Source organism: Chiloscyllium plagiosum, unplaced genomic scaffold (assembly GCF_037043375.1).
Source record: "Chiloscyllium plagiosum isolate Xiang-an unplaced genomic scaffold, Cpla_swu_hap1 HiC_scaffold_40, whole genome shotgun sequence".
In the NCBI taxonomy this organism is placed as follows: domain Eukaryota; kingdom Metazoa; phylum Chordata; class Chondrichthyes; order Orectolobiformes; family Hemiscylliidae; genus Chiloscyllium; species Chiloscyllium plagiosum.
The window spans coordinates 15,755,996-15,823,416 of NW_028270178.1; the positions used below are offsets into that span (position 1 = coordinate 15,755,996).

At 43.0% G+C, this 67,421-nt stretch overlaps 1 protein-coding gene and 1 pseudogene across 1 annotated transcript; both read left to right on the forward strand.

Annotated features, from left to right (window-relative positions):
• The first annotated feature begins 4,221 nt into the window (after positions 1 to 4,221).
• LOC148138350 (G protein-coupled receptor 15-like) lies at positions 4,222 to 9,794 on the forward strand (annotated as a pseudogene).
• A 24,642-nt stretch (positions 9,795 to 34,436) lies between these two features.
• On the forward strand, positions 34,437 to 45,047 carry LOC148138351 (putative G protein-coupled receptor 139). Its single transcript, XM_087981642.1, has 2 exons — positions 34,437 to 34,506; positions 44,125 to 45,047. The coding sequence occupies exons 1-2, from the start codon at positions 34,437 to 34,439 to the stop codon at positions 45,045 to 45,047; spliced, it is 993 nt and encodes a 330-aa protein (XP_087837768.1).
• Positions 45,048 to 67,421: the final 22,374 nt, after the last annotated feature.

Genomic DNA, 67,421 nt, shown 5'->3' on the forward strand with positions numbered 1-67,421 from the left:
TCCTCGAAAACCACATTAGGGAACTGGATCTGGAGTGTGATGATCATTGGATTATTCAGGAGGCAGAGGGGTTTATATAAGAGAGTTTACAGGGAGGTAGTCACACCTGAGGTACGAGAATAAATTTAGATGGGTTACCGTCAGGGGACGGAAAGGGAGCCGGCAGTTAGAGCAGGGATCACCTTTGGCCGTTTCCCTCAAGAACAAGTACACAATTTTGGATACTGTTGAGGGTGACATCTTGCCAGGGGTAAGCAATGGGGCACAGGTCTCTGGCATGGAATCTGTCATTGTTGCTCAGAAGTGAAGTTTGAAAAGGAGCACAGCATTTGTTGCTGGGAACTCCACAGTTAGGGGGACAAACAGGAAGTACTATGGGAACGAGAGAAACTTACAGTTGGTGTGTTGCTTCCCATTTTCTAGGGTGTGTGATGCATCTGATCGTGTTTTTGGGATCCTTGAGAAGGAGGGGAGCACAAGTCGTGGTCCACAGGAATCCGCAACACAGGGATGAAGAGAAACGGGGATTGAAGGCTGAAATTCAGGGATTCGATTAGATTAGATTACTTACAGTGTGGAAACAGGCCCTTCAGCCCAACAAGTCCACACTGACCCGCCGAAGCGCAACCCACCCATACCCCTGCATTTACCCCTTTAACCTAACACTACGGGCAATTTAGCATGGCCAATTCACCTGACCCGCACATCTTTGGACTGTGGGAGAAAACCGGAGCACCCGGAGGAAACCCACGCAGACATGGGGAGAATGTGCAAACTCCACACAGTCAGTCGCTGAGTCGGGAATTGAACCCGGGTCTCTGGTGCTGTGAGGCAGCAGTGCTAACCACTGTGCCACTGTGCCGCCCACAAATCTAGGATCTAGGGTGGAAGCTTATTACTCAGACAAAGACAGCTGTTTTCTCCGTGTTGTTGCCCGTACCATGTGCTAGCGAGGCAATGAACAGGGAGAGAGAGAGAGAGAAGTTGAACACGTGACTGCAGAAAAGGTGCAGGAAGGAGGATTTTGCACGTTGGATAATTGGGATACTTTCTGGGATAGGTGGGACCTCTAACAAAGGTATGGTCTTCACCTGAACCAGAGCGGTTACCTGGGGTGCAGGGAGGAATTTTCTAATCCTCTCCAGGTCGGTTTAAATGAGTTCAGCAGGGGAATGGGATCCCAAATTGTAGGACGCAAAAACAGGTGGTTGAAAGTAGTGAAGTCCGAAATAAGTTGTCAAGGTCACAAGAGGGCATTGGCAATGAAGAAGCTGGTTTGAAGTGTGTCTACTTCAATGCCAGGAGCATCTGGAATAAGGTGGAGAACATTCAGCATGGGTTGGTACCTGGGATTTCGACGTTGTGGCCGTTTCGGAGACTTGGGTAGAGCAGAGGCAGGAATTGTTGTTGCAGGTTTTGGAATTTTGATGTTTCAGTAAGAACAGCGAAGATGATAATAGAAGGGAGGGTGTGTGTGCATTGTTACTCAAGGGAAGTGTTACATTTGAAGAAAGTACATTTGAGGGCTAGTCTATTGAGGTAGTATGGGCTGAGGTTAGAAATAGGAAAGGAGAGGTCACCCGGTTGGGAGTTTTCTATTAGCCTCTGAGAAGTTCCAGAGATGTGGAGGAAAGGATAGCAAAGACGATTCTAAGTAGGAGCGATAGTGACATGGCAGTTATTACAGGGGCTTAAACATTCCAAATATTGACTGGTAATACGATAGTTCAAGTACTTTAGATCGGTCAGTTTTTGTCCAATGTGTGCAGGAGGGATTCTTGACACAGTGTGCAGAGAGATCAACAAGGGGCGAGGGCATATCAGATTTGGCTCTGGGTAATAAACCCGGCCAGGTGTTAGATTTGGATGTAGGTGAACTCTTTGGCGTTTGTATCCACAATTTGGTTATGCTTACTTGAGTGATGGAAAGGGTTAGTTATATATCACAGGCAAGAGATATAGCTGGGGGAAAGGCAATTACAAAGCCATTCGGCAAGATTCAGGATGCAAAAGATGGGAAGGAAACTGAAGGGGACGGGCACAATTGAAGTGTGGGGCTTATTCAAGGAACAGCTACTGCGTGTCCTTGATAAGTATGTGTCTGTCAGGCAGAGAGGAAGTGGTCAAGTGCGGTAACCATGGTTTACTAAAAAGTTGAATTTCTAGTTAAGTGAAAATGAAGGCTTATGTTAGGATGAGATGCGAAGGCTCAGTTAGAGTGCTTGAGAGTTACAGGTTAGCCAGAAAAGAGCTAAAGAAAGCACTAAGAAGAGCTAGGAAGGGCGATGACAAGCCATTGCGGATAGGATCAAGGAAAACCCAAAGGCTTACTATCAGGAATAAACAAATGACAGGAGTAAGATTAGGACCGATCAAGGATAGTACTGGGAAGATGTGTGTTGAGACAGAGGAGAAAGAGAAACCGCTAAAAAATTTCATCAGTATTCACAACAGAAAAATAAAATGTTGTCGAAGAGAATACTGAGATACAGTCTACTAAACTAGATGGGGACGTCAAGATTAGAGTATTGTTAGAAAAGCACAGCAGGTCAGGCAGCATCTGAGGAGCAGGAAAATCGACGTTTGGGGAAAATGCCCTTCATCAGGGATGAGGCTGGTAGCCTCAGTGGTGGAGAGATAAATGTGGCTGGGGTGAAGATAGCTGAGAGTACAATCGTTGGATGGAGATTGCGTAAAGGTAATAGGTCGGAGAGAAGGGTGGAGTGGATAGGTGGGAAGGAAGATTGACAGGTGAAGCGGGTCAGGTACGTTGCTGAGCTGGAAAGTAGAATTGGAGTAAGTTGTGGGGAGGGGAAATGAGGAAACTGGTGAAGTCCACTTTGATGCCCTATGGTTTAAGGGTCCCGAGGCCGAAGATGAGGCGTTATTCGTTCCAGGCATCGCGTGATAAGGCAATGGTGATGGAGGAGGCCTAGGATCTTCGTGTCTTCTGTATGTGAAATGTTCGGCCACGGGGCAGTGGGATTGATTGGTGTGGATGTCCCTGATATGTTCTCTGAAGTGCTCTGCGAGTAAGCGTCCATTCTCCCCAAGGTCGGCAGACAGTATTGGGAGCAACAGATACACTAAAGGACACGTGTGGAGGTGCAGGTGAAACTTTGATGGATGTGGACGGCTCCTTTGGGGCCTTGGAAGGAGATGAGGTGGGAGGTGTGGGCACCGGTTTATCAATTCCTGTGGTGACAGGGGAAGGTGTTGGGAGGGGAGGGTGAGATGTTAAGGGGCGTGGACTTGACCAGGTATATGTGGATGAAACAGTCTTTATGGAAAGGGTATAGAAGTGGGGAGGGAAATATATCGCTGGTGGTGGGTTCCATTTGAAGATGGGAAACTTTTGGTGGATGATGCAATGAATACAAAAGTTGGTGGGGTGGAAGTTCAGGACCAGGGGGGTTCTGTTTTGTTGTGGTTGGAGTTGTGGGGTTCGAGGGCAGAGGTGCAGGACGTGGATAACATGCGTTGGAGGGCATCTTCAACCCTGTAAGAGGGGAAAATGGTGGCTTAAATGTATTGGATGTGTTCTGTCATGGAACTGGTCCCCCTGGGAGTAGACAAGGCAGAGGCAGAGGAATTGGGAATGGGGATAGTATTTTTGCAGGACGTAGTGTGGGAGGAAGTGTAATCGAGGTAGCTGTGGGAGTCAGTGGGTTTATAGAAAATGTCAGTGCTGAGTTGGTCACCATTGATGGAGATGGAGATGTTCAAGAAAGGGAGAGAGGTGACAGATATGGTCCAGGTGAATCGAAGGTCGGGGTGGAATGTGCTGTTGAAGTTGATGAACTGTTCAACCTCCTCGTGGGAGCCTGAGGTGGCACCAATGCAGTCATCAATGTAGCAGAGGAAAAGGTGGGGAGTGGTGACGCTGCAATTCTGGTAGATGGGCTGTTCCATGTAGCTGACAAAGAGACAGGCATAGCTGGGCCCATGTGAGTGCCCATGGCTGCATCTTTCGTCTGGAGGTAGTGGCATGATTCGAAGGAGAAATTCTTGAGGGCGAGAACCAATTCAGCCAAACGAATAAGAGTGGCAGTGGAAGGATACTGGTGGGGACGTCGGGCGAGGAAGCTATTTTATGTAGCCGAAAAATGGTTACATGGGATTGAGGTTCACAAGGAGGAGGTGTTAGTAATTCTGTAAAGTGTGAAAATAAATAAGTCACCTGGGCCAGTTGGAATTTAGACTACAATTCTCTGGGAAGCCATGGAGGGGATTCCCGAGGCTTTGGTTTTGATTTATGTGTCAGCGTTGTCTGCAGGAATAGTGCCAGAAGATGGGAAGTTTGGAAATGTTGTCCACTTGTTCAAGAACGGGAGTAAACAGAATCCTAGTAGTTATAGACCAGTGAGCCTTACTTCGGTTGTGGGATAAGTGTTGAAAAAAGTTATCAGAGATAGGACTTCTAATTAACTAGAAAGAGTTAAGCTGATTAGGGATTGTCAAAAGGATTTTGTGAAGGGTAGGTCGTGCCTCACAAACCTTATTGAGTGCATTTAGAATGAGACCAAACAGGTGGATGAAGGTAAAGCTGTTTATTTGGTGTATATGGATTTCAGTAAGGCGTATGATAAGTTTCCCCATGGTAGGCTATTGCACAAAATACGGAGGCATGGTATTGGGAGTGACTTAGCGGTTTGGATCAGAAGTTGGCTCGCTGAAACAAGACAGAGGGTGGTGGTTGATGGGAAATGTTCATCCTGGAGCTCTGTTACGAGTGGCGCACTGTACTGATTTATTTTGGGTCCACTACTGTTTGCCATTTTTATAAATGACCTGGATTAGGGTGGAGAAGGCTGGTTTATTAAATTTGCGGATTACACTGAGGTCGGTGGAGCTTTGGATAGTGCAGAAGGGTGTTGTAAGTTAGAGAGGGAAATGCAGAGTTTGGCTGAGACGTGGCAAATGGAGGTTAATGCGGAAAAGTGTGAGGTGATTCACTTGGGAAGGAGCAACAGGAAAACAGGGTATTGGGCTAACGGTTAGATTCTTGCTGGTGTAGATAAGCAGAGGGATCTCGGTATGCATGTAATAGATCCCTGAAAGTTGCCACTCAATTTGTTCGGTTTGTTAAGAAGGCATACTGTGTATTAGCTTTTATTGGTAGAGGAATTGAGTTTAGGAACCACGACGTCATGTTGCAGCTGTACAAAACTCTGGTGCAGCCACACTTGGAGCATTGCGTACAATTCTGGTCACCGCATTCTTGGAAGGATGTGGAAGCTTTGGAAAGGGATCAGAGTCGATTTATGAAGATGTTGCTTGATATGGAGCGAAGGTCGAATGAGAACATAGAACATAGAACATTACAGCGCAGTACAGGTCCTTCAGCCCTCGACGTTGCGCCGACCTGTCATACCAATCTGAAGCCCATTTAACCTACACTATTCCATGTACGTCCATATGCTTGTCCAATGACGACTTAAATGTACTTAAAGTTTGCGAATCTACTACCATTGCAGGCAAAACATTCCATGCCCTTACTACTCTCCGAGTAAAGAAACTACCTCTGACATCTGTCCTTTCTCTGTCACCCCTCAATTTAAAGCTATGCCCCCTCGTGCTCGCCGTTACCATACATGGAAAAAAGCTCTCCCTGTCCACCCTATCTAACCCTCTGATTATCTTTTCTGTCTCTATTAAGTCACATCTCAACCTTCTTCTCTCTAACGAAAACAGCCTCAAGTCCCTCAGCCTTTCCTCGTAAGACCTACCCTCCATAGGTCCTAGTAAATCTCCTCTGCACCCTTTCTAAAGCTTCTACATCCTTCTTATAATGCGGTGACCAGAACTGTACAAAATACAGGAAAGGCTGGGATACGTGAAGCTGTTTCTGTTAGAGGGAAGGTTGAGAGGCGACTTAATTGAGACATATAAGATAATCAGAGAGTTACATAGGGTGGGTAGTGAGTGCCCTTTTTCTTCAGATGGTGATGGCTAGTCGAAAGGGCAGAGCTTTAAATTGAGGGATGGCAGATACAGGACAGATGTCAGAGATAGTTTGTTTCCTCAGAGAGTAGTTGGAGCATGGAATGAACGACCTGCATCAGTGGTCATAGACTCTCCAATATTAACTGTATTTAAATGATCATTGGATAGAAATATGAACGAAAATGGAATAGTGTAGATTAGATAGGTTTCTGATTGGTTTCACAGGTCGGAGTAACATTGAGGCTGAAGGGCCTGTACGGCGCTGTAATGTTCTATGTTCTATGTAGTATAATCAAAATAATGCAGCATTTACAGGAGGTAAAGCAAACGGACAAGGAAAGGTATATTCAAAATTCGTAGCATTCAAGAATCTGTTGATACTACTTTTAGGAAAGGTAAAATGAAACAACTTTGATAGTCGGCACTTTGAAACAGAAAGATATGATGATAATGCTCAGCCATCTCCCATTAGGAGGGGAATAAGGATTGTTTATAATTTTGGGCAACCCGACTGATATATGACGTCAAAGATGCGTCAGTGAAGTCGGTCAGTGAGTTACTTAATATATCAAAGATCAAGGCAAGGTGGGAAATGAATAAACGATTAACATAAGACCTAATGCAAGTATTGAAAATGATGAGGATTTTTGATGAGCAATTATTTTTGCTGACATTTTAGAACACAAAAACGAAAACGATTGAAATTAGATGATTTTAAAACACTGTTTTCCCAGTAGACACGAGGCGACAGATGATATTTTAACCTGAAGTTCACCTTGTCTCAGATGAGAGGAGCGGGTCTAAAGGAGAGTCCTTCATGGTAACCTCAGTCAAACACACTGTTCACATCACTCAGCAGGCACAAACCAAACGCCTCCTCTGTAAATTTAGGTGAATTCAATTCACTTCAGGTTCACCCTCCACATTTGTATCCCGTTGCTACCTGTTAATTTATTTTATCTTTGAAACTATTCTGTTGCGTTGGTTCTGTTGATAGAATGATTTCTGTTAGGGAGTCACAATGGGAGATTATACTGACACTTGGGCACTGGAATGAATTGTATCATACCCGATTAATTACTTTTCCTCTTCAATCAGGAGAATGACTGGTAAATTTCCCACCACGGTCGTATGTAGCAAATAATGGAAAATGAAATATTTGAACATTTTATATTACCTGGTAGTATTTGCATTGCAAGTCACAACACCTTCTCTACGACTAGCTTCATCATTTTAACAACAAGATCTCTCTCAGATCAGGCTTAACTTTTTTAATTTCTATAGTAATTAATCTCTCGCTAGGTGGAACCACCAAATCATTTTCCACCCACTCAGAGAGTTATAGAGCTGGACAGCATGGAACTATTCGTGTCGGTCCAGGACATCCATGCTGACCAGATATTATAAATAAAAAAATCAATTTGCCAGCACTTGGCATATATCCCTTTAAAGTATTTCTTTTTATATTCCCAATCCAGTTGCCTTTCAAATGTTTTACTGCACCAGCCTCCACCACTTCCTCTGGCAGCTCATTCCATACATGCTCTACCCTCTGCATGAAAAGTCCCTGCCGCTTAAGTCCCTTTTAAATTTTCCCCCTCTTCACCCTAAATCTGTGCCCTCTAGTTTTGGACTCTGCTAACCTGGGGAAATGACCTTAGCTATTCACATGATTTATGACCCTCATGATTTTATAAATCTCTATAATTTCAGCCTTCAACCTCCAATACTCGAGGAAGCATGTCCCATTCTATTCATCCTCTCCCTGCAGCTCAAAACCTCCAACCTGAGCAATACGCCCATGCATCTCTTCTTAGTTTTCCAATAGCAGGCTTGAAAGAATATACATTTGATCCTTAAAACTGAGATTCTATTTTCTGTACCTCTGCTTTCTTGTTATTGAAGTCGAGGCCAGAGCCTGAATTAATATTTGGGTTGCATGTGCTGCTGAAGTATTATGCCTGTTAAAGATACACCAGAAAGTTCAGTTTGTGCTGTGATTTTCCAACTTATTATCAACGTATTTAAGGTTCAGAGAGTAGGATCGTAGTTCTAAGAATCAAATGAATGTTCTTTGGATCCTGCAGAATGTTTTCTCCATGTATCTGCATCATCTGAAACCAAGAAAGCAACAATCTCCTGTGACAATGATGATCCAGATTGTAGAAACAGCGTAAGCAAGGTGACCATTTAATCGCATCTAGTGTGTTTTTCTTTTTCAGTTATTCCTTAATATTCCCACTTGTCTGTCTGTCTTGGTGTTAGAGTACCGGCTATAATTAAGGAATGTTGGGGTTAAAAAGAAACCATTAGTTAGATCATTTTGCTGCTGAAAATTGCTCTGCTTAGGTTAATATATTGGTAACGAATTGTTTAGCCTTTTGTTTGAGGGATAGACTTCATATATGGTATTGATTATTCAAAAAGTCTAATGCTGGTGATTCAAAGAATATGTTTGGGAACCATTGGCATCACTTTTGTGAGACACTGAGCATTTTAATTTTCCTGCATAGTAAATACAAGTACCTGTATAGCGAAACTGATTTGATTTGGCTGTCAGGCTTTGTATCTGAGCAAATGCAACCTGTTCTAAGGACAACTTCCATAATGAATTTTAAATAAATTGAAAGCAATTCACTGGAAGATGCTGGAAACAAGCCAAAATATCAGTCACTCCATTCTGAGTATTCAGGGATTTGTTATCCAACTATGAACTTTCCATTACTCATATGAGAAAAAACATTGCATGGAATTCTGTGTCGTAAACGTCTCCACATTTCATCCCAAAAGTTGTAGACTTTTGTTATAATTGATTCCCTTTTATGATTTTCATTCATTTAACTCACAGCAAACCTGATGACAATGATAATTCTCTCCATGGGAAATTGCAGCCTTTCCAATTGTACCTCTGCCTACATGGTGGCCATGACAACAGCAGTTTTACTGGTCTTGATCTTAAACATAACTGTGTTTCATATTGTCAGTGATCACTTTCCACATTCGGACCTTTCTTACACTGGGTTTTGTAAGTTCCTTAATTATACGAGCTCAACCAACCTGTTCTTTTCAGTGTGGTCCACAGTCTTGTTCACATTTGATCGATATGTAGCTATATGTTGTGAGAGGCTGAAAAGAAAATATTGCAGAGCGAGGACAGCGTCTGCAGTTATAATGATCACCACTGCCCTGGTTTGCCTGGAGAACATACCCTTTTTATTTGCATTTGAACCTCAAAAAGTAACTGTTCATTTACAGTAGGGTTGTCACAATAAGTTGAACTTCTTCACTTCGCCATTAGGTTTAGCATTCTCCCAGTTGCAAACTGCTTTTGTTGTTTGGCTTCCGTTATCTTTACTGTTCATATTTAATTGTTTGATCATCAGACGTATTGTAGTCGCCAATAGATCTCGCAGAGCTGTCTGGGGACGAAATACTGGGAGTCAAGAGACCCAGAGATGGAAAGTCGAAAAAGGTCCATGATTTTATTCTTCACTATATCCGGAAGTTTTATTCTTCTCTGGCTGACAGCTGCTGTGAGCTTTTTATGTACGAGGATTACAAATACTACACACTATCGTGGTGATTACACAGCTCCTGCCTACATTGCCACTGAAGCGGGCTACCTGCTCATGTATTTGAGTTCATGCAGTAACGTGTGTATTTGTACAGCCACACAAAGGAAATTCAGGGAAGAACTTTCGGAGGCAGAGGAATACAAAGGAGCTGGAGGTAGTGTTTACTTCCTGTTAAACATTCGTCGACTGACCAAACCCAGAATTAATGGCCAAGGAAGTGATGACATTCCCTTGGCCATTAATTCTGGGTTTGGTCAGTCGACGAACGTTTAACAGGAAGTAAACACTACCTCCAGCTCCTTTGTATTCCTCTGCCTCCGAAAGTTCTAATGAGCAGAAGTAAAGTCCCTTACACTTTACTTTCTCTATGTCCAAACTGGATACTTCAAGAAAGAGTGAGAAGTGTTCAGTTATATACCATTTCTCACGAATGATGTTTTGTCAGTTACTCGTATCAATGAAATAAAACAAGTCAAATTTGTTACATTATGTGGGCACCATTCAAATCGTCTTGAAATGAATTGGGTGGATTCTACTCTAATAAATCCAGATCCTCTCTTCTCATCTCAGTTCATTGCTCTTTCCAGCTGACGCGTCCATCTCAAACCCGCCCTCTCTGCAGCCACACTGAATCTCAGAGTCATCTCAATCAATGTGGGAGTAGCTGATGATCCCGTGGAACTATAGCGCCTTAGGGATTATAGGGATTTTTGTGAATGAGTGCATGAGGCTGGGAATGATGCAGATGAATTTTCTTTAATGGAGCAGAGTATAATAAAGATAAACATGATTGCCACAGACGATTCCATCTGAAATTTAATAATTGCAGGAATTATGCTTCTAGCAGCAAATTATGTGTACTGTCATGTAAAGATAATTTGAATGGTGCTCACACACTGGAACACGAGCAGAATAGATTGCTGAAACATTCCGCAAACAGATGTGGGGACTATTTAGTCACAACTATTCGTTGGAGTGTACTCTGTTAGCTTTCTCCTGGCATCGCAAGTTATGAATGCTCAGCCTGCCTCAATAAAAGTGACTCATGGGCTGTATAAATGTGAGGTTTGCGATGGCCCATTGTTCCTAGTAGTAAGTTTCATGCATTACAGCCCTTGAGTGTTCAGAGTCGGCAGTATACAAGTGGCATGAAAATGACCCGAGTTTGCAAAAGTGAGGACATAACTCGAAGTCATAGGATATTCTGTAATTGAATAGCTCTGAAGGAACAATGCCAAGTATGCCATATATTATATTAATTTCAGATTTATGGTTCTCTGGAAACCAGTCAATGTGACCAATTGTTCTTGCTGGAATCTTTTCAAACATAAACATCCTCTCTGCAAATAAAAATGAAGATGTCCATCCTGGCAATATTGTGCCATCACGAAAAGAACATTGGATGGTAGATTTCATTGGGACTCTCCATGGTAATACATGAACCATGCAGATCACAATTTTCAGTTTGGCAGCGACACGTTCCAATGTTGTCAGGCGAAGGCACAGTGGTGTTAAACTGTTTATCTCGTCCCCAAGGGACTCTTCTGGGAATTTGAATCAAAATCACACTGCAACAAATGGTGGAAAAGAATTCAATGACAAATGTGGCGTTACGATGTGGGATGCGAAAACCTCTGTTTATTAAAACCAAACAAACAGAAAAGCTCCCCTCACTTGTAATCTGTAAAAAATGTGAGTGAGAGAGAACTCCCAATTTCCACTATTTGAAGAAAGAAAAGTTGCAATTTAATTTCCTGTCTCTAACAGTGAACACTGAACAGTACTATGAACAATTCCAAGCCCCTTTGTTCTTAGCAAATTAATATCTGACACCAACTCTATAAAAAATGCTTTTATAACGACACACTTATTAAACATCATATTGACTTAATCTCAAATCCGCACAGTGTCGGTATTTCCCACCCATTTCAATCTTCCATATGCAGATCTCCCTGGGTCGTCTTCTTTGTTGTTACAGTGAATATGTCTTGCAAGAAAATGTAACTTTGGTAGAGTGGTTTCGAATTTCTTTGAGAGCAGGATGTTCGATAGGCAGTTAGCTCTCCGCCTATACAGCAGTTGCTTTAGTGATCAATAGCAATTGTTCTCTGATTATTTCTAAAATACCTGCATTATTTATACCACCCAAACATTGTCTCATCTCATTGGCCCGATGTTGTCAAAACAATGGATTGAAACTCGATTGGGTTTTGGTATCCTGGGCTTAATTTAAACTAATTCATTAAATCCGAAATGATGTCAAAACAGCAGCCAAACCGAGGTATCCATTTCACAGCCATTTGCTACATGTTCTATTTTTGAACACTCGGTCTCCTAGTCAGTCCATTCAGGCAGCTGACCTGCACTTTCAGTTTACTTCAATACTCAGAAAACACTGTACTTTGAAGTGAACATACATTCATTCGATTTTGTTTGACTGTAATTAACAGTATAAAGGGGACCTGCAGCTGTTGTTGAGTGACTGGAAAAACTTCTGAGAAACAAAATGTCTGTTTCCCGAATGCCCTTTAATGAGTGAAAATTGTTGTTCTTACCTAGTCATAGAGTCAGAGTCACAGAGTCACACAGGACAGAGACAGGGCCTTTGGTCAAAAGTGGTCCATGCCGACCAAAATGTCCACCCACACTAAATCCATTTCCATGCACTTAGCCCATATCCTTCTAATCCTTTCCTATCTATGTATTCATCCAAATTTTATTTTAATTTTGTTAATGTGCCCGCATCAGCCACTTCTGCTGGCAGCTCATTCCATATGCGTACCATCCTCTCTGTAAAATATTTCCATTCAGGTTCCCGTTTATTCATTCCTCTCTAATCTTTAACTAAATCCGTCTGGTCCATGATTCCCCAGCTCTGGGAAAAAGACTGAGTGCATTCACCCTATCCATACCTCTCGTCATCCTACGCAATTGTGTAAGATCACCCTTCCGCCTTCCAAAAAACATAGAAAAATGACGGCACTTGACCAAACTCTCTTCCTTAGTCATAACATTGAGTCCTCGCAATATTTTTGACTGGTCTACATACAATTCGAGACGAACGACAATACAGCTGACAGTTAACATACCAAAGGGAAATTTTATGCTGGGCTAGTCAATTATACCCATACCTCATCAATAATAATAATAAAAAAAATCTTGCAGTTCCAGTTCACGCTGCCCTTAATGGGATTTACTTGCAAAATATTCACTTGGAAACGATGACTCGGAATGGGTATCAATTCTGACCAGCCAGCACTGCCCATATTCAATAAATATATCAAAAAAGACACAATAATTTACTGGTAGTGGGCAATTGATGTAAAAGGTGAACCAGTACGGTTTGATGTGGATCAAAATAGTTCAGGTTGCGTGTGATAACACTCGTGGTTAACTTATTGTCTCGCAATGAGAAATGTTTATTTCTAATATTAACTAGTAATGTAGTTACAATTTTAAATATAAAGTGAGATACCTGTACGAAGTAGATGACAAATTTAGTTTAGCCTTCAAACAGATGCAATAAGGAACATCTTCTCATTCCGATTTGCATTTTTAGGAAGGACAACCATGGTTACGCCACTTAGAACTTAATTGTGGCAGAATGGAAGCGGGAAGGGGTTGAGCTTCCAGGCTGCCTTCTCAAGGCTCTTGAGTGTCATATACGCGTGAATTGGACCTCCTCTCAATTCTTTTCAACGCCGGAGAGTGTCTGCCTAAGCTGCTCAATCTCACTTCACGAAACAAACCCCTGATCACAGAAATCAATCCAGTGAACCTGCTCTGACCTGCCTCCAATGTAATTAAATCCCAGCCAGAGGGTGGTGAATCTGTGAAGTTCATTGCCTCATAACACTGTGGAGGACAGGTCATGGAGCCTATTTAAGGCTGAGATAGATAAGTTCTTGATTATCAAGGGGAACAAAGGTTTCTGGGAGAAATTGGTGAAATTGGTTTGTAAAAACTATTAGCCGTGGCAGAATGATGAAGCAGACTGTTTTGGCCAAATAGCCTAATTTTTGTTACTCTGTCAGATGGTATTATGGTTTTATGCTGAATGTTCTTTCCAATCATTTCAGCAACATGACTTTTTTTTGGATTTATAACTGGATGAAGTCATATTTGGACGTGTAAAGAATGTTGCATGAAATTAGTGTCCAGTTGAAGACATCCTCTTCTTAATCTGTAATTATATCCAAAAACGTTTTTTTTTTCAGATTGCTATATTCTTTCCCTCTCATTACAGTGCGTTTATCCCAGATGCAAAATTGGGAGCTGTAAAATGCTTCTTGTCTTGGCTTGAATGCAGTTTTATTCTGATGTCTTTCAAACTCCAATCCCTTCCAACTTTCATTGTGAAGCAAGTACAAGTTGAGTTTAAAATAGTCTGCCCTCTAGTGGATTCAGAGCATATTGCATCAGTATTTTCTCTGAAATTTAAGTTGAAATTGCTATTTGAAAAAGAAAAGACTCTTTCTGCTTCTAATTGATCATGGAAGTAAGAATGCCAATTTTAACCACTTATATAATGTGACAATTATTTTCTTAACTAACTCGTTGTCTAAGTGCAGCACTACAACAGGTATGTTGAACACCACATCCATTGTATTTCAAATTTCTTTCCTTCGTCTGGACCATGGGTCAGAGTTAACTGTATTCCCTTAAATTTATCCTCTGATAGTGCCCCAGCATCGCTACTTGCTCCCTTTAGAAGATGGTGTTGATCTGCCTTCTTGAACTACTGCTGTCTATGTGCCACTGGTAGACACATTATGCCCTGATGTCCAATTCCTGGAATTCCATCCCTCACAAAACTGAAGGAACAGGGTTATATTTCTGAGTCAGAATGATGAGCAGCTTGTAGAGGAACCTGCAGTCGGTTGCATTCCTATGTATCTGCGGCCATTGACCTTCTAGATGGTAGTTGTTATATGTTTGCAAGGTGTTATAAGAACCCTTTGTGCTTCATGTAGTCAGCACCCACTGCAGTGAATGGGAAGTTGAATTGAATCACATTATTCTCGATCTGTTTGTGATAGACGAAGTGCCCATGCCACTAAACTATGACATATCGTCTTATGATTTCATTTTTCGGTACAAATTCCTCCTGCGTTTTAACATCGTCCAATGCTTTAGGTATGCCATATCCTTAATATGCTTTTATTATGTTTCTTTCCTCTAACTGTGACATACAATCATTTTTCTGGAGCATTTGTGTTCTTAGATCAAGTAGCATTCGCATGGAGAATCAATGTTTCTTTACATTAGTGGCTGTTGGAGATATTCTGGTCCAAATCCGTAATCTTATCAAATTTCATTTTGGTTCAGATTTCTGCTTTAGTGGTCATTGTGTCTTCCCACCACACTGAGGTCCAGTAAGATGTAAAATAGTAGGAACTGCTACTGATTTGCCTTTCAATGCACGCATTAAAGCAATTGATAAAGTGTAGTATTGGAAAAGGCAAAACAGGTCAGACAGCATCTGAGAGCAAGAGAATCGATGTTTCGTGCATAATCCTTCATTCTGATTTCTGACAGATTGAGGTTTACTTGATCTTTTATTATATGTGCTGAGTTAAACTAATGTCTGCAGAAGGTATCTTGTTTCCAGTGCGTAATCTTATCGCTTTTCAATTCATTTCAGCTCAGACTGTTACCTTAAGCATCTTTAAATCTTTCTGACATTGTTACCTTTACCACAATGTAAAAAACCTCCCCTTTTTAAAAGTAAACATTAAATTCATATTATTATGGTTTTTGCCAGAGTGAAGTGTGCTCAGTCTTTCAATATAAAGTAAGTCTGTTTGACTGTTCCATGTCGAGTTCACAATAGTCTGCCCTCTAGTAGGTTGAGAGAATATTGCTGTAAGTTTGCTTGACTGCTCCTTGTGGAGTTCACAATAGTTTTCTTTCTCGTGACTTTACAGCATATCACTTCAAAATCTTCACAGCAATTCAATTGAAATAAAGAAAGTGATTTATTTCTGGTGTCCATTGTGTTCTTTTTATACTGCATTCTCATTTCCCAGTCCAAGTACATCCAGAAACTGTGAATGAATATGGAGATGGATAAGTACATCCTGGATAGTTTTCCCTTTTTAAGTCTGTACAAAACCTTAGCTTATTTGCTTGAACTGCAAAAGCGTGTGGTTTATTTTCATGGTCCCACTGTGACCATGCATTCACAACAAAGAGAAAGAAACTTCATGATCCCTAAACAAATTAACATGCTGATTCTGAGGTCTGGTCCTGGATTATAACACTGACCGTGTGCTGAGATGGGTTAGCATTGATACAGGGCATGGGAGTTGATCATTGGAGAATTCTTATCATTTGCAAGTTTTTGTTGTTGTCTCAGCGTTAGGGCTGTTACAATGATATTCGTGGTGACAATCGGGATTTGACGGAGACAGATGCAAAGTGCCAAGCTGTGATACGTCAATATCAAATGTTCAGCTGCCCTGTCACAGGACTGATAATTTTTCACATGTTCCTTCTCAGTTCTCTGTCCATGTCAGGCTGTATTCCCTATTCAATCGTTTAATCTTTCTGATGTTAAACTGTAAATGCGCTATGTTTACTGGTTGACCCTCATTTGAATAAGACTTAGGCTCAGCAAGCGTGCTAATTTAGAGTCTTAGGGAAATGCAGCATGGAAACCGAATCTTTGGTCCAACTCGTCCATGTGGGCCAGATATCCCAAATTAATCTCATCTCATTTACCAACACTTCGTCCATATGCCTCTGAGCACTTTACATTCACACAATCATTCAGATGCCTTTTAAATATTGTCATTGTACCAGCCTCTGCCAATTCCTCTGGCAGCTCAATCTATACATAACCACCTTCTGTGTGAAAGAAAATACCCCTTCTGTCTCCTTTAAATATTACCCCTCTTAATATAAACCTATGCCCCTAGTTCTGGACTCCACTACCCCAGGGAATACACTTTGTCTGTTTATCCTATCCATATCCCCAGAAGAATATAAAGCTCTATAAGGTCACACCTTCGCCTCTGACACTGTTAGGAATTTCATCGTCGAATCTTTGACATTCAAATTGGACACACATAGCGGCACTCTCTCGCTCACACATATATGCTCATTTACAGTCAGAAACTCAACCTCTGTCTCTCTCTTACGTGAGCACACACACACGTACCCCCCCCCCCCCCCCCCCCACACACACACACACAGACACAGAAATATCAACATGTTAGATGGAAATATACAAATAGAAAACACACAGAGTTATATCTGGAAGTCACACTGAGAGCTGGAAAATTCTGAGGCAGAACCTCAGCAATTAACCCAGCACAATCTACTCAGTGCACTGTGGCGGGGAGTTTGGGGTGAGAGAATCTTAAATGTTACTGTGGGATCAGTATTTTCAAACTACATTGATGTCGCCATGTGTGCTAGCTTTTAACTGTTTATACAGTCAATGTCAGTGATCTACTAATATAAAACGATGGCTGTGAACACATTTAAGATGTCTGACTGATTCATTTGAGAGAGAGGTGTGAATGTGTCCAGAAATATTTCTATTCATAGGTCCTTGCAGAGGTAGGAAAGGCGGGGCAGCTCCTTGTAGGTGATTAAGATGCAATTTTCAGAATATCTTTACAGTGAATGCCTGAGACAAAGTTACATTAAAGCAATGTGTGCCTTCGCTTCCATGCTCCAAAAATTGGTTTCAGGTTTTTAAATTTTTGATGAGATTGGGGGAGGTAGCACTAAATGGGGGAATTGGTGCAGTATAGTACTAAGTGGGAGAATTGTGTCAATGCTGCAATGAATGGGAGCATTTCTGCAGTGCAGCACGAAATGGAAGAGTTGGTGCAGTTTTGCAATAAACTGCAAAATGCATGAAGTGTTGCTTTAAATTGGAGAATTGGTGCAAGGTAGTACTAAAAGAGGGAATTAGGGCAGCGTAGCACTACTTTGGAGAATTGGTGCAGTGAAGCAATAAATGGGAGAATTCGTGCGATGTATCCTGAAATGGGAGAATTAGTGCAGAACAGTAGTAAATTGGAGACTTGGGACAGTGTAAAATAAACGGGAGAATTGGAGCAGCATAATACTAAATGTCCTGGTGAAATTATCCTGTGTGGGAAATTTGCTCATGCTACTCGGGTGGGTTTAAATTAGCTCAGCATGGGAATAGGACCTGTGGTGTATTTCCAGTGCACAGCAGAATGCGAGTATGGAGGACATGGAAAGGATTTCACGGTCAAAGGAGTGCGGTGGCAGACAGCTGGCTTGCCTGAAGTGTGTCTACTTCACCGGTAGGAATATCCAGAACAAGGTGGGTGAGCTTGTAGCATGGATAGTTATTTGGGACTTCAATGTTGTGACTATTTCGGAGACATGGATAGAACAGGTTCAGATTTGGATGTTGCAGGTTCCAGAGTTTAGATCGTTCATCAAGATCAGAAATGGTGGCATAAGCGAAGGAGGTGTGGCGTTGATAGTCAAGGACAGTGAAACGGTGGCTGAAATAACTTTTGACGAGGCCTCATCTGCTGAGGTGGTATGGGCTGAGTTGAGAAACAGGCGAGGAGGGGTCACACTGCTGGGAGATTGTTTATAGGCCTCCGCAGAGTTTCATGGATGTGGAAGAGTGGATTGGCAAAGCGAATCTGGGTAGGAGGGAAAGGAACAGGGTGGTCATTACGGGGGACTTTAACTTCACCAAGCTTGACTGGAAATTGTATAACTTCCTAGTACGTCGGATCAATCCATTTTTGTCCAGTTTGTGCAAGAGGGTTTCCTGACACAAATATTTCAAGGAGCAGACGAAACTGGATGCCACACTGGATCTGGTGCTTGGTAATGAACCAGGCCAGGTGTTTGATTTAGTGGTAGGTGAGCACTTTGGAGAGAGTGACCATAATTCAGTTACGTTTAGTTTAGCGATGGAATGGAATACTAACATGCCACTGGGCACGAGTTATGGATGGAGGAAGGACAATTATAATGCGATTAGGCAAGAAGTAGGAGGCATAGAATGGGGTCGTAAAGTGCAGGGGATGGGGACAATCGAAATGTGGAGCTGGTTTAAGAAACCGATACTGCATGTCTTTGACATGTGTGTCCCTGTCAGGCAAGGATGAAGAGATAAGGTAAGGGAGCAGTGGTTTAATGAAGAAGCTGCATCTCTTGTTAAGTGGAAGATGGAGGCTTATGTGAGGTTGAGATGAGATAGTTCAGATGAGGCGATTGAGAGTTATACATTAGCTGGTGAGGACTGATAAAGAGAGTTAAGAAGAGCAAGGCAGGGATATGAGCAGTCTTTAGCTGGTAGACTAAAGGAAAACCTGAAGCTTTCAACTGATATGTGAGGAATAAGAGGATGGCTTGGTCGGGGAAAAGGCCAGTCAAAGTCAGAAGTAGGAATTTGTGTGTGGACCCCGTGGAGATCAGAGAGGTGCTAAATGAATATTTCTCATCTGCTTTCACTCAGGAAACGGAGAATACTGTAGTAGAGAAGGCTGAGATACCAGACCAGAAGTCTGAGATATCAGATCAGAAGGGATAGAGGTGTTATCAATTCCAGAAGGTGTGGAGTAGATAATTCACCTGGGCCAGAAGGGATTTATCCGAAGATTCTCTGGGAAACTAGGGACGAGATGGCGGAGCCGTTGGTCTTGATCGTTGAGTTGTCCTGTCTACAGGTTTAGTAGCAGAGGACTGGAGGATTGTAAATGTTGTGCCCATGTTTAAGAAGGGCAGTAGAGATGATCCAGGAAATTATAGACTAGTGAACTTTACGTGTGTTTTAGAAAACGTTTTGGATAGGATTATAAGAAATAGGACTTATAATCATCTAGCAAGCAAAAAGTGGATTGGAGATAGACAACATGGTTTAGTCAAGGGCAGGTCGTGTCTCACTAACGTCATTGATTCTTTTGTAAGGTGACCAAGAATATGGATGAGGGTAGGACAGTTGACGTGGTGTAGATCGCCTTTATTAAAGCCTTTGTTCAGGTTCCAATAATAGGCTTTTGGAGAAAATCTGGAGGCATAGGATTGAGGGTGATTTAGTTGTTTGGATTAGAAACTGTCTTTCTGTACGAATGCAGCGAGTGGTTGTTGATGTAAATTATTCAGTCTGGAGTCCGGTTACTAGTGGTGTGCCACAAAGATCTGTTTTGTGACCACTGCTGTTTGTTATTTTTACAAATGACTCGGACGCAGGCAAAGATGGAGGCTTATGTGAGGTTGAGATGAGATAGTTCAGATGAGGCGATTGAGAGTTATACATTAGCTGGTGAGGACTGATAAAGAGATAGGTAAGTTACATGCAGATGACTAAAGTTGGTGGAGTGGTAGACAGTGTGGTAGAATGTTGCAGGTTGCAGGGAACTTGGATAAACTGCAGAATTGAACTGAGAGGTGGCAAATGGAGTTCGATGCAGACAAATTTGAGGTGATTCACTTTGGGAAGATGAACAGGAAAGCAGAATATTTGGTCAACGGAAAGATTCTTAGCAGTGTAAATGTGCAGAGAAATATACATAGATCCCTGAAAGTTGTCACCCAGGTTGATAGTGCTGTTAAGAAGGCATGCTGTGTGTTAGGTTTTATCCGTAGAGAGATTGAATTCCGGAGCTGTGCTGTCATGCTGCAACTGAAAAAAAATACTAGTGCGGCCTCACTTGGAAGATTATGCACAGTTCTGTTCACCCCATTATCGGAACGATGTGGAAGCATGGGAAAAGGTGCAGAGGAGATTTACCAGGTCGTTTCCTAGTCTGAAGGGAAGGTCTTAAAAGGAAAGCCTGAAGAACTTGTGTCTGCTCTCATTAGACAGAAGAAAACTAAGAGGGAATTTAATAGAGACACTCAAGACGATCAGAGGATTACATAACGTGGACAGTCAGAGTTTTTTTCTAGGAGGATGACATCTGTGTGTATGAGGGGGCAGAGCTGCAAATTGAGGGGTGATAGATTTCAGACAGATGTCAGAGTTAGGTGTTTTACTCAGAAAGTGGTAAGTGAGTGCAATGCCCTGCCTTTCCATGCAGTTAACTCAGCCACATTAGGGACATTTAGACAATCCTTGGATACAAATATGGATGATGATGGGATAGTGTAGGGGGGTCAGTTTAGATTAATTCACAGCTCGGTGCCACATCAAGGGCCAAAGGGCATGTTCTGCGCTATATTGCTCTATGTTCTAAATGGGGGAACTGGTTCAGTTTAGCTTTAAAAGTAAAAGGTTTGGGGCAGGGTAGCACTAAATGGGAGAAATTGTGCAGTGTTGCACTAAATGGCAGAATTGGTGCAGTGAAACACAAAATTGAAGAAATGGAGCAGTGTTGTACTAAATGAGAGAATTCGTGCAGTGTAGCACTAAATAGGAGAATTGGTTCAGAGTAGCAAGCAATGAGACAATCGGTGTAATGTAGCACTAAATGGGAGAACTGGTGCAGTGTTGCACAAAATGGGAGAATGCAGCAAGACATGGGAGGATTGGGGCACTGTATCACTAAATAAAAGAATTGGTGCACTGCAGCTCTAAATGGGAGAATCAAAGCAGAGTTGGACTAAGTGGAAAAATTTGTGAAGTTTAGCACTAAATGGAAGATTTTGTGGAGTGTGGTACTGAAATGGATAATTGGGACAGCGTAGCACTAAATGCGAGAATTAGTGCAGCGTAGTACTAAATGGACCAATCGATGTAGTGCAGCTCTCAATGGGAGAATCGATGTGATGTAGCACTAAAAGGGAGAATTGGGGCAGCATAGCGCTAAATGGGAGAATTGGTGCAGTGGACCACGATATGGGTAAATTGGTGCAGAGTAGCATCAGATGGGAGAATTGGTGCAGTAAAGCTTTAAATGGGTAAATTGGGACTGTGTAGCACTAAATGGGAGAGTTTGTGCTGTGGTGCACACAACGAAAGAATTGAGGCAGCGTAGGAAGAATTATGAGAATTCTGGACATGTAGTATGAAATGGGAAAATGGATGCACGGTAGCACAGTATGGGTGAAATGGTGCAGCCTTGTACTAATGGTAGGATTAGTGTAGAGTATCACTAAATGATATAATTTGTGCTGTGTCACACTAAATGGTAGACATGATTCAGTGTAGCACTTAACTGAAGAATTTTTGCAGGGGAGCACTAAATGGATGAATTGGACTAAATAGGAGAACTGTTGCAGACTGGCAATAAATGTAAAAATTGGTGATGTGTAACACTAATGGTAAATTGGTGTCGTGTAGCAATAAAAGGGAGGATTGGGGCAATGTAGAAGTAATTCGGAGAATTGGTGTGGAGAGAGCACTAAATGGGAGAATCGAGGCCATACAGCAGTAAATGGGAGAATTGGTGCACTGTAGCAATGAGTGGGACAACTGGTGCAGTTTCGTACTAAAAAGGAGAATTTGTGTAGTGTCGGAATAAATGGGAGAATTGGGGCTGAGTAGCATTAAATATGAGAATTAATGCATAGTAACACTAAATTGGAGAATTCGTGCTTGGTCGCACAAAATGGGAGAATTGAGGCAGTGTAGTGCTAAATGGGAGAATTGGTGTAGTGTGGCACTCTATGGCAGAATTGGTCGCAATAAGTGGAAGGATTGGAGCAGCGGAGCAATCAATGGAGAAATTGATGCAGTGTTACACGAAATCGGAGAATTGGTGCAGTGTTACACGAAATGGGAGAATTGGTGCAGTGTAGAGTAAATGGGAGATTTGGTTGAGTGTAGCAATAAATAGGAGAATTCCTGCAGTGTAATACTAAATGGGAGAACTGGTGCAGTGTTGCAATAAATGGGAGAATTGGTGCAGTGCAGTACTAAATGTGAGCATGACTGCACTGTAATGTGAATTGTGAGAATTGGTACAGTATAATGTTAAATGGAAGTGTTCGTTCAGTGCAGTACTAAAAATTGAGCATTGGTGCAGTGTAGTACTAAATGGGAGAATTGGATCAGTGCAGTGGTAAATGGCAGAATCGTTGCAGTGTACTGTTAAATGGGAGAATTGTTTCAGTGTAGTACTAAAAATGGAGAACTGGTTAAGTGTACCAAATTGCTGCAGTGTAGTACTGAATGGGAGAAAAGCTGCAGTGTTGGACTAATATCCAGTGCAGTATAGCGGGAAGTGCAAGAATTAGTACTGTGTAGCAATAATTGGTAGTTTTGGGTCAGTGCAGCACTAAATGGGAGAATTGAGGCATTGTAGCGATAAGTAGGAGAATTGGTGCAGTGTTGCACGGAATGGAAGAATTGGTGCAATTTAGCAATAAGCTGGAGAATTGATGAAACGTGGCAATAAATGGGACAATTTGTGTCGTGCAGCAATATATGGGAGTAGAGTCGCAATAATTGGAATTGGGCTCGTGTAGCACGAATTGGGAGAATTGGTTCGGTGTAGCAATAAATGGAAGAATTGGTGCAGTGTACCCCTAAATGGGAGACCCGATGCAGATTAATACTAAATTGGAGACTTGGGGCATTGTAGCAATAAATGGGAGAATTGGTGTTGCATAATACTAAATGCGAGTATCAGGGCTGCGTAGTCAAAATGGGGGAATTGTTGCAGTGCATTTTTGAAATGTGGATTTGAGGCTGGGTAACAATAAATATGAGATTTTGTGCAGTGTTGCGCTAATTGGCAGAATTGGTGCAGTGTAACACTAAATTGAGGAAATGGTGCAGTGTTGTACTAAATAGGCAATTTGGTGCAGAGTAGCGCGAAATGGGAGAATTGGTGTCATATAGCAATAAACAAGAGAATTAGTGCAGTGTAGCACTAAATGGAAGAACTGGTGCAGTGTAGTACTAAAGAGGATAATTTGTGCAGTGTCGCACTAAATGGGAGAATTTTAAAAGGGAGAATTGCGGCAGTGTGGCACTAATTGAAAAATTGCGGCAGTCTGTACTAAATTAGATGATGAATGCAGTGTAGTATCTGTTATGGACTAGGCAACACCACTCACAACTTTCTTAAGCAGGCAGCGAAGGCCATAACTTTGTTTCAATAAGTGTACAGTAAAAATTACCCGTTTTAAGTTAGCTAGGTTGACTACTAGATATTAAAAATACTCACACAATTACACAACGAAACCCAAAGAACAGAATAAATAACCTCGTACAAAACTCACTCTATCCAAACTAGACTTAATTATGCTGTTCCGAACATGCACAACAGTCCTAAAAAGCAAACACACTTTAAAACCCAGTACAAACGGAACACATGCTTACAGGTTGAAATTGACGGGCAAAAAGAAAGAGAGAGGGAGAGGGAGAGAGAGAGGGGAGAGAGAGAGAGAGATAGTTTCCACGCAGCTCACAGATGAAAGCCTCACCAGCTCAAGAGTGAACTAAACTGCTCAGCTAGAGAACTGACCACTCCCTTTTCATTATGCATATCACTTCAGAGACATGACCACTTTGGCAAAAGTCTCATCTGTTTATATGTAAACTAAAGGCGTCTCAAAATCCTTTTCATCTCTGTACCAAATCAGTCTGATCGGAGCCCGGCCTGGTTTATTCTACGTCTGAAATAATCAAGGACAGAGTATACTTGAGAGAAGAAACACCTTTTAGAAAAAAAGGGACTAGCTTTTTGACTTACCAAATGGGAGAATTGGTGCAATGTAGAACTAAACAGGAGAGTTGGTGCAGAGTAGCAATAAATGGGACAATAGTATCAGTGTGTCTTTACATGGCAGAGTTAGAGCAGTGTAGCCTCATTTTGGGAGAACTGGTGCAGGACAGCAACAAATAAGAGAAATGGGACAGAGCAGAACTAAATGAACGTGTTGGCGCTGCGTAGAACTAGGTCTTGTAGAAGTAAACAGCAGAATCGGTGCAGTGTAGTGCTAAATGAGCAATTTAGCGCAGGGTCGCATTAATAGCAGAATTTGCACAGTGTAGCAATAAATGTGAGGATTCGGGCATTGTAGCACTGAATAGGAGAATTGGTGCAGTGCAGTTCTAAACGGGAGAATTCAGGCATTGTAGGACTAAATGGAATAATTGGTGCGGTATGCAACTGAAATGTAGAATTGGGCTAGTGTCGTACCAAATGGGCAATTTGTGCAGTGTAGTACTAAATGGAGTAATGGGTGCAGTGCATCACTAAATAGGAGAATTGGTGTAGTGTAGTACTAAAAGGGAGAATTACAGCAGGGTAGCAATAACTAGGAGAATTGGTGCAGCGTAGCAATAAATGGAAGAATTGGTACAGCAAAGCACTGAAAGGGGGAATAGACAACGTGTATCACTAATTGAGAGAATTGGTGCAGTGTTGCAATGAATGGGAGAATTGGTGCAGTGTGGAACTACATGTTAGAATCGGTCCAGAGTCATACTAAATTGGAGACTTGAGGCAGTGTAGCACTAAATGGGGGAAACTGGTGCAGTGTAGCTTTAAAAGGTAGAATTGGGCAGGGTAGCACTAAATGGTCGACTTGGTGCAGTGCAGCACTAAATTGAAGAAGTCGTGCAGTATTGTTTTAAATGGTGACATTCATGCAGTGTAGTATGAGAGTTGGTGCAGAGTAGCAATGAATGGGACAAATGGTGAAGTGTCACACTAAATGCACTAAATGGAAAAATTGATACAGTTTAGCAATAGAAGGGAGGAATGGGGCACTGTATCACGAAATGGGAGAATTGTGCAGTACAGCTCTCAATGGGCGAATTAAGGCAGTGTAGGACTAAGTAGAAGAACCGGTGCAGTGTAACACAGAATGGAAGAATTGATGGAGTGTGGTGCAGAAAGCGATAATTGAGACGGCGTAGCACCAAATGGGAGAATTGGTGCAGTGTAGTACTAAGAATGAGAATTGGGACTGGGTAGCACTAAATTGGAGAAATTGTGTAGTGCGGCAGTAAGAGGGACACTTGGTGCAGTGTGACTGTAAAAAGGAGAATTGGGGCAGTATAGCACTGAATGGGAGAAATGGAACAGTGTATAACTAAACACGAGAATGGGTGCAGTGGGGCAATAAATGAGAGAATTGGTGCAGCGTGCCTTTAAATGGGAGAATTGATGCAGTGTAGTAATAAATGGGAGAATCAGTAGCATTAAACGGGAGAAATGGTGCAGTTTCGCATTAAATGGGACAACTGGTGCAGAGTGGCAATGAGTGGGACAATTATTGATGTGTTGCACTAAATGGGAGAATTGGTGCAGAGCAGCACTAATTGGTAGAATTGAGGCTATATAAGGCAATTGATTCTGTGTAGCACTAAATGGAAGAATTGTGCAGTGTAGAACTCAGTGTTACAACTGCCGCAGTGTAGTACTTAAAATGAGAATTTGTAAAGTATTATAATAAATGGGAGAATTTAGGCTGCTGCGCAGTAAATGATAGAATTGGCACAGTGTAACATTGAAAGGTAGAATTGGTGCAGTGGAGCACTTAATGGGAGAATTGAGGCATCGTTGCAGGAAATGAAAGAAATGGTGCTGTGTAGCATGAATTGGGAGAACTGGTGAGGTGTAGAATTAAATGGTAGCATTAGTGTAGTGTGGTACTAAATGCGTGAAATGGTGCAATGTAGCACAAAATGGGAGAATCAGAACAGTGTGGCACTCAATGGACGATTTGGTGCAGTGTTGCACTGAATGGGAGAATTGATGCAGTCCAGCACTAAATGGGAGAATTAGCACAGTGCAGCACTAAATGGGAGAACTGGTCCATTGTTGCAATAAATCAGAAAATTACTGTGGTGCAGTACTAATAGGGAGATTTGGTGCACTGTAATGTGAAAAGAGAGAATTAGTACAGTATAATACTAAATGGGAGTATTCGTCCAGTGCAGTACCGGAAATGCAGTATTGATGCAGTATAGCACTAAATAAGAAAAATGATACAATCTAGTACAAAACAAGAGAATTGAATGAGTGTAGTACTAAATGGAAGAATTGTTGCAGTGTGCTGTTAAATGGGAGAACAGGTACACTGTAGTACTAAATGGGAGAATTGTTTCAGTATGATAATAAATTGGAGAATTGGTTCAGTGTGATAATAAATGGGAGAATAGGTTCAGCGTAGTATTAAATGGGACAATTGGTGCACCATATCACGAAACGGGAGAATTGGTCAGGATGGTACTAAATGGGTGAATTAGTGAAATGCATCATGAAATGGGAGAACTTGTTTACTGTAGAACTAAATGGGAGAATTTTTACAGTGTACTACTAAATGTGACAATTGGCACAGTCTAGTACCAAATTGCAAAAAAAAAAAGATGCACTGTCGCATGCAATGAGTGAATTGGTGCAGAGTAATGTTAAATTGTAGAACTGGTACATGGAGTACTGGACAGGAGAATTGGTGCAGTGTAATATTAAATGAGGGAATTGTGGCAGTGTAATGATAAATGGGAGAATTGGTACAGTGTATTAATAGAAAAAGGAGAACTGGTGCAGTGTAGCAGTAAATGCGAGAATTGATACTGTGCATTACTAACTGCAAGAATTGGTAGTGTCGGATGAAAAAGAGAGTTAGTGCACTGTAGCTCTAAAGGGAAAAGGTGCCACTGCGGCATAGAAATTGGAGAAATTGGGATTGTAGCACTAATTTGCAGAATTGGTGCAGTGGAGCAATAAATGGGAGAATTCGTGCAGTTTAGCATTTAATGGTAGAATTGGAGCAGTGTTGTACTAACTGTGAGAATTGAGGCAGTGCAGCACTAATTGAGAAAATTGGTGAGGTGTCGCACTAAATGGAAGAACTGGTGCATGCAACTCTTGGATGCAAGAGTTGTGAATGCATGGAATGCGTTGCCAGCGGTGGTGGTGGAAGCAGAATCATTAAGGACATTTAAGTGACTGCTGGCATTACACATGGACAGCAGCGAATTGAGGGGTGCGTAGGTTAAGTTATTTTATTTTAGATTAGGAATAATCCTCAGCACAACATCGTGGGCCGAAAGGCCTCTTCTGTGCTGTACTTTTCTCAATCCTGTTTTCTAGCGCTAGATGAGGAAATTTTTGCAGTATAGAGCGAAAATAGAGAATTGGTGCACTCTGGTACAAAATATGAAAATTGATGCATTATAGCACTAAATGGGGGAATAGGTGAAATGTAGCACTAAATGAGAGATTTGGTGCACCTTTGCAGTGAATGGGAGAATTGGTAGAGTGCCGCAGCAAATGGAAGATCTGGTGCAAAGTAGGACAAAATAGGAAAATTGATGCATTCTAGCATTAAATTGGTGCAGTGTAGGGACTAAACCGGAAAACTGGTGCAGTGCTGTCCAAAATGGAAGCATTGGTGCAGTGTAGCAGTAAATGGTTGAATTGATGCAGTGTAGTGGTAAATGGGAGAATTGGTGCAGTGTAATGTTAAAGTGGAAAATTGTTACAAGTGTAAGACAAATGGGTCATTGGTGCAGTGTAGCGCTAAACGGGCTAACTAGGGCATATTTGCTATAAACAGAACAATTGGTGCAGTGTAGCACAAAATGACTGAATTGTTACAGTGTAGCAATAAAAGGGAGGATTGGTGAAGCATATTTTTAAAAGGGAGAATTTGGGCAAATGTGACACGAATTGGGAAAATTGCCGGTGTGTAGTACTAAATTGGAGGATTGGTTCAGTATAGTAACAAATGGGAGAATTGTTGCAGAGTAGCACTCAACTTGAACATTGGAGCAGTGTAGAAGTAAACTGGAGAATTGGCGTAGAGCAGCAATAAATGGGGGAATTGTATAGATGTACCTTCACGTGGCGAATTGGAGCAGTGATGCACCAACTTGTGAGAACTTTTGAAGAGCAGCAATAAATTATGCTGTGTAGAACTAAACGGTAGAACTGGTGCAGTTAAGCGCGAAATGGGACTTTTGCAACAGTTCAGCAATAAGTGGGAGGATTGGGTTACAGTCGCACTAAATGGGAGAAGTGGTGCAGTGAAGCTCTAAATGTGAGATTTAAGGCAATGCAACATTAAATAGAAGAATTGGCGCAATGGATTAAATTGAAAATTGTGGCAGTGTGGCACCAAACAGGAGAATTGTTGCAGTGTAGTACAAAAAGGAGGAACCGGGTCAGTGCAGCACTAAATGGGAGAATTGCTAGTGTAGTACGAAAACGGAGAATTGAGGCAGCAGATCACTAAATGGGACATTTGACGCAGTATAACAGTAAATTGGAGAATTAGTGCTGTGCAGCATTATTTGGGAGAATTGGTGCAGTGTAATCTGAAAAGGAAGAATTAGGGCAGTGTAGCACTAAGTTGGAGAAATGCAGCAGTGTAGCACGAAGTGAGAGAATTGGTGCATTTGCATATTAAATGAGAGAGTCGGTGCCGTCCATCACTAAATGAGAGAATTGATGCACAGTAGCAATAAATGCGATAATTGGTGCAATGTTTAAATAATGGAAGCATTGTTGCAGTTTAGCACTGGATAGGAGAATTATGGCAGTGTGGTACCACAATGAAGATTGACGCACTACGTGAGAAAAATGGAATCTTGCAGCACAAAATGGGAAAATCGGTGCAGTGGGGCACTAAATGGGAGAATTGGTGCAGTGTGCCACTAAATGGAAGAAATGTTGCTGTGTACCACTAAATGGGAAATTAGCACATTGCAGCAATAAATTGGAGTACTGATTCAGTATAGCTTTAAATTTGAGAATTGGGGCTGTGGAGCACTAAATTGGAGGGTTGATGTGGTGTTTCAGTAAATGAGAGAATTGGGCAGTGGGGTATTAACTGGGAAAATTGTGGCAGTGGAAGAATGGGTGCAGAGTCGCACGAAATGGAAGAATGGGAGAGTGTCACACTAAATTGTAGACTTGGTGCAAAGTAGCACTAAGTTGAAGTATTGTGGTAATGTAGCACTGAATGAGAGAATTGGTGGAGCGTTACAAATAATGGGAAAATTTATGCAGAGTAGGAACACGTGTGAGAATTGGTGCAGTGCCGCTCTAAATGGGAGAATTGGTACATCATAGCAATAGATGGGAGGATTGGGACACTTCAGCACTTTTGGGTGAATTGGTGCATTGTAGCCCGAAATGGGAGAATTGTTGCAGTTGATCATTAAATCTGAGACTAGTAGTGACATACTAACTTGAGAGTTTGTGCAATAAACTGGGAGAATTGGTATGGAGTTGCACAAATTGTGAGAACTGGTGCAGTGTAGCCCTAAATGGGAGAATTGGTGCAGAGAAGTACTCAATGGGAGACGTGGGACATTGTAGCACTAACTGGGGCAATTAGTGCAGTGTAGAACTAAGTGGAAAATTTGTTGTAGTTTTGCAATATTTGGCAGAATTGTAATAATTGGAAGGAGTGGTTCCTTCCAATTGAAAATTGATACAGATTAGTACTAAACGGGAGACTTCGGGCAATGAAGCATTTAATGGGAGAATTGACACCGTATCGTACTAAATAGCAGATTTGGGTCAGTGTACTACTCAATGGGACAAGTGGTGCAGTAAAGAAATAAATGTAAAAATTACAGTAGCATTGCAATGAATTGGAGCAATTATGCATTAAAAAGAGAATCGGTGCAGAGTAGCATGAAATGGCAGAATTGGTTCAGTGTGGTCGCATATGGGTGGAGAATAGTGTTAAATGGGAGACTTGGGGCAGTGTAGAACCAAATGCGAGCACTGTTGCATGGAAATACTAAATAGAAGAATTGGGCAGTGTAAAACTAAACGGGGGAATTGGTGCATTGAAGCACTAAATGGAAGAATTACAGCAGCTTGGCAGTAAATTGGGTAATTGGGGCATTGTAGTACTTAAAGGGAGATTCAGTGCAGAGTAGCACTAATTGGGAGAATTGGTCCAGTATGGTACTATATGAGAAAATTTGCACAGAGTAGTACTAAATGCGAGACTTGGGGCAGTGTAGCAACAAATGCAAAAACTGGGTGCACCGTAATACTAAATGGAAGAATTGGGACACTGCAACACGAAATGGGGGAAATGGTACAGTGTAGCAATAAATGAGAGAACTGGGACAGTATCATATTAAATCGGGAAATTGGGGCAGAGTCGTAATAAATGGGACAAGTGGTGTAGTTTTGAAATATGTGGCAGAATTGGTGCAGAGTTGCAATAAATGGATGAATTGGTGCGTTGTAACCAGAAATGGGACAATTGGTGCAGAGTAGTACTAGATGGAGTAGTACTAAATGTATCATTAAATGGGGCAATCAGTGCAATGAAGCAGTAAATGCAAGAATTACAGCAGCACAGCAATAAATTGGAGAATCGGGGCATTGTAGTACGTAAAGGGACAACCGGAATAGAGTCGAAATACATGGGAGAATTGGTATAGTGTGGTATGAAATGGGAAAATTGGTGCAGTGTAGAACTAAATGGGATACATTTGGCAGTGGAGAACTAATGCGAGAATTGGTGTACCATAATACTAAATAGAAGAATGGGGGCACTGTAAAACTAAATAGGGTAGTTGGTGTAGTATTGCACGAAATGGGCGAATTGTTGTAGTGACGTACAAAATGGGGAAATTGGGGCACAATACTACTAAATGGGGGAATTAGTGCAGTGTTGCACTAAATGGAGGACCTGGTGCAGTGTAGTACTAAATGAGGGACTTAGCACAATATAAAATGAAATTGGAGAATTGGTGCAGTATAGTACAAAATATAAAAATCAATGCATTGGAGCACTAAATAGGGGAATTGGTGCAATGTCGTAGTAAATGGGAGAATTTGTACAGTTTAACACACATGGGACAATTGATGCATCGTTGCACTGAATAGGATAACTGGTGCAGTGCAGCATTTAATGGAAGAACTGGTGGAACTAAATGAGGATTGGGTGCAGTGTATTGCTGAATGGGAGGATTGGTGCAGTGTCGTACAAAATAGGAACATTGATACATAGTATCACAAAACGTGGGAATTGGTGCAGTGTAGCACTAAACAGGAGAATTGGTGCAGTGTAGCACTAATTGGGAGATTTGGTGCACCATTGCACTGAATGGGATAAATGGATACTGGTAACGTGTAATGCTGAATGCATTTGCAACATCATGATTATTGTAGGCTTGCAGTATTGTTGGGGCTACAGTTTAATCGCTGCAGTAAATGACGGGCCATCACTCTGTATAACTGCTAGTAAAAAAGTACATCAACACCAGTTTAGGGGAACAAAGACACCTGTGGTGTGACATGGGATTGCACAAAGATCAAACTTGTTGTGAGTACAAATAGCGTGCCGATGACAAATCTGGGACTGTTTATTCGAGCAACATAGCAGCTTTGGAACAGGAGGAAGTCATTCAGCCTCTCGAGCTGTTCATTTATTGAATAAGATCATGGTTGGTCTGTCACCTAATTACATGCACTTGCTTTTGGCTAATCTCCCTTGGTACCTTTGCTGAACAAAAGAAAACTATCTTTCCCAGATTTACAATGAGAAATTGATCCATGCTCCACTGCTATTTGTGAAAGAGAGTTCCTCCACCTACCCTTGTGTATAGAAATGCTTTCTAACATGTCCCCATAATTCTCTGGTCCCAATTCGAAGACTCTGCATCCCGATTCTCGATTTTCTCAACTAGTGAAAATATTTTGTCTTTATCTAATTTGCTCCTTACCGTATTTTGAAGTTACTTTCTTGGTATTTTCATATTCTTTGAGATAACATGAAGCAGACTGTGTCTCTGTTAATATGTTATCGTGTATTTTCGTGTGTTAGTGTGTTAGCTCGTGTGTCTGAGAGCGTTAGTGTGTTACTGTATTACTTAGTTTGTTAGAGTGTGTTAGTGAGTGTGTTAGAATCTCTGTGTGTGTTATGGTTGGGTAAGGAGATATCATACTCTGTCATCGAATACCGTGAGCTCCTTAATATGAAGTTTAAATATTGCCCACAAATGGGTCTGAAATTTCTCTGTATTAGCTAACTATTCTCTTTAAAATAGTTCTCACTCAGCGAGACCTGCGTCTTTAATAGGTGATCAATAAATCTTCTGCAATCAAGTTCCACATCAATAAGAGATGAGTTGACCTTATCCATTGTTTATTTGTGCTACCAATATCCTCCAAGTTCGTTGTTTTAGGGCCCGCCCAAGGGCAAAGATGTATTTTATCTTGAACAACCGAGACTGAAACCAGCAAGAAATTTGATGGGCACAGTTTTATTTTCATGGCTTTCTTTAGAGTAACCTGTGTCTGAACTGCTAGCAAGAGCAAAAAAAAGCTTTAATTTCACCTCTGCAGGGGAGCAATACACTTGGCAAAAAAGCCTTGTGTAAGGGGCCTGAACAAGCTTCACATATTCTTTTCACTTATTCTTATCACTCGCTCCATGACAAGAGCTGCGAACATTCGAGCCCCTTGTTTTCTTATTCCTTTGCCGTGGGTATAATTGCTTACTATCTTTATGCTTCCCTCAGCTTTTTTGCTGAATTCGACTGCTCGCAAGGTCAGGTTGCCCGTTTGCAAAGTTCAGCAAAGCCAAGCTGTCTCTACTGCTAGATTTAGCAAAACATTAAATTTAGCAATGCACTCTCTTTCAGATTTCACTGTAAATGTTAATTTTATTAATTTTCCATTACACTGGAAATCGAGAAATAGAGAGGGACAATGGTGAATGTAGGAAACAACTTCTCCTTGTTCAATCTTTGTCCAGAACGTTCGAGACTTTATGAGCTGCTCTACGGTTCGTGATTTTCTAATGTACTTTCTGAGCTCATAAAAAGGAGACTTGCTCAGGGCACATTAATTAATAAACCGTGCAACGATTGCATCAGTAGCATTTTCAACTATTTCAATTATACCATAATAAATATGGTCTAGCCATGAATCCCTTTTCAAAATTGAGGTAAACACATTTCTCTATCGGCATTGTGAAAATTATAATTATGCTAGATGTGCAATGTAAATTTGGGAATCAACTAAGATGTTGCCAAGAGTTTAGAAAATGTAATTAACATTAAAATCTGCATTGATACATTTGCATCATTGCTGTGTCTGTCCTGAATAATTATATCCCACTGACAAGCTTCGAGTTGAGCTTAATCAGTTAATGACTCTTGGAAAGATTAATTGGATTTCGAATATTTATCTGACATTCCATTAACGTTGCGTTTCTGGAAAATGTTAACGCAAGCACATAATATCAACTTGTACCGTTTCCACGCCAAACATTATTCCATGTAAATCCTTTTAATATTGCTTGGCTTTATTGTCTTGACCTTTTTTAAAGATTTATGCAACAGCAATTCAAGATCATTCCATGTCGGAAGGCAGTAACAAATAGGAACAGCAATCGGCCACCCGACCGATTTAGCCTGCTTTGCCATCCAATAGGACCATGGCTGATTGGAGCTTCCTCATGTCCACTTGCTTCTCCTATTCCCATAACCCTTTATTCCCGTCCTGATCAAGGATCTATCTTTCTCAGCCTTAAATATTTACCAGTACGCTGTCCTCACTGCTGTCCATCGGAAATGAAGTTGAAACTCTACAACAATAAACGTATGCCATGCAACGTCTAGTAATACCAAAGGATGGTCACCACACTGGATGATCACTGATACCAATGCTCATGACAATTCAAAACTGTCTATTTTACTGTCTAAATGAACGAGGTAGAGATTGCTTTACGATTCGTCAAGTTAACCAGAACTGAAAGCAAGCCAAGAAATAACAGCGAATAATGACTTATTCCTGTTCCTAACGCGTGTGTGCCAATCAGCTTCGTTCTGTGATGTTATTCCATTTGTTCGTTTTGGTGAAAAGTGCACCTGTTATTCACCTGCGTCATCTCTTCATGGACACATGAGTGAAATGGAGCAGCAAAAATCTCTTCAGTGAACGTTATTCTGGTAGTGTTGCATCACCTTTATTTTGTCCTCAACGAGGGACATATTGCTGTATAAATAAGGACTATTGAATCCCCCAAATGTGTTGCAAGTGAATGCAAAGATCTGGGTACATGTCCAACATTCTTCAGAGAATGGGGCAGCCAACAATTCTCCAGATAAAGATATTTTACTATCCAATTCTGGCAGCCTTCGGCATTCCTGGTAAGTCAGCAATATTCTGTTGTTTCATGCAGTCATTGAATTGTGGCAGTTTCTGACAATATGTTCAGCGAAGATCCCTTAGACACATCGGAAATAGGGCAAGCTGAGGCGATTCAGTCATTCAATTTGGATTGCGTTTGTATCCAATTTGATGCAGGTAGAGCAGGCAGGCAAGAAAGCAACTGGAAAATTCTGAAGTATTGCTAAAAGGATGAAGTATCAATATAGGGAGGTGATGCTGCAACTATACAAGGCATTAGAGAGTCTGCACATGGATCACTGCTTAACATTTCGATCCCATTAACTGAGGAATTATGTCCTTCCATTGAAGACAGATCAGAAGTAGTTCACTAGATGGATGCCAGAGGGGTTTGTCATTAGAAACAAAACTGACTAGTTGATACTCTCTGGATTTTAGAAGATTGAGGGGAGAACTAATAGTGGCATATTGGAAGTTAAATGGAATCAGCACAGTAGCTGTCAACCGGATGTTTCCTTCCTGGCACAGTCGAGAAGAGAATCCACAGTTTTAGGATAAGAGGGAGCAGATTTAAAACCCGATGCCAAGGACTTCCTTCCCTCAAAGAACCTTGAATCTGTTTAATTCAAACCAATATTGTACAATAAGTGTTGGGTCAATGAGTAATTTTAAGGAAGGGGTAGAAAGATTTTGTAATGTGCAATATACTGCAGGATTGTGGAGAGTGGGCAACAAACTGAGACTGAGATAAGAACAGCTATGATGTTAAAAAGAATTTGGAACAGGATTGAGGGATTGAATGGCCTCCCCCACTCCTACTACGCACCTTCCAGGTTCTAATTACCTCATCGGCTTCACATCCTCTTAAATGTATGGTGCCTGTGAGTGAAGTCTATATTCCAGCTGAGGCAGAAGTAGTGCCTTGCACACCATGAACATAAACTGCTTGCACATGTCCGCCTTGCGCATAGCAATTAAGTGAGTTGACTTACAAATCACTCTCTTGACCTCTCTCGCCAATGTCAGTAACATCTCCACCTAATTTCCTCTTCATCAGCGTTCCATGACAATGCATTACAGAAACATATATGGCTACTATGTAAATTAATCAATTTGCGTTGTACCATTCTTCACAGCCTGTTTTATTTCGAGAGTTTCATGTAAAAAGTAATTTTGCCGTGCAACAGAGCGAACTATATCAGGTTATGGTCGAGAGTGTGGTGCTGGAAAGGCACAGCAGGTCAGGCAACATCTGAGAAACAGGAAAGTCGATGCATCGGTCAAAAGCACTTCAACATGAGGTTATGGGCAGGGATAAAGTGATCGGCACAGAATGGATACTTCTTTTCAAAAACTCGTGAATTGGTATTCTTTAAATGAGTATTCGGGGATGAAGAATGGAGGTTGGGGCAGTTAAATGTTCCTCCTGCAGAATGTGGGAATTAAGGATCACCACTCGTGGCCCTGCTGACTACATCTGCGTTAGTGCACCCAATTCCAGCTCCTCGAAACCCACATTAGCGAACTGTAGCTGGAATTGGATGAAGTTCAGTTCATTCAGGAGCTGGAGGGGGTTATTGTAAGGTTCCTCAGAAACAAGAAAGAAATAGCTGAGTTACTGTCAGTGGATGGAAAGGGAACCGGCAGGCAGTGCAGGGATTCCCTATGGCAGTTCCCCTCAGAAACAACTACACCGTTTTGGACACTGTTGAGCGGGATGGCCTACCATGGATAAGTAATAGGGCACAGGTGTCTGGTACAAAATCTGTCCCTGTTGCTCAGAAGGGAATTTTGAAAAGAAGCAGAGCATTCGTTCGAGGGACACAGAGGAGGTTTTGTGGAAATGAGAGCGAATCACGGTTGGTGTGTTGCCTTCAGGGTTTGTGATGCCTCTGATCATGTTTTTGAGATCTTGAGGAGGAGGGGAGGCAGCCCCAAGTCGTGGTGCACAGAGGCAGCAACAACATATGGAAGAAGAGATTTCGGGATTCAAGAAAGATTTTCAGGGATCGAGGCTGGAAGCTTAGAGGTCAGGCAAAGAGAGTTGTTATCTTTGGTTTGTCGCCCGTTCTACATGCTGGTGAGACAAGGAACAGGGAGAGAGAGAAGTTGAACACGTGGCGGGAGCGACGGTGCAGGAGGGAGTGTTTTGGATTTCTGGATAATTGGGTTTCTTTCCAGGATAGGTGGGAGCTCTACAGAAGGAATGGTCTTCACCTGAACCAGAAGGTACCAATATCCTGGGGGTAAATCTTCTAATGCTCTGCGGGTTGGTTTAAACAAGTTCTGCCGGGTAATGGGACCCCAAATTCTAGTATGAGAAAACAGGGGTGGTAAGTAGAGAGGTCCAAAATAATTTATCAAGGTCGCAAGAGGGCAATAAGTTAAATTGAAGTCTGTCGACTCCAATGCCAGGAGCATGCATAATACGATGGATGAAATTGCAGCATGTATAGAGACCTGGGATTTCGATGTCGTGGCTGTTTCGGGGACGTGGGTAGATCAGAGGCAGGAATATTTGTTGCAGGTTCCAGAATTTTGAAGTTTCAGTAAGAACAGAGAAGATGCTAATAGAAGAGGGGGGATGTGTGGCATTGTTACTCAAGCACAGTTTTACATTTGAAGAAAGTGCATTTGTGGACTGGTCTGCTTATGTAGTATGGGCTGAGGTTATAAACAGGCAAGGAGAGGTCACCCTGTTCGTAGTTCTCTATTAGCCTCTGAGAAGTTCCAGAGATGTAGAGGAAAGGATAACAAAGATGATTCTCGAAAGTAGTGAGAGTGACAGGGCAGTTATTTTGGGAACTTTAACTTTCCAAGAATTGACTGGTAATATTACAGTTCAAGTACTTTAGATCGGTTAGTTTCTGTCCAAAGTGTTCAGGTGGGTTTCTGATCAGATTACATTAGATTACTTACAGTTGGCCTTTCGGCCCAACAAGTCGACACCGACCCTCCAAAAAGCAAGCCACCCAGACGCATTCCCCTACATTTACACCTTTACCTAACACTACGGGCAATTTACCATGGCTAATTCACCTAACCTGCATATTTTTCGACTGTGCGAGGAAATCAGAGCACTCGGAGGAAACTCACGCAGACATGGGAAAAATGTGCAAACTCCACACAGATAGTTGCCTGAGGCGGGAATTGAACCTGGGTCTCTGCTGCTGTGAGGCAGCAGTGCTAACCATGTAGAGAGACAAACAAGGGGCGAGGCAACATTAGATTTAATTCTGGGTAATGAACCCAGCCAGGTGATAGAATTGGAGGTAGGTGAGCTTTTTGGTGATAGTGACCACAATTTGTTTATCTTTATTTTAGCGATGGAAAGGATTAGATGCATACTGCAGGGTAAGATTTAGAGCTGGGTGAAAGGCCATAAGGAAAGATTCACGATGCAAAAGATGGAGGCGAAAACTGGAATGGTTGGACATGCTTATTAAAGGAACCGCTAATGCATGTCCTTGATAAGTATGTGCGTGTTAGCCGGGGGCGGGGGGATGAGTGGTGGAGTTGTCGAGCGTAGGAACTGTGGTTTATGAAGGACATTGAATCCCTTGTAAAGAGGTAGAAGACGGCTTTTGTGATGGCTCAGTTAGGGAGCTTGAGAGTTAGATATTAGCCAGTAAAGATGTAAAGAAAGAGCTAAGGAGAGCCAGAAGGGAACATAAGAAATCGTTGGCGGATAGGATCAAGGAAAACACAAATGCTTTCTATAGGTATTTCAGGAACAAACAAATGACAAGAGGAAGATTAGGGCTAAACAAGGATAGTAGTGGGACGTTGTGCGTAGAGTCAGAGGATATAGGGAAACCGCTAAAAGAGTATTGTTTTGTCAGCATTCATAACAGAAAAAGAAAATGTTGTCGAGGAAAATACTGAGATACAGGCTACTAGACTAGATGTGAGTGAGTCAAAATTAGATTGTGCTGCAAAAGCGCTGCAGGTCTGGCAGCATCTAAGGGGCAGGAAAATCGACATTTCAGGTGGTGTAAACATAAATGGGAGAGGGGTGGGGCTGACGGGAAGGCAGCTGAGAGTGAAATAGGTCGATGGAAGTGGGGGTGAAGATGATAGTTCAAAGGGAGTGTGGAGCAGATAGGTTGGGAAGAAGATGGACAGGTTGGAAAGGTTATGAGGGCGGTGCTGAGCTGGAAGGTTAGAACTCGGGTCAGGTGGGGGGAGGGGAAATGAGGACACTGACGAAGTCCACATTGACACCATGGGTTGGAAGGGTGCCGCGGCGGAAGATGAGGCATTTTTCATGGAGATGGTAAGGGAGTGGTGATGGAGGAGGTCCAGAACCTGCATGTCCTTGTCAAAGTGGGAGAGGGAGTTGAAATGTTCGGCCACATGGCGGTGGGGAGCGGGTTAATTTGTGCAGGTGTTCCGGAGATGTTGTCTGAAGCACAGTCCAAGTAGGCAGCCAATGTCCGCAACGTCGAGGAGACCGCATTGGGAGCAACGGCTACAGTAAATGACTTGTGTGAAAGTGCACGTGAAACTTTGATGGATGTGGAAGGCTCCTTTGGGACCTTAGAAGAAGATGAGGAGGGAGATGTGGGCACAGGTTTTGCAATTCTTGCGGTCTCAGGGGAAAGTACTGGGAGGGGATGGTGGGTTTTTAGGGGACGTGAGTCTGACCAGGTAATATTGGAGAGAACAGACTTTGTGGAAAGCAGTAGGTATGGGAAGGGAAATATATCTCTGGTGCTGGGTTCAGTTTGTAGATAATGGAAATGTTGACAGATGATGCGATTTATGCAGAGGTTGGAGGGGTGGAAGGTGAGGACCAGGGTGGTTCTCTCCGAGTTGCAGTTGGAGGGGACAGGTTCGAGGGCAGAGGGGCAGAACGTGGATAAGATGCATTGAAGGGCATCTTCAACCATGTGGAAGGGGAAATTGCTGTCTTGAAAGAAGGAGGCCATCTGGTGTGATCTGGTCCTTCTGGGAGCAGATGAGGTGAAGGCGGAATAATTGGGAAGAAGGGATAGCATGTTTACTGGAAGCAGGATGAGAGGAGGTGTAACCTGGGTAGCTGTGGGAGTCGGTGGGCTTGAAGAAAATGTCAGTGTTGTGGTGGTAACCGTCGTTGTAGATGGAGAGGTTCAGGAAGGGGAGGGAGTTATCAGAGATGGTCCAGGTGAATCTAAGATTGGTGTGGAATGTGTTGGTGAAGTTGATGAATTGTTCAACCTCCGCATAGGAGCGCGATGTGACGTCGATGCAATCATCAATGTAACGGAGGAAGTTGTGGGGAGTGGTGCCATTGTAACACCAGAAAATGGACTGTTCCACACAGCTGATGAAGAGACAGGCATAGCTGGGGCCCATGCGGGTACCCATGGCTACCCCTTTTGTCTGGAGGACGTGGATTGATTCGAAGGAGAAATTATTGAGGGTGAGGACCACTTCAGCCAAACAAATAAGAGTGTGAGTGGAAGGTTACTGGTGGTGACGTCAGGAGAGGAAGTTTTTACACGTAGCCGAAAAATGGCGAGATGGGATTGACGTTCCAAAGGGGAAGGCATTAGCAATTCTGTAAAGTGTGAAAATAGATAAGTCACCTGGTCCAAATGGGTTTATATTACAATTCTCTGGAAAGCCAGGGAGGAGATTGCTGAGCCTTTGACTTTGATGTTTATGTTTTCTTTGCCTGCAGAAATAGTGCCAGAATACTGGAAGTTTGGAAATGTTGTTCCCTTCTTTAAGAAGGGGAGTAAAGACAACCCTGGTAGTTATAGACCAGTGAGCCTTAATTCGGTTGTGTGTAAAGTGTTTGAAAAATTTATCAGAGATAGGAGTTATAAACATCTAGAAAGAAATAAGCTGATTAGGGATTTTCAACACAGTTTTGTAAAAGGTAGATCGTGCCTCACAAACCTTATTGAGTAAATTGACGATTAGACCAAACAGGTAGATGAGGATAAAGCGAATTTCAGTCAGGCGTTTGATAAAACTGCCCACAGTATGCTATTGCACAAACTACGGAGGATTGAGGGTGATTTCGTGGTTTGGATCTGAAATTGGCTACCTGAAAGAACACAGAGCGTGTTAGTTGATGGGAAATGTTTATCCCGGAGCACAGTTACTAGTGGAGCACTGCATGGATCTGTTTTGGTCCACTGTTGTTGGTCAGTTTTTTTTAAAAATGACCTGGATGAGGAGTTGGATGGTTGGATTAGTAACTTTGCTTATTACACTAAGGTCGATATAGTTTTGGACAGTGCAGAAGAATGTTGGAAATTGGAGAAGGACATGTATAAGCTGCAGAGCTGGTCTGAGAGGTGGAAAATTGAGGTCAGTGTGGAAAAAGTGAGGTTATTCACGTTGAAAGGAGCAACAGGAATACAGGGTATTGGGCAAATGTTAAGTTTCTTGGCGGTGTGGTTCAGCGGAGGGATCTCAGTCTGCATGTACACAGATCACTGAAGGTTGCAACTCAATTTGATTGGTTTGTAAAGAAGGCATATGGTACGTTCACTTTTATTGGTAGAGGGATGGAGTTTCGGAAGCATGAGGTCATGGTGCAGCTGTAAAAATCTCTGGTGCGGCCGCACATGGTCTGTTGCGTACAATTCTGGTCACTACATTATTGGAAGGATGTGGAAGATTTGGAAAGGGTTCAGAGGCGATTTTCTCAAAAGTTGCCTGATTTGGAGGGAAGGTCTTTCGTGTAAAGGCTGAGATACTTGAAGCTGTTTCCGTGAAAGAAAAGGTTGGAGGAGACTTAATTGAGACATATAAGAAAATCAGAGGGTTAGATCGGATGAACAGTGGGTGCTATTTTTCCTTGGATGGTGATGGCTCGAATGAGTGGGTCAAAAGTTTAAATGGAGGGGTGACAGATATAGGACAGATGTCAGAGATAGTTTGCTTCCTCAGAGAGTACTAGGGCCAGGGAATGCACGACCTGCATCAGTTTTAGACTCTCCAAACTTAACGGGATTTAAATTATCATTGAATAGACATATGGACGAAAGTGGAATAGTGTAGGTTAGATGGACTTCTGATTGGTTTCACAGATCGGTGCAACATCGACGGACGAAGGGCCTGTACTGAACTGTAATGTTCTATGTTCTACGTAGTATAGATAAAACTAATACACCATTTACACTGTGTTGGAAATAAAGCAAAAATACTCGGAGAGATATTTTCAAAATCCGTAACGTTTCAGGATCTCTTGATACTACTATTAGGAAAGGTAAAACGAAACTTTGACAGTCGGCACTTTGAAACAAAAAAATGTGATGGTAATGCCCAGCCATCTCCCATTAGGATAGGAATGAGGATTGTTTATAATTTGGGGCAAACCGACGGATATATGATGTCAAGGATGTGTCAGTGAAGTCGGTCAGTGAGTTACTTAATGTATCAAAGATCAAGGAAAATGGGAGATGACCAAACAATTAACACAAGACCTCATGCAAATATTGAAAATGAGGAGGAGTTTTGATATAAGCAGAAGAAGCCAATTATATTTGCTGACATTTTAGAAAAAGAAACCGAACACGATTGAAATTAATTAGTTTAAAATTCAGTTTTACAATAAGACATGAGGTGACAGGTGATAGTTTAACCTGAGAAACACCTTGTCTCAGATGAGAGAAGTGGATCTGAAGGAGAGTCCTTCATGGAAACCTCAGTCAAATACACTTTGCTTATCACTCAGCAAATGCCTCCTCAGTTAATTAAGGTGAACTAAATTCACTTCAGTTTCACTCGCCACATTTGTATCCTATTACGACCTGCAAATTTCTTTTATCTTGGAAACTATACAGTGGTGTGGATTCTGTTGATTGAATGATTCCTATACGGGAGTCACAATGGGAGATTAGACTGATGGTTCAGCACTGGAGCGAATTACACCATCCAGATTATTGACTTTTCTTCTTCCATCAGCAGAATGAATTGCAATTTTCTCACACGCTATTGACTCATATATAGCAAACAATAGAAGATGAAATATTTGAATATTTTATATTGCCTGGTGTGTTTGCATTTGTAAGTCACAACATCTTCTCTAAGACTAGCTTCGTCATGTTAACAAAAAGATCTCTCTCAGATCAGGCTTAACTTATTAAATTTCCATCGAAATTAATTCTCTAGCTGGATGGAACCACCGAATCATTTTTCACACACTGATAGAGCTATAGCGCTGGACAGCATCAAACCAAACCTTTCGGTCTAAGTCATCCATGCATATCAGATATTCAATATCTCAATGGTCTCATTTGACAGCAGTTGACATATATCCCTCTAAACCCTACCTATTCATATACGCATTCAGGTGTATTTTAAATGTTTTAATTGTACCAGTCTCCACCACCTCCTCTGACAGCTCATTCTGTACAAACTCCACTCTCTGCATGAAAAAGTTGCCGCTAAGTTCCCTGTTAATTTTTTTCCCCTCTTCACCGTAATCTGTGCCCTCTAGTTTTGGAATCTGCTACCCTGAGGAAATTACCTTGCCTATTCTCAAGATTTTATAAATCTCTGTAAGGTCACCTCTCAACCTCCAATGCTCCGGTGAAAATAGTCACATTCTATGCATTCTGTCCCTTCAGCTGAAAACGTCCACCCTGAACAATATCCTCATACATCTCTTCTTAGTTTTCCCATAGCAGGCTTCTAAGAATATACATTTGATCAGAAAAACTGAGATTCTGTTTTGTGCATCTCTGCTTTCTTGTTATTGAAGTCGAGGTCAGCGCCTGAATTTGTCTTTACACCATTTGTTGAAGAAGTATTGTGCCTGTTAAAGCAACAATACAAAGTTGTTTGCTTCCTGATTGTCCAGTTATTTCAACGTTTTTAAAGTTCAGAGAATTGAAACTTAGTTCTACGAATCAAATGAATAATCTTTGGAGCCGACAGTATGTTTTCTGCATGTATCGGCATCACCTGAAATCAAGAAATCTACGATCTCCTGCGACAGCGATGATCTAGATTGTCGAAGCAGCGAAAGCAAGGTGACCATTAAATCGCAGTTAATGTGTTTTTCTTTGTCACTTATTCCTTAATGTGCCTGTTTGTCTGTCTGTCGTGTTGTCAGAGTACCATCTCTAATCAGAGAGTACTGGAGTTAAAACTGAACCATTAGTTAGATTAGATTGCTGCTGAAAATTGCTATGCTTAGGTTAATTTACTGTTAAAAAATGTTTAATCTTTTGTTTGATGTATAGACTTCTGTATGGTATTGGTTGTTCACAAGGTCTATGTCTGACGATTAAAAGAGTCTGTTTAGGAACGATTGCGATCAATTTTGCAAGGCACTGAGCATTTTAATTTTCCTGCATAGTAAATGCAAGGACCTGTAGAGGGAAATTGATTTGATTTGGTTGTCAGTCTTTGTACCTGAATAAATGCAACCTGTTGTAAGGGCAACTTCCATCATGCATTTTCAATAAGTTGAAATGAATTCAATGGAAGATGCTGGAAACAAGCCAACATATCAGTCCCTCCATTCTGTGTATTCAGTGATTTGTTATCCCATCGTGCACGTTCCATCACTCAGATGAAAAAAAAAATGCATGGAATTCTGTGTTGCAAATGATTCCACATTTCGTCCCAAAATTTGCAGACTTTTGCTATGATTGATTCACTTTTATGACATTTGCTCATTTAACTTACAGCGAACCTGATGACAGTGATAATTCTCTCCCGGGGAAATTGCGGCCTTTCCAGTTGTATCTCTGCTTATATGATGGCCATGGCAACAGCAGCATTACTCGTCTTGATCTTCAACATAACTGTGTTTCATATTCTCAGTGATCACTTTCCAAATTCGTTCCTTTCCTACACTGGTTTTTGTAAGTTCCTTAATTATATGAGCTCAGCCAACCTGGGCTTGACAGTGTGGTCCACAATCGTGTTCACATTTGATCGATATGTAGCTATATGTTGTGAGAGGCTGAAAACGAACTTTTGTAGACCGAGGATAGCGGCTGTAGTTATAATGATCACGACTGCCCTGGTTTACCTGGAGAACCTACCGTTTTTATTTGCATATGAACCTCAAAAGGTAATTGATCAGTTAGAGTGGGGTTGTCAGGCTAAGTTGAACTTCTTCACTTCGCCATTGGGTACAGCATTCTCCTGGTTACAAAGTGTTTTAGTTCCTTGGCTTCCATTTTCTTTGTTATTCACATTTAATTGCTTGACCATCAGCCGTATTGTAGTCGCTAATAGATCTCGCAGATCTGTCCGGGGACACAATAGTAAGAGTCAAAGAGACCCAGAGATGGAAGGTCGAAGGAGGTCCATTATTTTACTCTTCACGATATCGGGAACTTTCATTCTTCTCTGGCTGACAGCTGCTGTGAGCTTCTTATCAACGAGGATAACAAATACTACACATTATCGTGGTGATTATGCAGCTCCTGCCTACATTGCCACTGAAACTGGCTACCTGTTCATGTATTTGAGTTCATGCAGTAACGTGTGTATTTATACTGTCACACAAAGGAAATTCAGGGAAGAACTGAAGGAAGTGATGACATTCCCTTGGCCATTAATTCTGGCGTTGGTCAGTCGACGGATGTTTAACAGGAAGTAAACACTACCTCCAGCTCCTTTGTATTCCTCTGCCTCCGAAAGTTCTGTTGAGTAGAAATAAAGTCTCCTACATTTTAATTTCTCTATGGACAAATTGGATATTTCAAGAAAGAGTGAGAAGTGTTCAGTTATATACCATTTCTCATGAATTATGTTTCTTAAGTTACTCATATCAATGAAATAAAACAAGTAAACTTTATTACCGTGTGTGGGCACTATTCAAGTCATCTTGACGTGAGGGGGAGGATCTACTCTCATAAACCCAGACCCCCAGATTACATATCAATTCATTGCTCTTTCCATTTGAAATTACCAAGAACGCCCTGCCGTCTCAATCCTGCCCCCTGTCTGCAGCGCAGTGAATCTCAGAGTCATCTCAACCAACGTGAGAGTAGCTGATGGCCCTCTGGGACGATGGTGAATTAGGGATGAAAGTTTTTGTTAATGAGTGCATGAGGGTGGGAGCAATTCAGATGAATATTCTGATATGGAAGAGAGATTCCTATAGATAATAATGAGTACAACAGACAATTCAATTCAAAGTGAATAATTACAAGAATCATGGTTCCTGCAGCAGATTATGTCAGCGAGATGCACGGTCATGTCAAGGGGACTTGAATGGTGCCCATGCATTGAAGCTTTCACAGAAAAGGTTGTTGTAACATTACACAAACAGATGCATGGACTATTTAGGCGTAACATTTATTGGACTGTACAGAAAATGGCCCGAGTTTGGAAAACTGAGGACCTAATATCAAATTAGAGGCTATTCAGTAATTGAACAGCTCTGAAATTTTAATCTCGTGTATGCCATGCGTTATATTGACTTCAGATTTAAGATTCTCAGGAGAACTGTCAATGAGACTAATTGATCGTGCTGGAGCTGTGGAAACATAAACATTCTCTCTGCAAAAACATTGGAGATGCCCTTCCTTGTATTCTTGTGGCATTACAGAAATAATGTTACGAACGAATTTATTTCCAATGCGGGCGTCTTTGTCATATGGCAGGCCGTTCAACGTTAAAAATTGCAGGAGATGTAATGATCCTTTTATTTGTTTTAATAGTTTTCGTAGTATTTTAAATAGTTTTAAATAGGTTGGTTTTAATTAGCGTTAAATTTTAAAATTTTATGAATAAAATTGTTGTATTTTAGATCACTTCGGTGGTGGGTAAACCAGGTGGTAATAAATAAAATGCACGCTTCACGCAACAAAGGATGAGTGGTAATTCAGTCTAACGGTTGGTAACTTAGTTCATCCCTCGCCTCGCTGAAACTCTGCTTCACAATGTCATTTTAAGTTTTAATTTTTTTTTACCGTCCCCTTTTAGATCTTCTGTCTGTGGTTTCGCTGGATAGGGTTTTTTCACTCGTCGACGAACGACGTTAAAATCTCGAAATGGACACGATGCATTAGGATTCTCCATGGTAATACATTGACCATGCAAGATGCACTTTTCAATTTGTAACCCATACTTTCCCATGTTCTCAGGCGAAGGCCCAGAGTTGCTTTAGTTACACTAGTCATTTCTCAGATCGTGCTTTCAAGATCCTTGAAGGGGAGGGGGAGCAGCTCCAAGTCGTGGTCCCGTACGCACTAATGACATAGGTATGAAAAAGGATGGGGATTTCAAGCAGAAATTCGGTAGCGAGGGTGGAAATTTGGAGTGAGAACAAACAGAGTGGTTATCTATGGTTTGTTGCCTGTGCCATGTGCTAATGAGGTAACGAATAGAGAGAATGGAGCTGAGCATGTGGCTCCAGGTATGGTGCAGGAGGGAGGGGTTTGGATACCTGGATAATTGGGGGCTCATTCAGGGGAAGGTGGGACCTCTAGAAGCAGGATGGTCCAACACCTGAATTAGAGGAGCACCAAAATCCTGGGCTGGTGGTGGGGAAATGTTTGCTAATGCTCTTTGGGAGGGTTTGAACTAATTCAGCAGCAGGATGGGAACGTAGCTCCAGTGTCCAGGAGGTTGAGAGTAATGAGTTCAGAAATATGGCTTCAAGGTCACAAGAGTGCGCTGACAAGCGGGAATTTGATTTGAAGTTTGCCTACTTCAACACCGGCAGCTTCCAGAACAAGTTGGGTGAACTTGCAGCATGGGTTGGCATCTGGGACTCCGATGTTGTGCACATTTCAGAGAGATGTTTAGAGCAGGCACGGGAACGAATATTGTACGTTCTGGGATTCAGACGTTTCAATGAGAATAGAGAAGATGGGAAAAGAGAGGGAGCTTTGGCATTGTTTGTCAAGGACAGTATTTCAAGAGCAGAAAGGATGCTTGAGGACTCGTCTACTGTGATAGTACGAACTGATGTTAGAAACAAGAAAGGAGTTGGCAGTTTTCCATATGCCTCTAAATAGTTCCAGAGATGTAAACAAAATTATAGCAAAGATGATTCTGGATCAGAAACAGAAAACTCAGAGCCCCAGAAAAAATCATTTAACCGAATAAAGAATTATCTGAACGAAATGGTGCCCGCCTATCTCAATTGGATAATCGAGGTCCATCTGTATACTGGAGACCTGCAGTTGTGGTTGATGGACTGGAATAAAATCTGAAAACGAAATGTATCTGCTCCATGAATGCCCTTTAAGTTTGGAAAATTGTCGTACTTACATGGTGATAGAAGCAGAGTCACCGAGTCTGACAGCACAGAGAAAGGCCCATTGACCCAACTGGTCCATGCCGACCAAAATGTCCATACACAATAACTCCATTTCCCTTCACTTGGCTCGTATCCTTCTAATCCATTCCTCACCATGTATTTGTCCAATGCCCTTTTAAATGCTGTTGTTGTACACACTTCGACCACTTCGATTGGCATCTCATTCCATAAGTGTGCCACTCTCTGAATAAAACATTTCCCCCACAGGTTTCCTTTTACTTTTTTCCCCTCGAACCTTCAACTGATATCATCCAATCCTCAATTCCCTAAACCTGGGATAAAGACAGAGTACTTTCACCCCATCCATACGTCATGCTCTTACACACTTCTATAAGATCGCCCATCAGTCTAATATGCTCTGAGCAAAAAAAAAACCTAGCTTCACCAATCTCTCTCTATAACTCAGACCATTGAGTCCTGACAGCACCCTTGTCTGGTCGACATGTAACTTGAGACTTATGACAATAATGCTGACAGCTAACTTTGCAAAAGGAAATCATGCGCTCAGCTGGTTATTGATACGCACATCTCATCAGTAATAATAAAAATGCAGTTGCAGTTCGCACTGCGCTTAATGGGATTTATTGTAAAGTTTTCAATTGGAAATGTCGAAAGGGATGGTTGGTCAATGCTGGACAGCCAGAAGTGCCCACATCCTTCAAATAAATCAAGCCTTTGCCCTCTTTTTCTGGACTCCCCCACTGCAGGGAAGAGATCTTGTCTATTTATCCTATCCATGCCCCTCATGAATTTATTAACCTGTACAGATGCATCCGTCAGCCTTCGACGCTCCAGGGAAAATAGCCCTCGCCAATTCAACCTCTCCCAAAAGATCAAATTCTCCAACCCTGGCCACAGACTTGTAAATCATTTGTGAACCCTTCCACGTTTCACAACGTCTTTCTGAGAAGAAGGAGATCGGAAGTGCACGCAATATTCCAACAGTGACCGAAACAACGTCCTGTACAGCCGCAACTTGGCCTCCTGACTATCTTCTTCAATACTCTGAACAATTAAAGAAAGCAGACCAAACCCCTTCTTCGCTATCTTATCTACCTGCGACTCCACTTTCAAGGAAGTATGAATCTGCACTCCAAGGTCTCTTTGTTCAGCATTGCTCCCTATGACCTGACCACAATGTGTACAAGTGAAGATACGATTTATCTTCCCATAATGCAGCACCTTACATTTATCCAAGTTAAACTCCATCTGACACTCCTTGGCATATGGACCCATCTGATCAAGATCTCTTTACACTCAGAGGTAACCTTCTTCGCTGTCCCACTGCACCTCGATTGAGTCATAGAGATGTATAGCATGGAAACAGACCCTTCGGTCCAGTCCGTCCATGCCGATCAGATATCCCAACCCAATCTAGTCCCACCTGCCAGCACCTGGCCCATATCCCTCCAAACACTTCCTATTCATATACCCATCCAAATGCCTCTTAAATGTTGCAATTGTACCATCCTCCACCACTTCCGCTGGCAGCTCATTCCATACACGTACCACTCTGTGAGAAGGTTGCCTCGTAGGTCTCTTTTATATCTTTCCCCTCTCACCCTAAACCTATGCCCTCTAGTTATGGACTCTCCGAGCCCGGGGAAAAGACTTTGCCTATTTACCTTATCCATGCCCCTCAGAAATTATCCTGTACACTTCTGTAAGCACCCCCGTCAGTCTCTTACACTCCGAAGAAATAAAAGATGTACCTTGTCCAACCTCTGCATGGAATTCAGTCCGTTCAGTCTTGGCAACGTCCTTGTAAATTTCTTCCACACTCTTTCCCGTTTACTAATATCCTTCCGATACCAAAGTGAATAAAAGTGAACACCGTACTCTAAGTGCAGCCTCACCAGCATCCATTATAACTGCAACATATCTCCCAACTTCTCTACTCAGTGCTGTGACTAATGAAGGCCAGTATACCAAAAGCCTTGCTCGCTGCCCTGTCTACCTATGACACCCCATTCAGAGAACCGAGCACCTGAACTGGAAGATCCCTCTGTTCCACTCCACACCTTAAGGCACGGTCATTCACCATGAAACCCCGACCTGATTTGACTATCGAAAATGCAAGATCTCACACTGACCGGTATTAAACACAGTTAACCATTGCTCGTCCCACTTCCACAGCTGATCAAGGTCCTGCTGCAGTTTCTGACAACCTTCCTTACTGTCCACCATACCGCATCTATTCGTGTCATCTGCAAGCTTTCTAATCTTATCTTGTACATGCTCATCCAAATCACTGAGAACGATAACAAACTGCATTGGGACCAGCACTAAACCCTGAAGCACTCACCTAGTTACAGGCCTCCTGTCCAATAAGCATCTTCCACTGTTACACGCTGCTTCCTACCAACAAGTCAATTATGTATGTGTATCCAATTTTCTTGACCCCATGGATTCCATACGATCTAACATTCCACAGCAGCATAACATGTGGAACGCTGTCAAAGGCCTTACTGAAATCCACACAGAACACGTCTACCACCCTGTCGTCATCAGACTTCCTGGTCACATTATTGAGGTATGATCTCCCACACACAAACTCCTTTGTAGCAAACACAATGCTGTACTTGTCCTGGGAATGCCCTATTTAGACTGTGTAAAGAAAGTTTAATATGTTTCAACATCGTGGAGTCCCTGTCCTTAGAGTATTCAATAGAGACAATATAGAAAGAGTTTTACTCTGTATCTAACCCTATGCTGCCCCTGTCCTGCAGTGTAGAGGAAGCTTTATTTTGTATCTAAATCAACTCCCCAATTGCCCTGTAGATTTAGATAGAAATGGTTTTGATATGGGAAGTCTGATGCATTGGCAGGAGAACTGAAATAATGTGAAATGTGATGTGATCATTTTTGGATGTTAGATTGAATACAAGATAAACAAAATAGTCACATGTTACATTGAGAGGAAGAATACAGAAAGTTGCTGGTCCATTTCTGTTCTGTTACATATCTCCAAGTGACAGATTGGGGCTGAATTACTGTCACAATGGGAAATGTCTCAAAAGCAGTTCACTGCACTGCATTAATGCATCATCAAAATGTGAATTCCCTCTGCAGGGATAGGAAATAGAGATAACTCTGTGAAGGTGATTAAAATGCAAATTCCAAATCTAAGGGCAGCGAATGCAGGGGAAAATGTCACATTCGAGCTATGTCTGCTTTACCTTCGAAGCTCGGAGAGAATGAGGAGTGCAGATGCTGGAGATCAGAGTAGAATTGTGTTGTGCTGGAAAAACACAGCAGGTCAGGCAGCATCCAAGGAGAAGGAGAATGGACGTTTCGAGCATTAGAACTTCATCGGGAATAAGGCTTGTGTCCCAAGGGGGCTGAGAGATAAATGGGAGGTGGTGAGGGATTGGGACGGCGAAGGTGACTGGGAACGCAATAGATAGATAAATGTGTGGCTGATGGCGATCAGTTGGAGAGCAGGGTGCAGCAGATAGGCGGGAAGGAAGATGGCCAGATCAGACAGTTCGAGAGGCTGTTGCCGAAATGGAAGTTTTGGACTGGGATATGTTAGAGCAAGAGAAATTAGGAAACTGGTGATATCCACATTGACCCATATGGTTGGAGAGTCTCACTCTCCCATCCTCGCAACGTGCAGTCGTCCACACCCTCCGCTCCAAACCTAACCTCACTGTCAAACCAGCAGTCAACGAGTAGTGGCGAGGCGGGGTGGGTGGTGTGGGGGTAAGCTGTGCTAGTTTGGCACACCGACCTCTTGACTGCTGAAGCCAGGCACCAACTCACAGGCACCTCCTCATATTAACCAGCCGAATATGACCTCACCTTCTCTCACCAAACCATTATCTCCCACACCATCCACAACCCCATGTCCTCTGGGGATCTCCCATTTTCATAGTCCAGGAAGCCACCCCCCCCCCCCCCCCCCCCATTCTAGCTCTTAGCCAAGATTCACAAACCTGACTGCCCCGGTCGACCTGCTCAGCCTGCTCATAGTCTCAGCCTGCTCCTTCCCCACTGAACGTATGTCTGCATACCTTGACACCATTCTGTTCCCATTAATCCAGGAAATTCACAGGTACGTTCGGGACACCACAGATACCCTCCAATAGCTCCATGAATTCATTTACACTGTCCCATAACGGCTTGGAGATGGGCATCCAAGGACATGGACTTCGATATCCGGTCCCTTTGCACATGTATCCGCCATGACGAAGTCCTCAAAGCCCTCAATTTCTTCCTCTCACGCCAACTCAACCAGTACGCTTCAAATGACCTTTCACTCCTCACCTTCAACAAAATCAGGAGCTGAAATTGGCCTGTCGCAAAGATGTCACTACAGTTGTTATGGGGGATTTTAACATGCAGGTAGACTGGGAGAATCAGGATGGTATTGGGCCACAAGAAAGAGACTTTGTGGAGTGCCTCAGAGATGGATTCTTCGAGCAGCTGGTGCTGGACCCGACCAGGGAGAAGGCAATTCTGGATCTGGTATTGTGTAACGAACCAGAATTGGTCAGAGACCTCGAAGTGAAGGAGCCATTGGGAAGTAGTGACCATAATACAATAAGCTTCAATCTGTAATTTGAGAGGGAGAGGGTACAGTCGGAAGTGACAGTACTTCTGTTGAATAAAGGGAATTATGGAGCTATGAGGGAGGAGCAGGCCAAAGTTCAATGGTACAATACCTTAGCAGAGATGACCGTGGAGGAACAATGGCGGATATTTCTGTGTATAATGCAGAAGTTGCAGGATCAGTTCATTCCTAAAAGGAAGAAAGATCCCAGGAGGAGGCATGGGCGGCCGTGGCTGACGAGGGAAGGAAAGAAACATATAAAGTTAAAAGAGAAAAAGTATAACATAGCTAAGATTAGTGGGAAAACTGAGGACTGGGAAGCTTTTAAAGAGCAACAGAGGATTACTAAGAAGGAAATACGCAGAGGAAAAATGAGGTACGAAGTAAACTGACCAAGAATATTAAGGAGGATAGTAAAAGCTTTTTTAGGTATGTGCAAGGCAAAAAAATGGTTAGGACAAAAATTGGGCCCTTGAAGACACAAACAGGGGAATATATTACTAGGAACAAAGAAATGGCAGAGGAATTAAATGGGTACTTCAGATCTGTGTTCACTTGGGAAGACACAAGCAATCTCCCTGAGGTAACAGTGGCTGAAGGACCTGAACTTAAGGGAATTTATATTTGCCAGGATTTGATGTTGGAGAAGCTGTTAGGTCTGAAGGTTGATAAGTCTCCAGGGCCTGATGGTCTGCATCCCAGGGTACTGAAGGAGGTGGCTCGGGAAATCGTGGATGCGTTGGTGATTATTTTCCAGAGTTCAATAGATTCGGGGTCGGTTCCTGAGGATTGGAGGGTGGCTAATGTTATACCACTTTTTAAGAAAGGTGGGCGAGAGAAAGCAGGTAATTATAGACCAGTTAGTCTGACCTCAGTGGTGGGAAAGATGCTGGAGTCTATTATAAAGGATGAAATTACTGCACATCTGGATAGTAGTAACAGGATAGGACAGAGTCAGCATAGATTTATGTAGGCGAAATCATGCTTGACTAATCTTCTTGAACTTTTTGAGGATGTAACTATGAAGTTGGAAGAGGGAAATCCAGTAGATGTAGTGCACCTGGACTTTCAGAAAGCTTTTGATAAAGTCCCACACAGGAGGTTAGTGAGTAAAATTAGGGTGCATGGTATTGGGGGCAAAGTACTAGATTGGATTGAAAATTGGTTGGCTAATAGGAAACAAAGGGTAGTGATAAACGGCTCCATTTCGGAATGGCAGGCAGTGACCAGTGGGGTACCGCAGGGATCCGTGTTGGGACCACAGCTTTTTACAATATATGTTAATGATATAGAAGATGGTATCAGCAATAATATGAGCAAATTTGCTGATGATACAAAGCTGGGTGGCAGGGTGAAAAGTGATGAGGATGTTAGGAGATTACAGGGTGACCTGGACAAGTTAGGTGAGTGGGCAGATGCATGGCAGATGCAGTTTAATGTGGATAAATGTATGGGGTTATCCACTTTGGTAGCAAGAACAGGAAGGCAAACTACTACCTCAATGGAATCAAGTTATGTAAAGGGGCAGTACAGAGAGATCTGGGTGTTCTTGTACACCAGTCAATGAAGGCAAGCATGCAGGTACAGCAGGTAGTGAAGAAGGCTAATAGCATGCTGGCCTTCATAACAAGAGGAATTGAGTATAGAAGAAAAGAGGTGCTTCTGCAGCTGTACAGGGCCCTGGTGAGACCACACCTGGAGTACTGTGTGCAGTTCTGGTCTCCAAATTTGAGAAAAGACATACTGGCTATTGAGGGAGTGCAGCGTAGGTTCATGAGGTCAATTCCTGGAATGGCAGGATTACCGTACACTGAAAGATTGAAGCGACTGGGCTTGTATACCCTTGAGTTTCGAAGATTGAGAGGGGATCTGATTGAGACGTATAAGATTATGAAAGGATTAGACACTCTGGCAGTAGGAAACATATTTCCACTGATGGGTGAGTGCCGAACCAGAGGACACAGCTTAAAAATACGGGGTAGACCATTTAGGACAGAGCTCAGGAGAAACCTCTTCACCCAGAGAGTGGTGGCTGTGTGGAATGCTCTGCCACAGGGGGCAGTGGAGGCCCGCTTTCTGGATACATTTAAGAAGGAGTTGGATAGAGCTCTCAAAGATAGTGGAATCAAGGGTTATGGAGATAAGGCAGGAACAGGATACTGATTAGGAATGATCAGCCATGATTATATTGAATGGCGGTGCAGGCTCGAAGGGCTGAATGGCCTACTCCTGCCATTGTCTATTGTCTATTGTCTATTGTCTAATTTCTCCTACCCATTCTCCCACTTCATCCAGACGGAAAGGAGTGGTCATGGGCGCCCACATGTGCCCCAGCTATGCCTACCTCTACATCAGGTATATGGAACATTCCATCCTCCGCAGCTGCACTGGCACCAACCCCCACCTTTTCCTCTTCTGCATTGATGACTATATCGGCGCCACCTCGTGCTCCCACGAGGAGTTTGAACAGTTTTCAACTTCATCAACAGCTTCCATCCTGAACTTACGTTCAACGGGACCACCTGAGACACCCCTGCCCCCTTACAGGACCTCTCGCTTTCCATTTTCGGCGACTGACTCAACACAGACATCCACGACAATCCCACCGAATCCCACAGCTACCTGCACTACACCTCCTCCGATCCTGCCTCCTGTAAGAAAGCTTTCCTTTATCACCAATGCCTCAGTATCTGCCACATCAGCTCCTAGGAGGAGCAATTCCACCAAGAACATCCGATATAGCCTCAATCATCAAAGATCACAATTTTCTCTCCCACGTGGTTGACGATGCCCTCCAGCACATCTCCTCCACCTTTGCACCTCGACCTTTGAACACACCTCTTCCTACTGCAACAAGGGCAGACACACCTGGTCTTAACCGTCCACCCCTCATCCTCCAGTGACAATGCATCATCCTCCGTCATTCCACCACCTTCAAAGAGACCGCACCAGAATTGATATACTTTCATCCCCACTCCATCTGCGTTTCAGAGAGATCATTCCCTCCGTGACTCCCTTCTCAGGTCCACGTCTCAACCCCACCAACACTCCCTCCCCTCCTGGTACCTTGCCCTGACACTTCCAGAAGTTCAAAATCTGCGCCCACACATACCCCCTCACCTCTATACAAGTCCCCAAAGGATCCTACGACGTCCAACAGAAACTTACCTGCGCTTCCACACACGTCATCTACTGTATTCATTGCTCTCGATGTGCTCCCCTCGGAGCATTGCGGAGACAGTATGCCAACTTGTGGATCATTTTAGAGAACATGTCCAGGACAACCGCACCAACCAACCACACCATCCAGTGAGGGAACATTTCAACTCCCACTCCCACTTCTTCCAGGACATGCAAGTCGTGGGCCTCCTCCATCGCCAACTCGTAATCACCTGACGTCTGGAGGAAGATTGCCCAGACCTAACCTTCGAACTTGGCACTACCTTCTTGTCCTTTCATACCTGTCCATCTTTCTTCCCAACTGTCCCCTCCACCCTCCTCTATGACCTATCACTTTTGCCCCACTTTCACCACCTGTCGCATTCCCAGCTAACATCCCCCCAACTCCACATCTCATCCATTTATTTCTCTCAGCCCTCTTGGTCCACAAGCCTAATTCCCGATGAAAGGTTTGTGCCTGAAATGCCGATTCTCCTCCTCCTCTGCTGCTGCCTGGCCTCCTGTTCTTTTCCAGCGCCACTCTCTTTGAATCTTACTGTCCCAGCTCCATATATCTGAGAGACTCAAATATACAAAGATTAAATTAGCTATCTGATATTCTGTACCCAAACCCCTCAATTCAGTTCCAGTCTGTAACTCTCTCCGGAGTATCTGTTATTCTGTGTATAACCCACGCTGAACTCCTTGATTAGATTCCAGTCTGTAATTCACTCCGGGGTATCTTTTATTCTGTATATAACCCACAGTGAACTCCTTGATGAGATTCGAATCTTTTCCTTCTCCCATGCATCGGCCATTAGAAATATAGACTACTCCATGCCCCTCAATTCAGTTCCAGTCTGTAACTCACTCCCCGGTACCTCTTATTCCATATATACCCAGCCCAAACCCCTCGATTAAATTCCGGTCTGTACGTCATTCCAGTATATCTCTTATTTCAAATGTAAATCACCCCGAACCCCGCGATTACATTGCAGTCTGTAACTCGTTCCCGGTTATCTGTTATCCCATATAAAAAACACCCAAACTCCTCTGTTAGATTTTAGTCTGTAAGTCACTCCTGGGTAGCTGTTATTTCAAACCACGCTGAACCCGTCTGAATCTCACTCCATATTCTGTTACTGCATTTTTAAACCACCCCAAACCTCTCAATTAGATTCCATCTGTAACTCACTCACGGGTAATTTTTATTCCCTAGATATTCTGTCCAGATCCCTTTGATTAGATTCGAATCTGTAACCCATTCCCGGATACCCGGTGCTCTATGTAACAACACCCCATACTCCTCGATTAGATTTCAGACTCAAACAATGCTTACCGATTCACTTACCATCTCTAAATCGAATTATCCTTCATTCACACCCTGTACTTTTGTCAGTGTATGTGTATCTGTCTGATTCTCTCAACACTCCTGCAATATCTGAAAATTCCCACATCCATCCGTGACCTTATTGAATTGGTTCATGGTGTACATGTCCCTTGGACAATCCCAGTAAGACCTGCCCATTTCACGTGTCTCATCCCCTGGGAATATTTGGAAACTCATTATGTGTCCTCCGAATATTTGGTGACACCATCATGTTAGCTTTCTGTGATTTGTATTCATGGATCCAGAAAATAATTCTTCATATCCTGATACGTACCACATAATCCGTGTAACTGACCCAATGATACAGGGCCCTAGTCACACTGACACAGAAACACCCACACGCACGCAGACACACGCAGTTTATACATGTGCTAGAGAAACAGAGTTTGTATGCGAGAGAGATATCCAATGAGTAAGTGAGCAAGAGAAAGACTGTGAATGTATGCACGAGAGAGTGCATGTGTGTGAGACATCTCTCACAAACATGTGTCTCTATCTCGCACGCAGGCATTGTCATTCTCTCTCTCTCCCACAGATGCATACACACACAGGCGTGCTCTATCTCTCTCTCTCTTTCCCTCTCTCTCTCACACACACAAAGGAATTTCAGTGAAAATAATTGAGCTCAGACCCTGACTGACACACTTCCTGACAAAACCTGTGTACAGTGCCCATGATCTCCCCAGTCCTGTGTTGGAGGAGAGTGTGTGTGTGTTTGGAGTAGAGGTGGGAAATGTGAGTGTTGAGGGGCAGGAATGTGATCTATGTTTTGAATTCCCAAACTCTGCCGATATTTTTTGAGAAAGTGAAAGAAAATAGGATATTGGTAGTTAGAAATGGCTGCCCGAAGAGCAGAGCAGGGAGAGACAGATTGAACAGAGAGGCACAGGGATAGAGAGAGAGAGAGAGAGAGAGAGAGATTTTGATTCTGGGAACCACATGTGCAGCAGGAACGTGCCAAGACGTCCTCAGCAAATATCCCCTTCTCTACCCAGCACTGTGTCTGCCTCAGGGTGTCTACAGTCAAGCTCTTGGACGCTAGTTTTGGCCAAATGTTTAATATTTTCAAACTGCACTGACATGACCAACAAGGTTTAAGGAAGAGTTTAATCACGAAGAATGGTAACGCTTTACTGTCCTAGCATTAAGGGCGGAATGGTGCACAGTGGTCAGCACTGCTGCCTCACAGCGCCAGAGCCCGGGTTCAATTCCCGCCTCAGGCAACTCTCTGTGTGGAGTTTGCACATTCTCCCCGTGTCTGCGTGTGTTTCCTCCGGGTGCTCCGGTTTCCTCCCACAATCCAAAAATGTGCAGTTTAGGGTGATTGGCCATGGGGAAATTGGGTGGGCTGCGGGCCGGTGCGGACTTGTTGGGCCGAAGGGCCTGTTTCCACACTGTAAGTAATCTAATTAACATCTCAGTTCGCAGAAAGAGCCAGCAAGGCTCCTGTCCTGGGAATTAACATCTCAATCACCCAACGCCCTCTCCAGGGACTGACAGACGTTGCAATGTGTTAAAGATTGAAGGTGTGGAGTCCACAAACTCCCCACTGAGAACAGATGTGGTCAAGAAACTGACAGACTAATTCTTAAATTCTTTTTTCTCTATCTGTCGAATGTGAGCAGTTTTCCGAGTCAGGGTGTGTGTGTGTTTGTGTGTTTATTAATGTTTCCAGCCTCTGCTTAATTGTTGTCTTATGTTTTGTTTGCATTTTGATGTTGCTGTCATTTTATGCAATGCATTGGTGATGCAGCTGGTGAAGAGGATGTGCTTTTAAACCAGGGATTTTGCTGTGTAATTTTGCATCAGAATGTTCGCTTGACTCATTTCAAACAATCTTTTCTCTCTTTTATCCCGAGGAACTTTTGTAGGGAAAGCTGCAAATTGAGATCCAGAATGATAAGAGCATGGAAAGCATTGCTAAGGAGCAACCTCCAGAAGGGAGCACGGGCCAGGGGTCTGAGACCTGTTGGCCCGGATGCACCCAGTGGGGCCTAGGTGAGATGCGGTCTGCTTATTACCCCAAGGTTTCGTATCCTCCGGAGGCGGGGGGGTGGTTGTGTGGGGGTGGGTGTGGATTGTAGGGACGTCTGGTGAACTGGGTACTATCAGAAAGTTGCTCTGTGTTTTTTAAAAAGTGGTTGGAAGCCTGTGGTTAAAGTAACCGGGGCCTTGGGGTTGTGGCAAAAAAACAGGTAAAACTCTGGGACCTGGGATGCAGGACTCCCCGAGGAGGGAATTGAAACCCAAAACATCTGACCCTTTGTAAAGACTTGTCGCACTGTCAGAATAATGTGGCTCGAAGAGAGGGCAGGATGAGAAAATATGACAGGGAGAGAAAGAGAGTGAGATAAAGCGAGTGAGAGAAAGAATTTAAAAGTGGAGAGAGCAGGAGAAATAGAAAGAGACAGGTAGAATGGGAGAGAGAAGTAGAGAGAGAGAAAGAGAGAGAGACAATGTGAGATTGTGAATTAGCTGTAATGCTCAATTCTGAGGTGACAGGAAATAATTAAACTCAACGAGCTTCACGGAGGGAAATAAAAGAAGGATCAGATTATCAAGCTCCTGAAGCATTGTCGCATGTGGGATCTTGCTGTGCAGCAGATGCCATTGTTGCAGGAACTGAGTGCTTTAATCAGCTAACCCATCATTTCAAAAACTTTTCCAACATGAAAACTCAACTCCATGCCCGATATGTTTGTATTCTCCCATCAAATCTTCTTGTATCCGGAAAGATCCATGTGGGAGGAAAGATACAGCATTAGGTGAAAGGCAAAGCATGAACATCTTTTACACGGACAAAGCACAGCAAGATCCCAGGCTTTCTTCTCTCAGTGACACAGATAATCTCTCTCAGCCTCTCTCTCTCACGCAAACACACACACAGACATTTCGGTGATACTTGAGCTCAGACACTCACTGACACACCTCCTGACAAAACCTGTGCACAGTCCACATGATCACTTCAGTAGGGAGAGTGTATGTGTGTAGGGAGGTGATGGGGGAGCAGAGAGGGTGAAATATAGGTGTTGAGGGGCAGGAACGTGATCAATGATTTATATTTCTAATCTCTGCTGGGGGGTGTGGAGTGGATGGTCTCTGTCTGCCTTACTCTTTGTCCCCTCTCTTGAAACCTCTCCCCTTTTCTTCTGTTGAATTTTCAACCAAATAAAAATTAGACAGAGTAACAAAGAGATAGAGATATTTAAAAATTGAAATAGAGACAGAGAGAGAGAGAGAGGAAGGTGGAAATAGATGCAGAGACAAGGAGAGAGAGAACAGGCAGGGAAAGACATAGATAAAGACCCACAGTCAGAATTGTGATTTGTTAAATTGCTGGCATTAATAGGATCTTGCTGTGTGGAAATGGCATGGAGGCATTGTGTTACTGAGAGGTTGTTTTGGGGGATGGGGTGGGGTATTCTGGCACAGAGGAAAGAAGAGGAAATATCATGAATAATGCCTTTTGGATCTTGCTGTGCACCCCTCCGCCCGTTGGTCACCTCTTACACATCAGAGCATCGTGTGTACATGGCAAAGGCTCTGTATCATACCACCTTTACCACCTGCACAGACCACCCCCAATCTCCCCTCCCACACACCCCAGAATTTTTAATTGCTGTGGATAATATATCCGGGACAGGATAGGGAGATGTGAACAACTTTAAATTGGGGCCAGGGAGGAGAGGCCATTTCAATAGAATGGAGGGAGAATGGAGAGAGAGGGAGAGAAGAAGGTGGAGGAGAGTGAAGGATGGGTGGGAGTGGAGAAAGAGGGGACAGAGGAGCTGTGGGAGAGACATAGATCGATTCTCGTGAGCAGGAGAAAGCTAAGGAGAGATGGAGAAGGAGATAGGGACAGAGCGAGAGGTACAATGAGATAGGGAAGGGAGGAAGAGTCACAGTGAATGGGAAGGAGTTGGGGGAGATAAAGGGCAGAAGAGAGAGAGAGAGTTAAAGAGGAAAGGTCTGAGCGGCGGGGGGAAAGAGAGAGGAACAAGTGAAAAAGAGAGAGCTGACTGTCCCAGTGGAAGGTTTTAAAACGGGCTTGAAGCCTGGGGTTAAATAACCAAGGCGTTTAGATTGTGACACAAACAGGATAACCACCAGGATCTGGGAAGCAGGACTCCCAAGGCGGAAATTAATAACTTAAATGAGAAACTCTCTCCCAAGGCTGCATTCTCATCTCAGAGCAATCTGAGAGGTGCTTCGGCCAGGGGGATAAAATGTGATAATCACAGAAATAAGACACAGGCTGGGCATTTGAATTGAATTCACTGAGTATTTGCGAGGTCATGGTCTCTCTGTGTCTTTCTCGCCAGTTTTCTTTTGTTTTATTTTCAAACAAATAAAATCATCCCACAAAACAGAGTTGTAGTTATTTAAGGAGGGGTTGTGATAAAAAAAAAAGTGGACAGGATTAAATCAGACAGAAAGTAAGAGAGAGTTATCAGAGATGGAGCGTGTGCGAGGAGGGGGTAGGGAAGAGAGTTGGGGGGAACAGACAGCGAGAAGGGGAACAGAATAGAAACGGGTGAACTTTGGAATTTGCCAAACAGTAGGATTGGTCCCTCTGTGTCGTCTTGGAGACACAATCAAACTCTTAACGAGCATCAGTGACACACTCAGGCTGTGTGTGGTCACACTGCTGCTTCAGAGATCTTGCTGTGCGTGTTTATTAATGTTTCTCGCCTGTGGTCAACGGCTCTATGTTGATTTCTGTGTGTTTCGATGCTGCTGTGATGTTCTGAAATGAAATGCTTAAGAAATAATTAATCTGAACCAATGTCACACGGTAAAGTGGGAGTTTGTGGAAGGCAGAGAAACCTGGGATTTTGCTATGCTTTTGATGCAACTGTTGTGTTGACTGTTCCTCCCGTCAGGATCCAGAAACTGAAACTCAGGAAGGTGCAGAACCAGAGAGAATCAAATCATTTTTTGCAGTGAGGAATCGTCAAACAAGACCTGGAACCAGAGAGAGATAGAGAGATAGGGAGAGAGAGAAATCAGAAACTGTCATGTCTCCCTGTCATTCATTTACACACACACACACACGGAAAACAATTGAGGGGTTCAGGCTGTCTCTGGAATATTTACCACAAGAGACGAGTTCTGGCCTGGGATGGAGGAGACAAAGGGGCGAAAAGACAGAGGTGGAACTGCTGCACAGTCTGATCCCACAAATGTCACTGCCTCCCTTTCACACTACGGCTCCAAACTCTACTTCTGTGTTCCCAGCTCTCTCTCTCTCTCTCTCTCTCTCTCAGTCTGTCCCACATCTTACCTTCAATCCCCATCCTTCCCACCTCTGCCCTGTTCACATTCCCCTGTCGATTCCATTACCACAGCTCTCTAGATCCTCCCTCTTCCATGGAATTGTTGAATTGTTCAATCGTCAACCTCCCAGCTCACCTCTCTCCACACCTTTCTCTCTCTGTCAGCCCTGCGGGAGTTTGTTGTTCCTGGCTGAGGATCATTGTGTCGGTCTAGCACAGGCACAGCCTCACCTCACTTCATCGCGGCGTGTCTGATGTATCACTCTCTCTTTGGCTGCTCTTCTCTCATTCTCTCCCTGGGCTTCTCTCTCTCTCTCTCTCTCTCTCTCTCTCTCACACACACACACACAGACACATGCACGCACACTCACACTAGCTGTCTGCTGTACCTCTCTCTCTGCACCAACAGCAATCACCGTCTGCTGGGTTTTGTCAGTATTTTCCCTCACACTCAAAATGAGAGAGCTGACTGTCCCAGTGGAAGGTTTTAAAACGGGCTTGAAGCCTGGGGTTAAATAACCAAGGCGTTTAGATTGTGACACAAACAGGATAACCACCAGGATCTGGGAAGCAGGACTCCCAAGGCGGGAATTAATAACTTAAATGAGAAACTCTCATTGTCACTGCCTCATAAAATTGTATTGAGGTCTTTGAGGAGGCGTCAGGACAGAAAGACGACGGTCGAGCAGTGGACGTGGTGTATATGGAATTCAGCAAGGCATTTAATAGGGTTCCCCATGGTAGGCTCATTTATAAAGTCAGGAAGTTTGGGACACATGGAGATTTGGCTATTTGGATTCAGAATTGGCTGGCTGACAGAAGGCAGAGAGTGTTTGCAGATGGAAAGTATTCTGCCTGGAGGACAGTGTTGAGTGGGGTCCCGCAGAGCTCTGTTCTTGGGCCTCTGCTCTTTGTAGTTTTGATAAATGACTTGGATGAGGAGGGTGAGGGGTGGGTTGGTAAATTTGCAGATGACACAGAGATTGGTGGTGTCATTGATATGAAAGAGGGCTACTGCAGGCTGCAGCGCAACACAGACAGGATGCAGAGACGTCAGGGGTAAGTTCTTTATGCAGAGAGTTGTGAAAGCATGGAATGCGTTGCCAGCTGTGGTGGTGGAAGCAAAGTCATTGGGGACATTTAAGTGACTGCTGGACATGCACATGAATAGCAGTGAGTTGAGGTGTGAGTAGGTTAAGTTACTATATTTTACATTCGGATTAAATCTGGGCACAACATCATGGGCCAAAGGGACTGTTCTGTGCTGTATTTTATGTGTTCTATGTTCTATATTCCTGTCCCTGGGTCGATTTGGGCTAGTCCCACTTGGTACTGCACATGCTGTTAACGTAGTGGGATCTTGCTATTCCCTGTGTCAGCCCTTGTTGTCCAAATCGGGGGTGAGGGAGATAAAGCCTCTTTCTGACTGGGTAGGGTGGTGGGGATGGGCAGAGAGATGTCTGGGATATTGCTGTGCATGAAGGCACACACAGTTGTAAGGCCAGTCAGTTGTAAGGCACATCATCCCAGTGTCATCATCCTCTTCAGCCCAGTGTCTATGATACACTTGGCTGGGGGGGGGGGGGGGGGTTATTTTTAAAAGACGTAGACACAGAGCGGGCTTTTATATCCAGTAATTGAGGAGCAGAAAGGAACAGCAGAAGAGGAGATTTTGGGGGGGTGGGTGGGGTTTAAATTAGACCATGAAAATTGGTAGGGGCAAGATGTTTGGGGGAAGTGCAATATTTGGACTGAGGGTAAAGGAGCAAAAGTTTTATGGGAATGCAAAAGCTTGAAGGGGTGGGCGCAAAAATGTAGGGGCTGGAAAAAGGAAATGGGGTGGCTGAATTCATAAATGCGGAAGACTTAAAAATCTGGGGATGGCAGCAAAATGGAGGGAGACAAAGTGTGGGTAATTATGTTTCTCCCAATTTTAACCAACCTCCGCTGCAGCTCTCGAATGGGAGTGGCAAAATTGTTGTGGGGGTTTGAATTTGAATGTGTACCATTTGGCTCGGAGGCAAAATTGAGAGATGCTAATCTTGTGGGGACTGCAAGATCAGGCAGATAAAATAAGGCGTGAGGGGAGATTCTATCCAGTCTGTCAGTTTGTGGAAGGGAGTAAAGCAGCACCTGGTGGGGTCAATTAGACAAGAGGGCATTAGGGGAGGTGGCAGATTTTGTGGCGGCCATAAAACCAGGGAAGGTACAACATCGGTGGGAAGGTAATTGGGTGGGGACAGTATTTGAGGAAAGGGACAAACTGGGTGAGGTGTAAAGTGGATATAGCCTCTTTTTGTCTGTAATGGGGGAGTGACTGGAAATAAGAGGAAACTGGGATCTTGCTGTGCATACCCGTGATCAATCCCTGCCTGCGCTCATTTTGTGTGGGGGGCAGGTTGGGGTAGCAGGGAAGAGAGGTCTCCACAGGAAGGGGAATGTAATGAGGCCCATTCGGGGGCAAATCCTGAGGATCCCGGTACAGGACCCGCACCATTTCATTGGGGGGAGGGGGGAGGTTAGATACGATGGGCTGAAGGACCCCTTGCGCAGACACATGAAGTGTCAGGGATTCAGGAACGAGGATCTCGTTGTGTGTCGTCAAGGAGAGGGGAGCAGTCACGGGCTGTTCCATCCACACAGACCCCTTTACCCGAAGCCCAGGGGGTCTGGGTCAGCGAGGGGTGGGGTATGTAAGACATAGAGGGCAGTGCAGAGGGGCTTTTATGTTGAGTGAGAATAGTGCGGGAGAGTCGGTGCAAAAGGGACACTGCACAATTTGGAAGGTGGCAAAGATATAGGGTGTGAACAATAGAGAAGGGGTCACATAATTAGGGCAGATACAAATCTTGGAGAAACAGCAGAAAAACAAAGTGGGGTTAAAAATGAGAGCAAATATGTTCCGACACCCCCATGTTCGACTCCTCCACCACACATTCTAATGGTCGCGGGGATGGGACAGAGGTACTCACAGAGAGAGAAAGAAAAAGAGAAAGACTGAAAGCAAGAAAGACAGAGAAAGGGGGCAACTGGGACACAGAGAGGGAGTGGGCAGGAAGGAAAAAGGACAGACAGACAGAGAGATAGAGACAAAGAAAAGACTGAGACAGAAACAGTAATGGAGAAAGACAGAGAGAGACATGAAGACATAGAGAGAGCGACAGAGAAAGACAGGAAGAGAAAAAGGAACAGAGACAGAGCGAACCTGGCAGAAATAAACGCAAGATGTTTGCATAAAGGATCACAGATTATTTGAACCTAAAAATGAAACTCAAACAATCATGTCAAATCAGCAAGCTGAATGATCTTAAGTTTTAAATAAATGATGATAAATGCATTATCCAACTGGACACACTATATTCACAATTTAACACATGACCAGAATACAGATGACGATAAGTTTATTGCAGAATTGAACTGAAATTTCTGACAGAATTGAATTTGAGATTATGAAACAAATATATTTCATTCTCAGCAACATGCCCAGGCACATTACACGGATTCCACTTTTCCGACAACTGTGGGTGTGTCAGTGCTGGTAAGTTGTTGCATCTCACATATTGTGTTGTAGGTTTTTATACTCAGGCTAGTGCCCCTGACTGCACCAACAGTAATCACCCTCTACTGGGTTCTGTCAGTATTACCCCTCACACTCAGACACTCACAACAGAGTCTCCCTCTGCTGGGAACTGTCAATGTTACACACACACCCACATCACACTGACACACAGACACACAAACACACACAGACACAGAAACACACACATGTGTGTTTGTGTGTCTGACACACATACCAACATCACCACACACACATCTCCAAACTGACACATGCCCTCAGACACTCACCCAAACGCATATCTACACACAATCTCCACATCAGCACTTACCTTCACACACACACACTCACATCTAAATTCTATCTGTGACGTACTGCTCCTTTAACAAGGTTATGCTGTCCCTGTCTTTTTTTTTCCAGAGTGTACATAAACGACGCAGACTCCAAAAAGTCTGTGGTAGAAGGGTTTTAGAGCCAATTAGTTTTTGGCTAAGAGATACTGCCTCAGTCAGAAGGATTTCAAGTTTCAAAAAAACCCTGGTATGATGAAAATGGAATGGCCAGATTTCCCAACTCACTTTCTCGCTGGTTTTGTTTGGTTTTCGGCAAAAGTGAGGAAAACACTGCTCGACCCAAAGAATCAGGTCCAGGTTGGTCCATCTCTGATTTCTCTCCTGCCGGACCCTGCCGCACGATTTTACTTTTCGTGCCAATGGGTGTTTCGGGGGGTTGTTTCAAGTATTTGGGACAGCATCATTCAGTTGGGATGATCTGTTGAGTTTTCGGAGAAGTTAAGATATTTGATATTCTATTCATTTTACTTGTGTTTCATTCGTCAACCTTATAAATGAATTCTGTTTTTTTTTTAACTGGATGGTTTGACCATTTGTATCCCTCCTGGAATATCCACGTTACATCTGCACAGAAAAAACGAACAAAGTTAGGGTATGGATTACTTTTTAGAAATGTTTTGAGAGGTCTGGTCTTTTCCATAACAGATTGGGGCTCTTTGCAGGATTTGTTCGATAGTTTCAATTCCTGATTAGGGTTGTTGGACTCAAAGGTATGTGGTAATGCATTTTGTTCCGTGTGTTGAATTCGGTTGCTTTAAACAGTGCTTGGCGGAGCAATGCCTCATTCAGTCACCAAGACTTTCCTGGGGTTGTTAGAAGTGACCTTAGGTGGTTTACGAAATGTGATCGATGCCAAGCTGCTGGAATTAACAGACAAAATGGAGTTCGAGCAGCCTCCTTCAGCAAGGAAAGGAGCAATAATTGCAGAAGTAGCTGAGTATTTACATTTCCTGGAAATATCATCGGAGTCTTTCGAGATGCCCAAAATTCAATTGAAAACTCAAATGGAAGGCTTAGGGTTTCAGGTCAATTTGAACAACTGGTTCAAAGGGTATTCAAGGAGGTGTTCAGCAAGTTTAGGTTCATTGCTTTTACTTTGAATATCAGAACAGGGACGTCAGGTTGAGGTAACACTGAACATTGGTGAGTCCTCTTCCATAATATGATAAGATGTTCTGGTCATGGTGTTACAGAAAGGATGCTATTAAGTTGGAGAAAAGTGAGAAAAGATTTACCGGAATGTTGTTGGGATTAGAGGCATTGAGTTATAAAAATAAGTTGGATAGACATGGAAGTTGAGTGGTGATCCAATAGAGGTTTATAAATTCATCAGGAGGATTGATACGATTTCCTCCAGAGTGGAATCAGGTCATTTGGCCCAACAAATCCATCCAGATCCATGCCCCCACCAT

Bases quoted from the DNA above. Each gene is read 5' to 3' on its own strand.
- LOC148138351 (XM_087981642.1), top strand. From the start codon at position 34,437: ATGGGGCAGCCAACAATTCTCCAGATAAAGATATTTTACTATCCAATT. The intron at 34,507-44,124 runs GTAAGTCAGCAA...TTTAACTTACAG, and splicing joins GGCAGCCTTCGGCATTCCTG to CGAACCTGATGACAGTGATA.